The sequence below is a fragment of the Squalius cephalus genome (genome assembly GCF_949319135.1).
Source record: "Squalius cephalus genome assembly, chromosome: 4".
NCBI lineage: Eukaryota > Metazoa > Chordata > Actinopteri > Cypriniformes > Leuciscidae > Squalius > Squalius cephalus.
This window is the reverse complement of record NC_137125.1, coordinates 4288418-4360506: the sequence shown is the minus strand read 5'-3', so window position 1 is coordinate 4360506 and position 72089 is coordinate 4288418. Positions and strand designations below refer to the sequence as shown.

Below are 72089 nucleotides of genomic sequence, written 5' to 3'. Positions count from 1 at the left end.
TACGCTAGTTAATGACCAATTTATAAAACAATACTCGATATGTGAAAAAATCATAGTATATAAGAACAACTTGGCTGCTTTGGTGTTAAGAAATGGCCTGACTTGTTTAAAATTCTGCAAACTGATTTTAACTTTATTTGCCACCTTTTTTACATGATATTTGAATGTTAAGGTGGAGTCATATATTACTCCTAAATACTTAAATTCATTGACAACATCAAGCTCCTGTCCTCTAAGGCAGGGGTTCTCAAACTATCTGGAGATAGGGACCCCTCAAAGGGCAGAAAAAATTCCAAGGACCCCCTCATAACCGCAACACAAATGTAATAGCTAAATGTAATAGCTAAATAGCTATAGAGAAAGATGGGATAGGGGCAGGGGCGTTTCTAGGTTTTAAAAACATCAGGGGCTGAGCCTGAAACATTAGGGGCTGGGGGTGGGTTACAAAATAACATGATTCGATACAGAGAATAATGTATATTGTAGGTCTATATACAGGGGACAGCCACACCAGCCCACATTAGCCCACAGACACGCGCATTGAAATGTGAGGTAGTTAGGGGGGTTCGGGGGCATGCTCCCCCGAGAAAATTTGGATTTCTCGGAGCTACATATGTGCATTTTAAGGTGTTTGAAGGCCCCCAAAAACTGGATAACAATAGCTTTAAAAGCATGTCAGTGGGCAGTAGCATAAATTATCAAGCAGATAACAGATTCTTAAACATGAGAATGAGGATAAATGTTGAAATGAATGGTCCACACTACAAAATGGAAATTGAGAATGTTTCTTCTTATTGTTGACAATACACAATCACATATTCCAAACAGGAATGGCCTTAAATGAGAAATCTTTTAAGGATTATTTTGCATATAGATGTTACATTTCAATCAAACACCAGTGCAATCTTTTGTTTGTTTATTTTATAAATATATATCTATACTTATATTTTGCTTATAGTTTCTGTAATTAGCAAAGAACATCTGTGTTAAATAGGAATACATTGTAATAATGTTAATCAAGCTGACTAAATCACGACTGTGCAGCAGTTCACACTCACAATAAAAATACAATATAATTGAAAACAAAGACAAGCTCATTATACAAAGGAAATAATATTACAGATCTAGACAAATTGGGTTGCTTATAGTTAAAAGAATGTCAAGAACGATCATTTAGGCTAGATGTATTTTTCACATTTTTGGTCACAAAATAATTTTTTTATGACACGAGTCAGTTTTGATGACTTTGCAAGATTGATAAAATGTTAGAATATTAATAATGAAAAAGTACGCAGTTTTAATCTCGCTTTTGGTTATTTCAATACTTAATTGACGACAGAACACGACGTACATGCTCGTAGTTTCTTTTGCGTGATACAGGGCGCGCTGCACTTGCGCTTGATATTGAAGAGTGCGCGCTGCGAGCACACGGCTGATACGACAGGAAAGTTTTACTGACATAGCCTATAGCAAAGCAGCAGCAAAGCCAAAGCACAATGAAATAAGGCGACTTATGATTTCGGGGGTTTACATAGGCTATATTGTCCAGTTTCATTTTTGTCAGTCAACTTTTCAAAAAACATTCAGGGCTACACTCAAAACATTCGGGGCTGAAGCCCCGGCAAAATCGTTAACGCATGTGCTGAGGGGGTGCTAGATCATTGACAGGGGGGGCTGCGCAATTATATATATAATAAATGAGCTAAACTTGGCCACTAAATATTTAATATTCAATTATTTTAATGATCACAATTAAAGTTTTAATTTTATTAAATTGAACAAGCGCAACATTCAGCATTCAATCAAATATTCTAAAAGATGTATTAATTAATAATAATGTTATAATATGTGTGCGTACAACAAGCAAGATGTGCGTTTGTAAATCCGGTGGCGCGTGCATTGATTTTTATTACAGTGTCGGCTGCAAAGATGAAGTTGACGATCGCCATATTCGTAGTGAACGCGCCTTTAGAGAGAAATGCACATCATGGATTACATAATCAGAGAGTAGCCTTTTTCTTTTCGTTTTGAATTATTTCGTTTAAAGACATTTCAAGCTTTGTGTATTTGATGTATTTCTCATGTCTGTGTGAGGCATACACTGAGTTTCGTTAAGTTAGGATGAGATGCGCTCCAGTTAACGTGCAGTGCAAGTGACCGCACGGGCGCCTCCATGATTATTGTCTGTTATATTTGCATCTTATTCATTAAAAACAATCAATTGGTTGATGGAAAATGTATTAAAATTAAGATACAATTTATACAAAACGAAATTCACTTTAAAGAAAGGCTTTCTACAAAACAAAACTTAATGAAGTGGTCAAAATCATATAACCCGCTCCACGTCTCTCGATATATTGCGCATTCTACTCGTGCTGTTGCACTTTTCATAAATCAACATAAACGAAACAAAATAACATCATAATATTTGAACAAATATGAAACTAAATGCGCTTATTTAATGGCTACAACAGTATAGTAGGCCTACAGAATCTCTGCAAATTGCTGCACATTCATTTAATTCTGAATTTTTCACAAACAAGTTGAAAGGCATTTGATCAAATCAAGTTCACGGATAATTGTGCGTGCATTTATTAATCCTTATGATACTAAAATCATAACAAAGTAGGCTATGTAAATCAGATGAGCCCAGAATATGAACGCAACGTTCAACGCAACAAATGCATACACGTTAAGCATTTTCCTCCCATAGAAAACCATTATAAGAACGCTTAATGTGGCTTAACGCAGATAAGAATGTCCCCTTATTATGGCGAAATTACGAGATATTATGTCGAAATAACGACTTTGACAGATTGACGTAATACAACAGAGTTTCTATTGGCCCAAAGTTAAAGCAAGGGGAGTGCTGATGAACACAATGCGCCTGTTTAATTGGCTTTTATTCATTCATTAGCTGTGAGACGTGAAGTTAAAACCTGAGGGAAATGTTTTGGTAGATTGACGTAATGTAAAAGCCGAATGTTCATTGGTCTAACGTTACACGCGCGGGAGTAATGAATGACGATGGGCCCTGCACTTTCTCCGGGTATGTTTATATTTTATAGCGAACTTTCCACGGACCCCCAGGCAGTGCGCCACGGACCCCTAGGGGTCCGCGGACCCCACTTTGAGAACCACTGCTCTAAGGAACACATTAGAATGTGACACCTTCATACATTTTTTGGTGAACACCATACAGACTGTTTTTTTGGTGTTTAAGTAGAGACACGACCTAGTGAGCCAGTCATCAATGTGAGCCATTGCTGATGTAAGTGTGGATGCTATCTCTGAGTAGTTCTTATGTGTAAAGATTACAGCATCATCTGCATACATCTGGACATCAACATTTTTACATGCCTCTGGCAGGTCATTAATATAAAGTGTGAACAAGATCGGACCAAGTATAGAGCCTTGGGGGACCCCAACTGGACATTCACTAAATGGAGACTTTGAGTCATTAATACAGACACATTGCTTTCTACAGGACAAGTATGATTTTATCCAGTTGAGAGCTTGCTCAGAAAAATTAAAATATGCCAATTTAGATAAAAGAACTTCGTGATTTACAGTATCAAAAGCTCGCTTTGGGTCTAGGAAGACAGCACCAACGTAAGAACTCCTATCTAAGTAGCCTTTAACCTTTTCCAAAAACAAACAATTAGCTGTTTCTGTTGAGTGATGGGCCCTGAATCCAAATTGCATAGGGTGGAGTGAATTATTGCTTTTATTGAGATGTTGAATCAGTAATTTAGCCACCCATTTTTCAAGGATTTTAGAAACAACAGGTAGAATACTGATTGGCCGATAATTGTCCATATCCGATCTTTCCCCTGATTTAAAAATGGGTGTGACCAGGGCCATCTTCCATGCTGATGGCACGATAGATTGACTTAAAGACTGATTAATCAGATGTGTAATGGGCTGTATAAGGACCTCTTTATGCCTTTTTAAAAAAATCGTATCAATGCCATAGATATCCATGGTCTTTGAATTTTTTAAGCTATTGATAATGTTTAATACCTCTAATTCAGTTATTTGTTGTAGGTAAAAAATTGGCTGTGCACAACTAATGGAGCGAATAGAGTAGCTAGGTGAATGAAAAAGTTGAGTTATTTCATAGACAGAGTCTAAAAAGAAAGTGTTTAATTCAGTAGCTATGATAGTTGGATCTGTAACTAATTCATTGTTAATTTTCAACTCTAAAACTTTGTTATAATTCTGTTTTCTGCCAATCAGCTTGTTAATGGTTTGCCATATCCTCTTCCAATTTCCTCTAGCATCGTTGATAGTATGAATGAAAAAGTTAGCTTTAGCTTGTCTCAGCGTTTTTATTACTTTATTTCTTAATGATGTAAATTTTTGTCGGTCTGTTGTAAGACCTGATTTTAAAGATTGTTTCAATAATTGATCTCTTTCCTTCATAAGTTTCCTACATTCTACATTTAGCCAGGGTAATGTGTCCCTGCTTTTCTTATGGCTCCGCTTTCTGAGGTAGGGTCCCATAACTTTATTAATTGTTGACATAAACTGATCACAGTCACTCTTCAGATCTCCTTTAGAGAGGACCCCATTCCATTCAATCTCTCCTAATGCTACCCCAAGGTTTTCCTGTTGACCAGTTGGAACTGATTCATATTTACATATTGTTTTGGCTGAGGGAAGAAAACAATATTTTTTTAGCTTCCTGGCAAAAAGAATGATATTATGATCTGACAGCCCTGTCATTAAATTTAAGGTCTTAGTAATGCGTTCTGGTCTATTTGTGAATAGTAAATCTATTTTAGTTTCAGATCGATTAGTTAGTCTTGTGGGTTGTTCAATTAACTGTGTAAGATTAAAATAGTCTGTAATATTTTTGAGCTTTTTTCTACCTCCAATTGACATTAAAATCTCCCATCAATATAACCTCCTTATTAAAATCCAAACTATGGAGGAGATTTTTTAATTGATCATAGAACTCAAGCTTTGCTGAAGGTTTTCGATATAGACAGATTAAACTAAATGTCATTTCAACTGAAAGTGAAATGTTAACACCAACACATTCAATATCAGTTTCACCAAACCATTCAATCTGTTTGCAGTTTATAGTACTTTTCACATATAATAAAACTCCCCCTCCCTTCCCATGATCTCGGTCTTTCCTAAAAACATTATATCCTGGCATAACAATAAGTGCCTCCGGAGATGAACGAGTTAACCAGGTCTCTGACAGTCCAAGAAAATCAATATTAGAATTTACAAGCAGGTCTTCCAGTTGTTCACGTTTGTTTGCCATACTCCTAATATTTAAATGTCCACCAAACAGACCTTTAACTTTACATCGAGGATCCCACACCGTTCGAGCCTGATTAAGCGTTTGGAAAAACTTTGTGGTGCGATGTTTTTTCATCACGGGATTCCTAGATCTAGTTGAAGGCATAGTCAATGTTAAACCTACATCACGATCCGGAATGTTTCGGGACTCACCACTGGAGATGTTAATATTCCGCTCTTGAAACGAAATGGCCTCCTTCACATTGCCGCTGAAGTTTGTCGAGCCAGTGGCCAACGCCACCTGAGAAGACTCCATCACAGCCCGCAGCCCTTGGCCGGTTGCCACCGACGGCACCATCCGAGCGAATCCCGCTAAACAGCCGTCAGCAAAGGCACCCAACTGCGCGACCGGTGTAAACAAACACGGCAGCACAGGTGGTGAGTAGAAACAGCAGGCCATTGATCGAATAGCAAACGGGGACTGCCCTGGTAACGCCAGGGGAGTGTAGAGCAGTGATAGTCCGGGCCTTGCATTGGCTACAAGCAGATTGTTGAGGAGAGTTGTAAACAGGGCGCATTGGAAGACGCCGATTTGTGTTACCGCTGTCTGTTGCGGTCCAGGATTTCGCTCAACATCACCAGCAAGAAGTAACAATACGGTGAGTTGAACGAGCCCATGGCGTGAATTAGATAGCATTTCACGCGATGTAGAAGACACCTTTGGCTTTGAATATCCATTGATGTTAATTTTGGAGTACAACAGGTGCTGGCTGCTGCTAACACAGGTGTTTTCTTTATTAAAGCAATGTTGCACAGACAGCAACAATAGCGCCACAATATATGGAACTATGATCCAGTGATGTAATGAAAATTTGGGCTTAGATGGTTTAGACAAACAGCGCAAACAACACGCTGCACCTGCCAAGCTACATGCGTGCACGTCCGAGTCCGCCATTTCTCCATTCTCCATTCAGACTTGAAATGACTCGAAACTAAAATGGTAGGACTTTGGACTCGACTTGAGACTTGTTGGCTTTGACTTTTGACTCGACTCGGGACTTGCCTCATCTTTGACTCGACTTGACTCGGGACTCGAGGGCAAAGACTTGAGACTTACTTGTGACTTGCATAACAATGACTTTGTCCCACCTCTGATATATATATATATATATATATATATATATATATATATATATATATATATATATATATATATATATGTATATATATTAGTATAACTTATTTAACCAAGTAACACTTTAGTATGAATATTTATTAATGCAACTTTCTCTTGCTCTCTTTCTCCCTCCCATCCCACAAAACCAATAAAACTTTTATTAAGTGTAATATTGTATGGTGATTGCATCTACATCTGCACCAGCTGGGTGGTCAAGTGTGATCGGGTCAGTTTCATCGGGGAGAAGCTGGTTTTGTGGTGTTTCTCGCTCCGTTCTAGTGGTGGCTATATTGTGCAGAATGGCACATGCAGCCACTATCTGTGATGCCCGCTGTGGTGACTCTTAAGGGCCGAACACAGTTTAAACGTGCATTTAGGATGCCAAAGGTAATCTCTGTCTCCACTCTGGTTTTACTGAGGGCCACACTGAAGCGGTGCTGTGGCCCTGTCTGAGGGTCATGATAGGGGGTTATTGTGTAGGTTTTTCTAGCTCAGTTCAAATTAACAGTGTTTTGTACTGTACCAAATTTAACTTGCTTTCCTCAAAGTGCTGACACAACACAGACTCACGGAAAATTCGTGAGACAAGCACTGGAGCCAGGCCATTTGGCATCCAAACTTGATCATATATGTTCATGACCACAAGTCGTCTGCAGACGAAATGTTTAGTAAATCATTGTTATATCTGTTAATGTTACTATTAATTTAAAGATTCATCTCACAGAATATAATCATCTCACATATTCACATCATCTCTACCTGAACATTATGGCTGTGATAGGACTTCCTATTAACATAATCTGCCTCATGTTCCCCTAGAGCAGTGGAGATTGGAGCAATAGACTGCATACATGTTGCAATGACTTGGGAATCCTATCATAAGATTAACAGAAGAATAATTAAAAAAAGATTCAAAATAATTCTTAACATGTATTATGTTGTATAGTACATTTGTGAAATTTGCTTAAAAAAAAAAAGTGTTCATGTGATGTCACCCTATCAATATATCTTACTGGCACTTTTATAAAAGCCCTCTTTATGGACATGGTCGATAAATGTCCGGGGAACACTATTAATGAAACTTTTCATGTACTCCTGCAGAGCGAGGACCACCTTACGAATGGTTTGACAAACCGTGTTTTCCCTTAGCTTCTGTGCGTCACCCACCGTGCAAGTATGTACCACTTGCAAAAAAAAAAAAAAAACGCAACGCAATATTTGCGGTACATTAAGTGCATGCATTCGACGTGTTAAATTCTTTATGTGCGGCTCAAGAAGTTCGCAAAGATAAGACATTCCTTCCGCGGAAAATCTGTATCTTTCATACAAGTAACTATCAGGAAAGGCAAGGGGATTTTGTCATGCTAAAAACGATTTCTCTACGAAGTGCTCGTCAAACAATTTGCGCTGAGATGTCCACCGGATTTGGAAGAAAAGGTGAAGTCATTGCAACAGACACTGGGAATAAGTCACGCCACCTATATGTTTCTTTGCTCTCAGCTGATTGGTCAAACTTCAGTCTGAGATCTTGAATCCAGAACATAACCTGCCCCGGAGCAGGTTAGCCGTGCAGCGTAAGATACCATGGCAACGAACACCGATTAAAGCCAAGCTACTTTCATAGTACCTAAAACCCAGGGTTGGCGGAAACTAAGCTGAAACATAGCTGGCTAGCCACCTAATCCGGCTTCATGGTACAGGCCCCTGGTTCCGTCCGTTAAAATTAACTTTTGCAAATAACAATCGCGGTCCTGGACAGTGAGTGACCTTGCACATTAAGATAAAATCGTATTTTCTCTAGTCACAAAACTTGCAAACTAGCGTTAGTGAAGCGGCCAGAGGGATCTTTCTGCCTCCAGCTAAGCCCCGCCCACACAAATACGTCACCATGTTTACCAACTGTAAAAGGGTCTCAAAGAAAAAGAAAATCATTAAAAAAAAAGTCCTAGTTTACACAGCCCAATTTCACCTCGGATGGAGAGTACACCTTCTCACCGTGTCACTTGCACAGTTTCAGGACATTCTGATGTTATATTACAAAATAAGAGCCCTCCAAAATTCATAAATATGCTGTTTTGATTTTACATTCAGAAAATCATTAAAAAAAATCCTAGTTTACACAGCCCAATTTGACCTCAGATGGAGAGTACACCTTCTCACTGTGTCACCTGCACATTTTCAGGACATTCTGATGTTGTATTACAAAATAAGAGCACAGTGTCACATATGAAATGACAACAGATTCTGATGTTGAATTTCACATGTAAAATTGTTTAATGGCTATTTACAAATTATTTTCAAAAACACTCAATATTACACAAATTATTTAAAGGGACACAGACTGGAACTAGCAACAATAAAATACAATAAAAATAAAAATATCAAAATTTAAATCAAATAAAATCACTTTTCTAAGAGCACAAAACGCATTCCCAGTCATTGACTCTGGCATGTTCAAGCTCCCCTTCAGACATGCCGAGGCACTCTTCATGGTACCACCTCTCGCAGGTATCACACTGGATCTAGAAAGTAATAGGAGGCCAACTTCCACTTGGCTTTTTCAGAGAGCACATGGCAGTTATTGGCCTCATCAAACACTAAAATATTAAAGTATAAACAGAAATAAAGTGGTAACACAAACATAAGGTGTTTATAGCTCAATGTCCTTGTTTAATTGAAAAGCCTTAATTTTAACATCACATACTGCAAAGACTGCATACATTTAATTTGTTCTGTACTAAACCATAACCAACGAGATATTCAGGTTATTACTAAATGCAGCCTTTAAACCAGGCTTTAAAATATTGTATAACCTCTAGTGAAAATAACAATATGTGTAACTGGTGTCAAGACAGTACCATTAATAAACAGTCCATTTACATCGCTTTCATTCTTGTTAACCTCTTCATATCACTGTATATCTATGACCAGATTACATCAGTATTACTATGCTGTTGTGTCTGTGTTTTGCCTCTTATTAACATTCTGCTTAACGCTGCAAAGAACAACATTCTTTGGTGAAAGAGTTATTGGTAACGCTTTAGATTACAGCCCGGAAAGTACTGCGTAATTAAAGCGATTTTACATTGTAACTTTCTGTTATTATAGTGTACCTATAAAGTACTTACATGTAAGTCTAAGGGAACAACATGTGAAGTTTGGGGAGTAACGGGGTAACAACCAGGAGAATTCTTATTTTTTATATACTGTAAGTATTATAGATTTAAGGGGTACTTATTCTACTATTATGATATAACAATCACATTTGGGACCAATATATAAAGGTTTCCAAGTCAGTATTATAAGATTGTCTGTATGTATTTTTTATTGTACTTACCCTGTAACTACATGGAACAAAAGTATATTTCCAAGTATTAAAAAAAAAAAAAAAAATGCAATACTTTTAGCTTTACTTGCCTTGAAGCATGTAAGCCCAAACTTAAACATCTGCTCCCAAATGCAAGATTGTTATCATAATAGTAGAATAAGTACCCCTTAGTTCTATAATACTTACAGTACAAATATTTTTTTCATTCTCCTGGTTTTTACCCCTTTATTCCCCAAACTTTGCATATTGTTCCCTTATATTTACATGCAAGTATACTTCATAGGTACACTATAATTACCTAAAGTTACGCTGTAAATTCATCTTAATTATGCAGTACTTTCCGGGCTGTAATCTAAAGTGTTAGCAATTAAATATAGGATTTTTGTTTCTGTACATGTTATGAAATCTTTACAGCTTCTTGTAGTTTAATCTGTAATCTGTTCTGTGTTGTGGGTACCAACCAAGCGGCAACCTCCCCGTCTCTCTCTTGAAACCAACACGGAAGTGAGTTAAACTGCAATTCGTTGACTGGCCGCTTGGCCTGGCTGCAGAAGTGAGTCAAATCTGTATCTCCCCCATGTTAAAATGACCAACTTTACAGCAGAAAAACACATGTTTACAGCCTGGTTCTCTCTGTGGCTTTGGTCTATACAACTAATTTTGCCCTTCATAACAACTGTGGGGGGGGGTGAATTTTTTTATAACTCATCCGTTTAGTTGATTAATATTTAAATTTAAGGGTGTGGCCACTTGAGTGACAGGTGGATTCCCGCTGATGTCAATGCTAGCCGTTTGTCTGCTGTTACTAGCCGTCACTTCACCTCAGCAAATGTTAGCTGCTGAACTTGCCTTCTCTGCAGTGTTTGTGCTTTTTTTCGGGATTATTTCATACAATTTAATACTTGGGTACAAAGCCCACGTCTTTGGATTCAGTTGTTGTCGCCGAGTATCGTTCGAGAGAACAACCAGCGCTGTATTTCAGTTGTTTTCTTCTGTGAACATGCACTAATGGATGTCTGACAATTTCGTTGCTTTTTGGGGTTTTCAAATTTAAAACGTCAATAAATGCTCGTTCGTTCTGCTCTCACGGAACAGATGGATTATAATATGCTTAATATGTACCGTCAGATGAAATCATGCAGGCGTCGGCGCTTTCTCCGTCCATGCAATAAATGCACATCCATGAATGAGCGCGGATTTTCTAGCGCATTTACTTGCACTTCAAATGCAATATATCTATGGTTTAACAGTTAAACCCATTTGAGATCAGGGCCTAAATCAGAATTTAAAATGGACTGAATAAGCTCTCTACGAACTTGACGAGCGATGCCGCGCTGACGGACCATGAAAGAGTGACTGACATGTATGCACATAAATCACTGTCACACACAAACACTCTCGAAGTAATACACAGTCTCACTTGTAGCCATGTCTTTTAACTATTATAATGTTTCGAAGGGCAAAAACAGGAACTTTTAATTGGCTTTACATCATCAGCTAACTCGATCACGTCGAGCTAGGTGATGATTTCAGATAGCCAGGCTCATATCTATGGCCAGGCTCCTCAGCTCCACTCACGCCCCGCCTGTTTGCCTATTTTCTGTTATCCGGGAGTGACGCAAGGCCAAGATGGCGACGGACGGCTCCGCCCACTTTAGGCTTCAAAAATGCTCTTCAGAAACCTACGGGTGACGTCACGGACACTACGTCCATATTTTTTTACAGTCTATGGTACCAACTCCCATATGTTGACCCAAAATCACTGGTCACCACGGCTTCATAAGCCGTAATGTGGTCATTTGACTTAAATGTAATTAAATCATTAAAAATAAATTGCAAGTTTACGAGTTTAAGGTCTGTTTCACCTCTGATGGAGGTGTTATTAAATGTAACAGACACCGTCTAATGCAGAGAGACATATTACATAAATCTGTGTGACTACTGTACGATTGTAGTAGATATTTGATTTTAATATAGAGTTGTATCTTTTGAGCTGTATTAAGCTGTGATACTAATACTACTCTGACAACCCTACATTTTGTGGTGGCTTTAATGTAATAGTATACAACCTGGCTATGAGTGGCAACTCTTAAATGGTCTGAACTCTCTCTTCACTGCACTGTGAAATTCCTTTTATAACTGTATCATTTCCTATAAAGCTGCATTAAAGATTTTTTTATTCAAATTACTTCATTGAAGTTTTACCCAAGAAGATTTTTTTTTTCTACCACTGTTTAACCTTACACTTGACTTCTGCATTATGTATTTGAATGCTGTCTACAGTATATTTTGTAAAGCTGCATTTTATTTTGCATTACTCTACACAACAGACACACACTTGCTTTACAAACCTGATTCTTGCAGTATCTGGAGAGCCATCATTTTTCTCTCTTGAGCCATTTCCTTTTTCGATGTCCCAAAATTTAAAACTGGGTCAGCCGGAAATGCCCTCATGATTTCCTTAGCCATCTAAACAAACAATAATATTTAAAAGCATCATCTGGACTGTGTCAGACTCCAGCATATGTGAGCATTTACAATACCCCAATTATTTTGTATTATGTCATTTTGTACTACAATGTGTATACAATGTTGAAACACAAACATTAACTTAATTTACAGAAAAAAACAGAGAGATAGGTATTACAACACTTCACATACCAAGATGACAATGACCCCACAGCTACTGGCATCCCGCTGGAATGGCTCTTTCAGAACTCCTCCTTTCCATTTGATGTCCGCCCACTCTGTTTTGCCATGGATCGTTTTCCTCATATTTAGGTACTCACTGTATGCGATGTATTACGCGAATATGTATTAATTAGGAAAAGAGTACAGAAAGTATGGTTTCAAATTGAAACTATATTCTAAACATTTAAGAATATAGTTATTATTATGGAAAGACTAAGTACACCCAAATAATTTTCTTTAAATCTTAATTTAATTCCTGAGTATAGATCAAAACAAATAATTTTCATTGCTTTTCTCAACACAACAGTCATAAGTAATCAGCTATTATCTACAAGGTATGGAATGTAAATAAAATATATTAATTTATTGTAATACAAAGTCTTTGCAATGTCTCCTTAAATATTGATATGATTCACCATTAAGCAAACTGGTTGGTAAATACTTGTATAAATTAAATAATATTAAATAAATGTAGCATGCTACCCTAACATCATCTGCATGCCCCTAATCAGGAGACACTCATTGTTAGGTTAATTTATGTCATGCTCCAACCTTTAGGGCTTATGCTACTGGGATAAATTCTTTAGCTGGAGGGAGTTCAACATCCATTAGTTAAAGAAATATTACACAATGTCCATATGAAAAAGATTACAAAGTAATAAAAGCCTATGGGCATTAACATGCACCACGAAAAACAAACATATATGGATTATAAATTATACTAACAGTATAAACCCCTTAAAGTATACAAACAATTTAAATGGAGAGAGGTGGACCCCTTATTAGTAGGGAGGGAACGAAATCTCTTCAGTGCTGCAAAACTACAGGCAAATAGCCATAGCATGTGGCTTGAGGATGTAATGAGTCATACAAAGAATACCTGAATTTTTTGGCTGCACGAATGGAATCAGCTTTCTCTGAGGGATCTACCAGGTACACAGTGTGGTTGACCGCATTTATGTACTGAAAATGAAAAGTGGGGAGAATGTACATCTTTTAATAATATTCCAGACACTGTAAATAATGACAGATCTCATTCAGCTACTCACCAGAAGTTCCCAGTGGACCTTGCTGATGTTCACAAATGAAACAATTGCCTGGTAATTTATTGTTATACAATATGTTATAAATCGCATCATGATATTTTTCCATACTTTTTTGCCACCATGAACATGCAAATAGAGAGATTTTCTCCCGGTCATCTTGGATTGGTCACCTCACCAAATGGGTGTGAACTGATAGGACATTTAAGAGTGTCTGATTAGTTCAGATCTTTGTTCAATCTCTCCGAGACAACATTCTCCTGTCTTCTTCTGGCACTTCACCTTCAAGTTAACTTCTCTGGATTCAACATGGACCACCCCAAGAACCCAAACGAACGCTTCAGCGCACTCCTGCCAAAATCATCAAGAATCTCCTGCATCTGGACTGTACAGCAACCAAAGTCAATGCAAGTACCTGTTTGTAGCCTTTAAGATGCGTTTCTAAGTTAGTGTACCCTTTTAAGGTGACCCTGATTCTCTGATGTTTCTCGTAGGTTGTGGTTAACTGATTGTAATCTTGCCTTTCTCTTTTCCTTTCTCTCTCTTTCTTCACATTTCTTTACTTTCTTCGATTCTGTATAGAATCTTTGCTTAGTTTAGGTTGTGTGTATAGCCTACCGTAGTTTCGTTTATTAAACCATTATACTCACACGCTTATTGTCTCTGTGTTTGCCACATATGGAACTCACTTAAACATCTTGATCTAGCTATACCTGCTATTACCCTGCTAGTGCTTTATTTACTTTAGCTGGAAAAGGTTATTCTGTCTTGGCCAGGAAGATAATAATATTTCCTAGAATTAATGATTGATTATGCTTTCTGTTCATTGGATGAACTGATTAAATAATTGCACTATTAATTCTAATACAGTCAATTCTAAAAATCATTAAAATATTTATAATTGATTATAATCCATTAAAATTAATTATAAATCTATATTTTATACTGTAACTCGTTACAATATTAACATGTGTCTGAGACATAATAAATAGCATTTTTTACTCCTTTAGTGATCTGGACCTTTATTTTTATGTACAAAACATAATCAAGTTTTTCAATTTAAATAATGGCTCAGATCACTAGTAGGTCATGCAGAGTTACTATGTGATCATTATTTAGGAATTATTTTTTATTTGTCATCATTCATTGTTAGTTTTTCTAACGAAGCTAGTTTCATTTTGTAATTATTGAGTAACAATTGCGGAACTATTGTAATCATAAATTGACTTTACTCTCTCACTGATTAGTTAATCTTGTTTCCATAGTTGTTAATAATGATAGCTGAAGTTTTAATATAGAACTACTCATTTGCCCTGTATTATTCATTTATATACCTATTCATGATAGACCATTATTGTAAAGTGTTACTCTGTTTATAAAAATTGTTTTTCTAAAAGATGTTACATGTTGTTTACTATATGATGCTATTCCAATAACAGTAACAGTCATGACATGATGTAACGTTGACTTGTATAAGCTTTTATAACTACAGATTTATAGTTTTAAAAATTAACTACAGCTTGTATAACTTAATTTTTAAGAGAATAAGATGCACACTATACCTCGCCATATAGCCAGCGGTGCGGTTGAAGTGTACGGAGCTCTTTGTGGCGAATAATTATGGTTTGTCCTGTGTTTTGGGTGGGGATCACAGAAACCACAACCTCTGCGCCCCTTCTTTTCCACAAGGAGGTGAGCTGCATGCCATAAATTTCAACCAAACATTACACATTGATAAATATACATTGAATTTGTATACATTTTTTTGTCTCTGTTTTTTTTTTACAAATATATTGTTCCTTTTTACATATCATACAAATAATAACCTTTAAAAGTTACTAGTATCAGTTAGATCGTTTGATACTAGAAACCCTTCTTACTTGACGTTGTGTGGTTAATGATGTCTTGGATGGTTCCTGGGGTTTGTTTGAGATATCCCCATGTACAAGAGCCTCTCCATCCAAAGTTTTTTCATGGTCCTCCTGCAGGGATGAACTAGGCTGTGGTGAAGACTTTTGTTTTCCAATGGGACCCACAGGCACTGAGGTCTCAACCTATCAACAGTGTGTTTAAAAACAGATCACATTATTAAGGAGCCTCATTTAACTGTCTCTCCATTTGTCTTTTAATTTGTTTTGAAAACATTATTAAAGTGTTCCCGGGGGTGGGCTTTATGTAAATTTAGGGTTAGTGATGTCACAATGTCATGTAGTCCCAACCAGCCGTTTGTTTTAGTCTTTAAAAACGATTTCTTTAAAAGCAAATATTTTCCTTTGCTTTCAACTTTGAGCGTTGTAACTTTTGCAGATTTTGTTTAAGCTCAAACAGCAACATTACACACTAACTAAAGTTAGAAATCAAAATCACCCCTTTAAAAATATTTTTGTTTAACGAGACTCCATGTTTCAGGTGCATTCATTGTTTTTATTTAAATGAAGTATAACAGTATTAAGTAAAGGCTTGTATAGTGTATGAAATAAAAGAAAATAAATTGATGACAAAGGGGGTTGGCTGTAAGATGTGTATGAGTAGTAAAATTTCAGATAGGCTGCATTTTCCTTGGCTGCAGAATAACTAAAAGTGTTATATTAAGAATAAGATTGTTACTGTTAATTCTGTAGAATGCATCACAGTATTATGTTTAAAGTATACCTTCTTGTTTGATTTTTTTGAAAACAAATGGCTTGCAGAGTGGAGTTACATATCTCCCCTTCTTTTTCTGCTTTTTCATTTTTCTTCGTCCACTCTGTATGTCTTCATAAAGAGAATTAAAATAACTTTGTAGAGCTGGTTTAGATATTAATACATATAATGGGATGACATACAAAATATAATGTTCTGTATATATAGTTTTCCATAAAAACTGGTACCCATCATATCTTCAATGACATTTATTAAAAGTATTCAAACCTTTCTTCTGAAAGCTCTTTCAGAGTCTTCAAACTCCTTCAGGAGAGCGGTGTGACTTGTTTGATAGCGGGCCACAAAGTCATCAAGCCTAGTGAGCCGTCCAGAAGTGAAACGAATGTGCTTTAAGTCCCACTGGCTCTTTTCCATGATTCCCTGTGTTTTATTGTCCTCTGTTATGTTCTGAGCAAGAAATAAAAAACAGGTGAATTTATAGCATAATTTATCATTTAAACACAGTAATAGTACTGAGACAGAGGTCATGTTATGATAAATGTATTATAATAACTTGTCTTTTAAGCTTTCTCAGGACATTATATCTCCTAGTGCTCTGCTCATAATGAGGTCCCGTCCCATGTTGTCCAAAGTCACCTTTGTACAAAAAGAAAAGAAGCCATGTATTTTCAGAAAACGTACCCAGATTTTTCTATCCGAATAGCGATATTTTGATTAATTATGGCAAACCTAGCATTATCCCGGTCCACAATCCAGCATATGGGAGAAGATACTTGCTGAGGTGATTGATAAGACCTTTACAGAAGTACACATTGTGCTCTCCATTCCTGTCCAGTGGAGCATTTAAAATAATTGCCTTGCAACGTTTTGCAAAATTGTTGGCTCCTTTAATATCCTAAATGTAATGTAACAATGTGTTGTTGTTATTAGAGGTGTGTGTAAACTGTAGGACTTCAGGCACAATTTAAATAGAAGACATCAGCCCTTCATAAACAAGGAAAAATTACAGTTATAAACAGTTATTTAAAAATGCTGCCAAAATTGGTACTATACTGTTATATGTTTTAGAGGCTGCAGTTTCTGTGGAATTCATATTTCTTTCTGTCTTAATCTATTAAATGATGCTGTGTTGTGTTGTTTGAGTGGCAGGTACTTAATTATTTTTGTGTAAATAAACGTAGTTAGTCTTTACAGACAAAACTCACTACAGTTATACTTGCTGTACTGACAAAAGGGCTTGTTGTTCCGATGTTGTCCTACTATTCTATTAGTATTAAAATAGTGTTAACATAGTATTAATATTAGGGATGTCCCGATCAGGTTTTTTTGCCCTCGAGTCCGAGTCCGAGTCATTTGATTTTGAGTATCTGCCGATACCGAGTCCCGATCCGATACTTAATACATAAAAAAAGAATAAAGAAGAGCGAAAAAACAGATCCAGGATGTTCCTTATTTTTTATTTAATTCACCTTATTTTAACATTCAACAACTCTGTTAACAAACAGAGCACTTCTGTGAGGTAGCTTGAACAATCAAGTAATAAATAAATTCTTCACTTTTGGACTTTAGTGCAACAGTAAATATAAAAAAGTCTAATATATAAACAAATAGCGCCTCAACTTAAAATACCCGGCAGGCATGTGAACAAATAAAAAATAAAAGTGCTACAGTGTTTGCAAAGCCAGTAATGTGCTTTTAGGAACTGCACTCCTAACTCTTACACCGGTTTCACACTGCACTGTTAGCAGAGCGTGCAGAGCGTATTTTTTTCGCCGCCCATGTTACCAGATTAAACCAGGCTTTAGAGCATTCACACCGCGCGCAGAGGCGGCGCGGCAGTGCGTAGCAGAGCAGAGCAGGAGTGCCGCGATCGTTTCGGCGCCGAGTCTATTTTTGCTGCGCCGCTTTTGCTGAATTAAAGTGACAATACATTGATCATGGCCAAAATACACCGCAGTTTTATCCAAAAAGTGCATTGATGATATCTATTGTGTTTTAAACAGTCAATCAAATGACCAACAGCAATTTAAAAAGAAAACAAATGTCAGAAAACAAAAAAAATGTTGCCATGACAATAAAAACAAAGATGAACAAAAAGTTATATGAAATTATTAATAAAATAAGCTTCTTGACAAGTCTTTATTCTTAAATGTATTTGAAAACGAAAAAAGCAATGCCAACTTATCCATTATAGAGTAGCCTACTCTGTCTGTAGCCTGCCCTACACAACCCGCGGTTCAGCCGCGCGTGATAAACGCTGCCAGTGTGAAAGCAAAATGCGCGTGTCCTGCCCCTGCTCACCATATGCACTGCTCCTGCGCTGCTTACACTCTGCTAACGCGTGCAGTGTGAAACCGGCGTAACTCTGTGCCACCGCATAACTATAGATGTGTTAAAGAATAATGAGAATATATATACATATATATCCGAGTCCTGATCGGGAGGTAACGTCCGATTCCGATCGAGTCTGAAAACACGTGATCGGGCCCGATTTCCGATCACGTGATCGGATCGGGCCATCCCTAATTAATATATATTTTGCCGTAACAAAGACTTTAACCCTCTGGGGTCTGAGGGTTTTTCTGGCCCTGGAGGTGTTCTGACATGCTCTGACATTTGTGCTTATTTCTGTTACTTGTGACACTTTTTTTATTTATTTTTTTTTTATTACAAACAAAAGAATATATAAATATATACATACAAAAATGTCCATTCCTGTATAAAATAAAAACAGAACAAAAACAAAAACAATAAACAAAAAAACTAGGGCTGGGAATCGATAAAAAAAAAGTTAACTAATTAATTGCACAATTTGCTGTAATTAATTGCAATTAATTGCATTTCCTCCAAGCTTGTAATCATCAATAATTAGACTTAGAATCACTGGAAAAAAGGAACAGAAAATAGCCCTATATTAAAATAATATTAAACATCAATATATCATGTATTATTCTTTTTCAATAATCAATCAACAATCAATTTAAGATTTTTTTCCATTTTTTTAAACTTTTTTTAACATTTTTTTTTACTCTCCCTCAAGTTGTTCCAAACCTTTATATCTTTCTTTCTTCTGCTGAACACAAAAGAAGATATTTTGAAGAAAGTCGGTAACCAAACGACTGATGGACCCCATTGATTCCATAGTAGGAAAAAAAATACTATGGAAGTCAACGGGGACCAGCAACTGTTTAATTACCGACCTTCTTTAAAATATCTTGTTTTGTGTTTAGCAGAAGAAAGGAAATCATACAGGTTTGGAACAACTTGAGGGAGAGTAAATGACAGAATTTTCATTTTTGGGTGAACTATCCCTTTAACATTGTTGCCCATCCTACTATACCAGCTCAGCAAACAGAAGTCTAAAGAGAAATTTCACCTTATTTGAGCGGACTTTGCTTTTCCAGTGCTCGGTACATGATTGAAGCGTTTGGGCCGTGAACGACAGAGCAGAACGCGCAGCGCAAACACGGAGTCGAACATTGAGCAGAGAGCGCAGCCGCCTACACCTATGGCCGACACGCCGACACACACACACAGACACAGACACACGGAACGGAGAGTGCGGCGGCGCACACGGAGCGGAAAAGACCCGCTCATGAAAGCTGCGCGAGAATGAAACCCGATGCACATATTTTCGGCTTTTCAATAGCAGCCGTAACAGGAAATCATTAAAACGAGGCAAAAAAAAAAAGTGCTGCGTTAAATGCGTTATTTTTTTTTAACGCGTTAAACATTTCAAATTAATCGCACAGATTAACGCGTTAATTCCCCCAGCCCTAAAAAAAACAAAACAAAAATGGGTACAGTGCAGTTGTGACACCTTTGCATCATAAGTGTTTTATTTCCAATAATAGTCTATGATTACATCTGTTATATAATTACTCAATTTCCTACAAATTCCTTCCATCTCTTCCACAACAGAGACCCTTTTTGTTTTTTTAATCTTAAAGAAAAGGTAAGGATTTCCATCCTATATATTTGACTTACAATTGCTTTCCAGACTTCTATAGTGGGTGAGGTGGGTTGAAGCCATTTACGAGTAAGAGCCTTTTTAGCTGCCACCAGGAATATTCTCCATAGGTATATATAATCGGTTTCATGTAAATCAAGATTTCCCAGATAGAGGGTATACCATTGGAATGGAATTTTTATCCTTAATATAGCCTCTACAGTCCTGTGAACATCCTTCCAAAATAAGTGAATGACTCCATAGACACGGCTCAATCCGAGGGCCGGGATAAATGGCTGTCTTTCAAATTCCCTCTGCACGCAATAGGACAGCGCTTCAACCAACCAGAGCGTTTTCCCTACAGCGGAGCTAACGTTAGTTGATAGATTCAACTTTTGCCATATCTGGCCGGCAAAACAACGAACACATCTTCCTTTTTAAGAATGACTTCAGTGCCGTTCTTTGCTCTTTTCTCAAAGAAAAACTAAACTCAAGTCCTCCAGGCCGATTCAAAAGACTGTTTTCCAGCAGCCATTCTTTGTTTTCAAGTAGCAGGAACCATCGCAACTCTGTCGTCATTATGTTAAGCCCGCCCCGCCTACTCTATACACGACGTGATTGGCCTGACCCAATTTGTTTTTTCCAGCTCGAAAGTCAATGGAGAGTTGCTAGACTACCTTGGGCTGCAAAATTATTTTTTCTGCCGCTAGGGTGCGTCTAGATTTCTAGGCTACATTTGTCTGCTTGAAGAAGGTGAAAATGCATTTTATTGATGCACAGGACGTGTGTGAGGCGTATTAAACTAGAAGAAATCCGTAAATGCGTAGTAACCTGTTGGAAGGATGAACTGGGTCTCTCGCTCACTTCTGGGTCTCCTGAATGTTGAGTCTGGATCATGCCACTTGGTGTCTGCAATGAAGTATAACAACAATTATCAGTCAGAAATATTCAGAACTATAACAAACTAATGATCCTACCCATTTCGATTCAAAGAAATCCCACCTCAATCTATCATAATCACCACCTTTGGGCTGAGACTCATTGCTGAAGTCAAGGGCTCAACTTTGCATTTAAGGAACACAAATTGTATTAAAAATTAGCTAATGTGAGGACCTGGGCTTTTCATTCAAGACTCTATCGAAATATCTAAAACTGCACAATACCAGTTACCCACAATATGAGGACATTGTTAAACACACACACACACACACACACACACACACACACACACACTCTAAACGTTGAAACATACAATATCAGGACGTCGTCTGGAACACAGTTCAGTCTTTCACAGCCTAAAACAAAATGAGAACATGACGACTGAACACACAAAGAGTCAGCATTCCTGTCTTCTAAGTTATACTGTTGTAGTAAAAGAAAGCTAAAATCTCCACAGTAATGGACAGGGATCTACTTCCTTAGAAGTTAAACCATGTAAACTGATAAACAGAAGCTTAGATGGGCAATAAATGTGTTTGAAGTATATAAAAACATTGAATTTTGTGAAAATTAAAAAAAATATTATGTTTTGAGGGGTAGTTAGTTCCATCAAATGCTAGGGGTAATTCACTTACAGGAAAGGTTTTGTGAGACGTATTAAACTAGAAGAAATCCAGAGTAAATGTGTAGTAACCTGTTGGAAGGATGAACTGGGTCTCTCGCTCACTTCTGGGTCTCCTGAATGTTGAGTCTGGATCATGCCACTTGGTGTCTGCAATGAAGTACAACAACAATCAGTCAGAAATATATTGTACTACAATACAACAATAAGTTTTAATTAAAGTATCAATGCATATTAGACAAAGCCAGGTTTTCTACCTTCACTTCTTTTAATCAAACAATTAGTATTTCATTTTTTTTAAAGAATCTTTCCTTCATTGCATGCAAGCACACCTCATGGTGCATAATTAACTGAACATAGTCTATACAATTTCATCAGTAAAGTAATTCCACAAGAAGATATTGAGGGGGAGCATACACTCCTGAAGGGAAATGTAACTAATTATATTTTAACAGATCCTATACCGTATGATCTATCAAGAGGTCTTACTTACCAGATTACGCCATGGCCATTGAGAATCTCCATAATCGTAGGTTATTTCAGTCTCTGCTTGAATGTTTTCAAATTGCAAATAAGCAAAGATGAGGTTTACCCTGGACTGTCAACCTTCTCTTTTTACAATTTGGTGACTTGTGGCAATCATTCACCAGCCTTCCTAGCGAGCCATCTTCACGGGACGCATCTATGCTAAAGTAGGAGGAAACAAAAGGTTTTTCCACAAAACAACACAAGGCTTTAGAGAATAACTGATCTTGTATAGGCCATGACTTACCACCATGCACTATTGTTCCATTCAAAATCAAACAAGAAAGCATTTTGTTTTTCTGTGTACTTCTTCTGCCTCTTGTCCTGTTCATATTGTGACATTAACTCCCCACGGTACTCGGCGACAAACGATCCCTTTTCAATTGGTGTGCAGGTAAATACACCACGTCCTGAGGAAAAATGAATAAAATAGTGTCAAGTTATGCAACCAAAATTAGATATTAATTGCTATTATATATTGACAAACTACAAAATAAACAAATATCAGACTTTTAATTGTGTTAATGTTGCACAGTGGCAGGTTAAGTCGGCTAATGCTGTGTACTGTAACAGTTGCTATCATATTTATAATATAAATATTTAAGTTTCGACTACATATGACATACCTTTAAAGTCACTGATCCACTTGACCTTAAAACAAGGTTTTTCACGTCCAGATAAAATAAACTGAATAGCCTCAGCCTGAGGACTAAGTCTGGTTCTCCTTTTTGACATGCTCTTCGGCCATACATGTGCTCCTCAATTAGCAAAGATCTAACTACATAGATAATAAAGACAAAAAAGTCAGCAAGACAAGTACCAAAAAAGACCCATACTTGAATAAAATAGGATGTATAAATGGTATTACCCTGCCCATAGAAATAATGTAACTTTAGCTTAACATTAACGTTACTCATTTTCTCACCAATGCATGTCATTAACTTTAGCTAATTGATTGATGCTAACACTGTGCAACTGCAGCTACAACAGTGTAATGCAAAGCATAAATTTATGTTAAAAAACGGTCAAATTTAACATATACTCAAAGAATAACTTTCGTTGTGGTTGAAAATGAAGAAAAGTAATGTTAATTAACTTGCCACTTACCAGGCCATGCCTGAAGAGACTGCAGCAGCAGAGACGACGGTCGCTGGCTCTGGGTATGCGGGAAAAGCCGGCACATAGTATGCAGGCTGCACTTCACTTGTCCAAACAGATAACCGGACGATGGGAGGAAAAAGTGCCACTTACTGCTGTTATTTGGGTGGTCATTTGGCCATTTAGACTCCCAAATATATATTAAACATTATTGATAGTTCGGATTATGGCATAATCAAGGTTTTCAAAGACCAGGAGAGACTCCACCTTATGTGGCAGCTCCGGACCGGGTTTTTATGCTGGCCCACCGTGGCGTGATTATGCTGTTTCTTAAAGTAAGTTCTTAATATTAATTGCATTTATTTTAATTAATATGCATGTTCAGTTTGGATGTGGCTCTTATAACCAGAGTTTTGCAGTGTTAGATCTGTTTTTATAGTAATAGCCTATTTCTTATATTATGTGTGGAGTTATTCATCTATCTGTGATATTCTGACAAGACATGACTAAAACAAGGCATATTTAAATTCACTACCAATCTGCAAGTTCTTTTTATTTATAATTTTTTAAATACATGTGTGTTTATGTAAGCTATTAAAAAGAAGAGTCCAGATATTCCCAGGCTATTAATGATGTTGTCCGTTTAGTTTAATAAGCTAACATTATCTTATCCAGCTGATTAATTTCAATTAATTGAGGAACTGATTCTCTTCCAAGTGAACAGGATACTTATTCAGCAGTAGTAAATCTGTGATGTTATTATTTTACTCTGGTTACATGGAATATGTTAATTACAGTAGGCTAATTCTAAACTAGCTTAAAAAGTTGGTGTGTATGAAAACGTTTTTTATTTTTTATTATTGAAACCAATGACTCGAATCATACAACAATCATCACAACAGCATGTAGAACAAGAACGCTTCACAGGATAGATATCACATATCTTTCAAATTAACAAGTCATAAATAAAGAACAACAATCATAAATTCTTTATATTGTGAAAACGTACAATATGAGGACCCGTTGAGTGTCGTCAATGTGTGTTAAAAGTGTGTTAAAGTTCCAAATCTGACCACTAGTTGGCGTATCCGCAAATGAGCAAAAATCATAAACACACTTAAACACTTCATGTCATAAAATTGTGATGTTTCAGGACTTTGGAGATTTTTGGTTTAGAGGCATTCTAGGAGCATCTACAACTGTTTAGTGAGCGTGGAAAAATGAGGACCCCCCAAATGTCCTAATTTTTCCGAGTGTCCTCATATTGCTGGTGTGTTATCATAAAAATGTCCTCAGTTGTCATGAAAACAAGTGCACACACACACACACACACACACACACACACACACACACACACACACACACACACACACACACACACACACACACACACACACACACACCTAAACCTACCCATATCCAGGTTCCCCAAGGTAAGGTTCCCCATACTTTAACCCTCTGGGGTCTAAGGTGTTTTTGGGGTCCTTGAGATGTTCTGACATGCCCTGACATTTGTGCTTTTTTCAGTTGCTTATAAACATATTAATGGCAAAAAAAAATTACACACTATTTAGCACAAACAGGGCTACCATAATATGTGAACAACAAGAATGTACATGTCTGCATTTTTGAGAGAATAATGTTTATGCGTGGTTATTGAAAAAACTAAAAACTGAAGTTTCTGAAATAAGGTCATAAAACACATTCTAAATATGTGTCAATAAGACTTTTGTCTAATGGATGTCATCACCTAGTGTTTTTTCTTCAAAATAAAGTGAAAATCACCCTGCCTTATCATTCACATAACACAATACATTGATTTGAATTTTGCAAAGCACTTTCTGTTTCGAAAGGCAATATGCGGAGTGGGCGTCAACGATCATGCATATTTAGTGGTTCACACCTGAGGAGACAATGGGGCCCGCATACTTAATTAGCCATTCATTCAGGTGAGTCACTGAGCCACAAGAATGCAAGAGCAACAGTTGGAAGCATCTCAATTCTTTTTTATTTTTCCTCATATTGTACTTGCAATTTGGCCTATAATATCCAAGGAAAACATGTCTAGTAATTGTGCAGTTAATTCTCATACTGTATTTTCAGTTTTGGAATATTTATCCTCTCCCCAAATTTGTCACTAATAAAACACAATAAAAATTATTTAAAGAAAAGGCTTATATTTACCTTTTAATAGTTTGTTTACATCTACCTTGTAAATATATTTTTTTATTAAAAAGGTTACAATTACAACAACAATTCAAGTGTAATCTTTCTTTGTAAAAACTAAAGTATACATTTTATCATACATATTTCAAAGTTAAGGATTTGATTGATTATTTGATAACTTTATTTTTGACAAAACATACTATATTTAACATGAGCAAATATTGGCAAACAAAAGCTTATTTGAGGTGGCAGATATTTTACAGTAAAAATGTATAATCTATCCAAAACTAATCAACGAAATGTTGTCTTTCATCTGTAACATAGGTCTTTCATTTTTATTATAAGAAATATAAATGTTAATTTGCAGTTTAATACGTTGCTTATACAAATACATTTTATTTCAACATATTTCAGTCGATTTTTACTCAGTATAGCAATACAGTTTGCTAAAACCGAAACATTCATTCACAAATAGAAACGCCTGACTGTAACGTTGTTTTAATGAAATATTTGGGCATATAAATGTTAATTTTCAGTTTAATACGTTGCTTATACAAATAGCCTACATTTTATTTCAACATATTTCTGTCGATTTTCATTCAACTCAGTATAGCAATACAGTTTGCTAAAACATCATCATTCATTCACACAGAGACGCAATTTAAATTTAAACTGTCTTTTTGCGAGCTGTGATAAACAGCGCGCATCTCTGCGGCTGCCGTTCATTCATTCACAGAAACGCGATTAACTTGAGAAGGAAAAAAAACTTACTACATATTTGGATCCTCTCTCCTGCAATACCCGCACTCTGAGGTAGATTTTCCATTATTATTATTCCTCACAGCGCTGCCAGATGGTGTAAACATGTAGGTTAGCCTACAATGATATGATTAAACTTGTGTTTTCTCGAGCTGATATGGGGGCGTTCACAGGTTTGCTTGGATTGCCTCAGTAATTTGCGTTTGAATAGTACGCGCTCTCCGTGGGCGGAGTCACATTACATTTGAATTAGCTCTAATGAGCTCGACTGGAATCGCTCTCTTTTAATACAGATTTCACAAGATGAGAATATTTGTTTTTTATATAAATTACCTCATTTAAAAGAAGATAATTCAAGCTTCATGCCTGTGTGTCTGTATGCCTGTTTGACTGAGTATTCGCTGAGTTACAGTTCATTTTCGGACGCGTTTCAGAATGGTCTTCACTGACAGAGAGAAGGCAGAACTCGCATCAAGTTTATTTTTCTTTATTTGGCAAAAAGCACAACACTTTGTTTTTATTGTGAGTATACACAAAAATAATACACATTTAACAGAATCGATTGATGTATGAAACTTGCTTGTAATATCAAAGTCCACAGAGCAAAATTCATTTCTTTTGAACTGAACTGAAAAAAAGCGAGCCTATCGCGCCGGCGCGATTGTCGACCCCAGGGGGTTAAAATGTGGATCCAACTCCGCCCCCTGGATCTCATACACTGCAGTGAGGACTGGGACTGTGAATTCTGCAAATGTTTTGTCATATACTGTGTAAATGGTTTTCGCAAGAAAAGTTCCCTAACTCTTGCTAAGCAATTTTCACATGGAGTAATGCCTATTGTTTTTCCACCCCTATTTTTTTTTAAATCACCTTTTGTTATTTTTTTTAAATGCTCATTGTTTCCCTGATTTTTTTTTTCATATATTGTAAATAGTTTTTCAAACATAATATTTAAATACACTTTTGTAATTGTTTTAAATGTTCATTGTTCTACTTGTGTTTTAGATATAATTTAATTGTATTTATTTGAGTCCAGTAATCTGTATATTAATCACAACTGATGAACAAAATGGCTCATTTGACTTCTTTTTTTCCAAACAGTCAGCAATGTCATTCATACATCACACATTTTGTCTGTTTATACTGTCTATATATTACAATTTACCAATAAAATGCAGTACTACAGCAGCACTCAACATACCACACCTGCAAACTTTTTTTGTGTTTACTGTTACTCACAGTAACTGCCATGCAGGCTAGAATTGCGAAACATTATTGGATAATTCTTATAATTGACTAGCCTGGCAAGCCAGACCTACATCAAGATGTTAGGTCTGGCAACATAGACACGGCTCAATCCGAGGGCCGGGATAAACGGCTGTCTTTCAAATTCCCTGTGCACGCAATAGAACAGCGCTTCAACCAACCAGAACGTTTTCCATACAGCGGAGCTATCGTTAGTTGACAGGGTTCCTGCAGGTTTCAGTTAGTCAAATTTAAGACCTTTTTAAGACATTTTAAGACCATAAAGATTGAAATTTAAGACCTACACGACGCATTGGCAAAAAAAATATTCAAATCAAAGAATTCATTTTATTTCAATGAATTCAGTAATTGAAAAAGCATTAACTTAATTTACAGATAAAGCAATCACATTAGTAACCTTCCACACCCAACAACGCGTGTCAGAGAAAAGAACAGAATCAGATATAATTTTTATTACAGATATAATATAATTCTTTGCATATTATAGGCCTACTGTAAAAAACACATAATTAATTGATTTTAGTTGATCATAGTTGATCATAACTAGAGATGAAATGGCATGAACATTTCATTTAATTATTATAGTGCCAAAAATTATCACTGTTATCACAGAATCCTGTTCAAAAAGTACTAATACTACACAATGAAATCAATTCACCAAGTTTTGTCAAAAAACAGCAAATAACAAATCAAATTAGCATCAATACACACTAACATAAACATTAAAATAATACGATTAAAAATGATAGCCAGATTTTAAAAGTGTCTTGCAACATGTTATATACTAACATGTACAAGTTCAAATAAAGTTGACAAAAAAGGTTTTTATAAAAAGATAAACCTCACATATTTCAGTCTTTATCTTTTTTGACTCATTCTTTTTATAAAAAATGATTTACTGACATTTACAATACACTTTAGCTTATCTTTTATTATTAATAGTAAAATTCGGTCCGATTTTCCCGTGATGTCTGTCGTTGCTATGCAACTCCACGATGACAAAAAAGTTTTAGTGGCTAATGGATTTCCACCGCCGAAAAACGCTTGCTGTAGCTCTGTTACAAGATTTATTTACGGAGAAGAGAAAAACACCCGTAGTGTTTGGGTGCACCCGCATTCCTTCATGTCTTTTTTCATGTTGCTGCGCCTGGAAAAAAACGAGCGCGTCGCTTCAATTATAAGCGCACTTACCGCGAGCCTACATTTGAATGAACTTGAGCGCGAAAAAGACGCGATATGTGAACTGCCTCTTGGCGAGCGACTTCGATACCTTTTTGCTACTTTTTAATAACTTTCTGCGGCCAGCGTTTCTGGAAATGAACGAGGGTAAAATCTTTTTTAAGACCTGACTAAATGAAATTTAAGACCGCGGATGAAAATCTGCTGTTTTTAAGTCATTTTAAGGCCTTAAATTTCAAGTTCAGAATTTAAGACTTTAAGGCTTTTTAAGACCCCGCGGGAACCCTGGTTGATAGATTCAACTTTTGCCATATCTGGCCGGCAAAGCTACAAACACATCTTCCTTTTTTTAAGAATGACTTGAGTGCCGTTCTTTGCTCTTTTCTCAAAGAAAAACTTAACTCCAAGTCCTCCAGAGTCGCGGCCAAAGCCGTTTCGAAAGACTGTTCTCCAGCAGCAGCCATTCTTTGTTTTCAAGTAGGAGCAGGTAACCGTCGCAACTCTCCCCCAATTTCCACCAACTGTAGAACGGCTGCGGATCCGCTCCGGAACGGCGGCGGAGTCAATAGGTTTCCATTAAAGTCAATGTGTGTATTTTCACTGACTGCGGAACGGCTGCGTTCCGACTCCGGTGATCCGCAGCCCTCCGGAGCAGATACGCAGAGCTTCTATTTTTGCCGGATGCCGGAGAGCTCCGCAGCACTACAGGGCAGAGTGCGCAGGACAGGAAGTCGAGCAAAAAACAGAACAAACCAAACCAAAATAAAAGATCTGGTTAATTTTCAAAATAAAATACAGCTACCTGTTTTAACCTCGTTGACACCATGGATGAGGAGATGTTGATTCTAGAAGTATAAAATCAACCCATCATTTATGACCCGTCGCATCATTTTTATAAGGACAACCTTAAAAAGGATTTGGCGTGGAAAACAGTAGCAGAAGTAATGGGTGTGGATGGTAAGTAACTAATTTTGTCTAAGAAATGCAGATACAAAGCAAATAGTTTATTCATGTACTTATAATGAGGAATTCTGTAGCTACATGTTCAAAACCCATTAAAACTTTTAATTAAGCAGCCATTGCAGGATTGTTTGATTTGCATGAATAACTTTATTTACAGGTATGAGGTTATGTAATGAAGTAAGTTAAATTTGAGTTACGCTATAAATATACATTATACGCATATTTATAGGACATATATATATATATATATATATATATATATATATATATGAAGAGTTCAGATGCAAAAGCCTCTAAGTGCCATCTGAAAATTTCTTCTAGAATGATCATTTTTATCAAGCTCGTATATTTAAGTTCAGTAATTTCACTTAAATGGCAATGAAGATTACCTATTAATTGTCATTTAAGTGAAATTACTGAACTTTAATATTCAAGCTTGATAAAAATGATCATTCTAGAAGAAATTTTCAGATGGCACTTAGAGGCTTTTGCATCTGAACTCTTCATATATATATATATATATATGTGTGTGTGTGTGTGTGTGTGTGTGTGTGTGTGTGTAATTTAGCCATTTATTTAATATTGTGCTTGACATTTGTTACAGTGAAAAAAAAAAAAGTTACATTTTTGCTGTGTACTGTATAAGTTTATTCCAATTTGGGTGGATGATTCACACTGCAAAAATGATGGAGCTAATAAGGAGTGGCCAAACCAATGATTAATCAAACTTTATACAAATCAATACATTGCTTCGATACAAATCACTCACAATTCACAGAACTTAACTTTAAAGCTCCACTATGTAACTTTGGTATGTGACCACAAGAGGGCGCAGTTTCAACAATAACAAAGGCGAAGCTTGATGACGCTATGAAGGAGGTGACAATGGGAGATGTCGTTTTTAATGCGTTTTCACCATAGCAATGTATCTAAATGGAATTAATGAATCATGATCACGGATGAGGTAATTTATTCGTTTTTGTATTACCTGTATGTCTGATCGTATTATTTTATGTCATCATAATTAATGAACTGCAAGGAACGTGAAATGTTATGCTATATTATCCCGTTACAACATACAGCTATTTGTCAAATGATTTGTTTGGTTTATGTTGTGCAGTTTTACGTTTTTATGGTTAATGCCGTGTTGTTTAACGTGTTCAAACCAATATCTAAAAGTAAATTTGAACGAACATTTGCAAGTAATGACTAAATATATTTTTTTAACAACATATCCGATTGTATTTAATTGTACTGCCATAATCTCGGTCACCACACGTGATAAAAAGCCTTACCGGAGTACAAAGAGCAATATAACTTTGTTTATAAGTGCTATTATTGACAGTTGCATGTCTTACCTGTCTACAATACACTCGCGAGAGCAGTCTGTCAAGTCCAAGATTGACGCGCAGCTCTCTCCATCTCGAAAACGTCTGGCCGATATTTATCCGGGTTTTATTTCTCCGTTTGTCACACAGTCCGTGACTCCGCGTGTATCCGAATATGGACGCTTTCGTTTTGTTGGCACTTCAATACTCGCCAAAGAGTAATCGTGATCCATAACAGCTATAACCATACAGTCTATGGCTATAACGCTTTAACCACCACTTCCGCATTTGACCATGTGATATTCCGGTGTGGTGGGTCATATTTTTTATTTTATTCTTTTTTTATTCTTTGTCAGACGTCTTTATTGTTTATTGTGATAAGAAAAAAAACTCAATAAAGTTGTAAAAAAAAAAAAAAAGTTTTTTTTTTTGTTTTTTTTACAAAAAGGATAGAGCGGACATTGCGTCACTGAGGCGCAACATTTCTTTTCCGGGACGGCCAGTTATTTAAAATCGGAATTTCTCTGAAATAAAAAATCTTTGGAGACTTTTGAGATATTGTAAGTACACAACTGGAGGAAATATATCACACTGTGCAAGTTATTTTCGGAAATTTTATTACAAAATTCATACATATTGGAGCTTTAATATAGTTCAATACTTCACACCAAAAAAAAAAATAAAAAAAATGAACACACACACACAATACAAATGTACCAGTTTCAGTCTACAGTGATGACAAGTCTTTTCAGACCATTCTGTCCTGCCAGGACACACTGCCCTCAGGGGAGGTGAAGAAAGTGGCAAAGCTCTCCCTAACAGCACAGGCTTCTCTTGATGCCCTGTTTCGCCCCATATTTCTCACTGGCGCCATGCATCTCCCCAGTTCCGCTGCCTCTTCTAGTAGCTGCACATTTTCACTTGGGGCAAGGAGGGAATTGTGCAGGATGCATGCTGCCACCACAAGTGTGTCCACATTTTTGGGGTGCAGATTAATCCTGCGGTGAAAAATCCTCCAACGTGACGCCAAAATGCCAAAGGCATTTTCAACTACCATCCTTGCTCTGGACAGTCTGTAGTTAAAAATCCTCTTCCTGTGGATGAGGTTCTGTCCTGGATAGGGTCTCATTAGGTATGGCTTCAACAGAAATGCTGCGTCACCCACCATGACATGCGGGACATCCCCAAGGTGAGCAGCACCAGGCAGAGAGGTACTCGGAGGAACGTGTAATGTGTTGTTCTCAATTTCCCTCCCCAAATCATAACCTGCATACACTCCACCATCAGATGTTCTTCCTAAGTCCCCCACCTGTATGCACCTGAACCGGTATTCTGCATCCACGAGTGCCAAAAGCACGATGGAGAAAGTCTTTTTATAGTTAAAGTACTGACTACCGGACAGGGGTGGTGCTTGAATGACAATGTGTTTTCCGTCAAGTGCTCCTAGGCAATTTGGGAAGTTCCATTTTTCCCAGAAGCGTTGTGCTACCTCCTTCCATGAGTCTGCAGTCGGCCGGGGCAAAAATGACTGCATCATGAGCTTTTCAATGGCAGCACACACCATATGCACAGAGTTCATCACTGTTGTGTGGCCAAGGCGGTAGCTAAATGCAAGGCTGATCAATGAGTCACCAGAAGCCAAGTATCTGTGAAGTGAATAAACAAAACAAAGATTAGTTAAATATGTAATTATTATTTTAATCTGTCTCTTCTTTTTTCAGTTGATCTTTGCAAGGCAAAATGGCAGTCACTGAGGGATAGTTTTGTAAAACACAAAAGGAAAGGAAATACACCGAAATCATGTCCTTTATTGTGCCCCACCTACAATCGAGAAGGTCTGTAAGAAATGATATAACAGTATTGTTGACAATATAATCTTTAAATTCAATATCCACATTTAAAAAAAGTGATAGATAATTGTTGTGTGTATGACATAAATGTTTCAGAAGGTCTAAAACTAATTGGTTATTGTTGTTTTTTGTAGTTCCAAAAGCAATTTGAGCGCTGTATTGGCAGAAGAAAGATCTTCAACACCGCTGTCGATGTGTGGATCTGATGAGCCAGGTCCTTTGAGTTCATCAGTGCCTCAGGACAGTATTGGCAGAAGAAAGATCTTCAACACCGCTGTCGATGTGTGGATCTGATGAGCCAGGTCCTTTGAGTTCATCAGTGCCTCAGGACAGCCAGGGACCAGAGACTGTTTCAACAACACTATCGGGGCCCACTGCAGCTGGGGTTACAGACAGGCCCCACAGGTCAAGAAGCCCAAGGGAGAGGGTGCCTCAAGGCCCTACTGCAACAGAAACAAGGAGGAGCCACAGACCACAGACGTCTGATGTGGAAGAACGGCTTGTGTCCATCTTACAGGAGCCGCTTCCAAAACCAGAATCTGACCTCGATGAAAGCTATCACTTTGCCTTGAGCCTGGTTCCTCTCCTATATAAACTTGATCACAACAGGAGGCAGCAGGCCAAAATTGGTATTTTGAACCTGCTGCAACAGATAGAGAGCAGCACAGCCTCAAGGCAGGAACCGGCAGCCCATTCAAGGGCATTTCATTCACACCCTCCCCCTATGTTCCACACCCCCACTGCAACTTTACCTAGGCCAGGTACTTTCAGGCTATTAAACCAACCCCCACCGATAAACCCAACAGGAACATTCACTCAAATGCTGGCCTCTGATCAAGAAACACAGTGGGGGTAGGGCAGCACCCACAAACATTTAATCTTATGCTTACCTAATGCTGTAAATAGTTATTTTGCTGTGATTTATATAATAATATTTCTGTATTTGTTTAAAAGATTATTCTAAACTATTTAAAAATTCTGTTTGTAAATGTTCCTATCTTTTGTTAAATATATTTCTGTAATTTTGAAAATAAAAGTTCAAACCTATTGTGATATATTGTGTATGTAATCGCTCACCTCAGTCCAACAGCCAGTCTCTGCTTTGGTTCTATGGCGGACCTGTAGTTGGTATTTTGTCTAGTGAGTTCAGGGCCAATGATTGAGAGAAGCTCATCCATTTTCTCTGCACTCATCCTAAAATATTTGTGATGCCGTTGACTGTCCAAACGCAGTTAATCCACAAGATGGTAAAAATCTCCTTGTTGAGGCCTGCACTGGTTCAGTGGATGGACCCAGTACTGGCTCCTTCTTCTACCCCTCCGTAGTCTTGCAAGCAGAAGTAAAAAAGCAATTGTTCTCCTCCTAGAAAAGGGAACTGAAATGCACAGAATAATTTATTGAATTACTGAATATGTGGTGACTATTCAATGTGCATTCAAATATTTACTGTTAAGCAAACTTTGTGACCAATACTTTATTGTATTTCTTACGCATAAGGCTATCAGCATTAGCATTGACAAATTTTCACAAAATTACTTCAAAGCGGAAGACATAACTGATAACAAATACGAAATAGATATACAGAAGAGAAACATGTGCATATACAGAAGGACTAATAAAATAAAATAAGTTAAATAAAATAAAATAAAATACAAATAATTTTTTGAACTATATACATAGTCAAGAGATAAATGATTTACAGATAGAAAGTGTCTAATGAGATAAAGATAATTAAGGCCTCTATAAACATAAATAAATAAAAATTAAAAGTTGCAATAAATAAAGAGGGAAAAAGAGGGAATCTGCCATCCCATTAGCCCTGATCCCCATCTAAGTACTCCCCTATCCCTTTAGAACAGTCAAGTTTAAAGAATAGACATTAAGCTGTCATGTGTTTGGCTCCAGTGCTCAATAGTTTTAATCTTTGCCCTATTGATTAAGGCAGAGGATCGCTCCAAACGAGCAATATCTATAAAATAGGACAACCACTGCTGCTTTGATAGTGAATTAGGGGGAAACCAAGAACTAATTATGGTTTTCTTAGCAGCAGTTAACCCAGAGAAGAGAGTCCGTTTTTGATTTAACGTAAGAGCAACAGAAGAGACATCGTTAAGAAGGAAAAGACATGGCTCAGGATCAATTGTCAGATCCAAAAGTTGTGATAAAACAGAAGAAATTTTAACCCAGAAGCTGAAGATCAGAGGACATTCCCAGAACAGATGGAGAAAGCTGCCGATTGCCCCAGTGCTACATTTATCACACTCAGGGGAGGGAATAAGTTTCATTCTAAAACGTTTCAGAGGAGTATAATATATTCTGTGGATTACATTATAGTTTATCAGCTGGTGATTAAGCAAACTTTGTATATGAGAATGTTGCCTAGCCTTCTTATCTGTAGGCTATATTTATAAACTACTTTTGTAAAGTGGCACTGAAAAAGTTAGCTTTACCAAGGAGATAAACAAATAGTACTGCTGCGTTAAAAAAAACAACAACATTATTGTCATGTTTCCATTTCAAACAGTAAAAAAAATAGATAACTTTATTTACACAGCAGGCTACTTTCCCAATACATTTAAAACAAGAACTCAAAATAAACATTTAGCATTTTATAAGTTGATTATATAATTAATGTAGGCTACTTACCCATGATAGAATCAAAATAATCTCCAAAGAAGAAGGGAGATCAGCAGGTCAGCACCATGGTCAGCACCGGATGGAAAACTGTTCCTGGTTTGGTGGTTCTTTTTATTGAAACAACATATCGCACGATCACACGTTAATTAGCGAGATCTCGTGGGTCCTCGGCCGCAGCCGTTCCGCAACAAATCCGGACCTGGTGGGTATTGAAGGACGACGGAGCACGGAGCCGATCCGCAGCCGTTCCGCAGTTGGTGAAAATCCGGGGTAAGTCGTCATTATGTTAAGCCCGCCCCGCCTACTCTATACACGACGTGATTGGCCTGACCCAATTTAGGTTTTTGCAGCTGGAAAGTCAATGGAGAGTTGCTAGACTACCCTGGATACGTCAGAATCTTGAAGCACACAGCGTCAACTGAGCTCGCCATTGGATGAGGGATGAGACACATTTATTTTTGTCCCGCCAAAGTCTTATTTGATCGGTGAGTAATGTAGATGAACTGCCACGATTGTGACAGGGCGTATGTTTAACTGAAAGAACGAGCAGAGAGAGAGAGCGCGAGAGAGAGAACGCCGGTGGCGCGCATGCACGCACTCTCTGTCTTCGGAGCCAGACGAAAGTGTAAACAAGACTTCACCGTCTCAAAACGAAGCGCTGACTTGCTCTCTCTCCCTCGCACATATTAATCAAAATAAATCGACACGGTGGTAAAAGGTCGGAAGACCAAAGTTTCATGTGGAGCATTCAGAGATTTTTTTTCCTGAATTACCGCTGGGTGTGAATTGTGCTAAATAAGTTGCCTTATCTTCTCTGAAAAGCGTTCCGGACATTCAGCTGACATCAAACAACACTTTAATTAAACGAAAAAAACTATCCAGTGATGAAATGTTTTCTGTGTTGACACAAATCTTGGATGTCCATGTCCTGCTGGAATAATCACACAACGCGCACGACACGTCCAATTCGCGAACTAATGACTCCTTTGAACCGATTAGAGTTGTGACGTTCGCGAACGAACCGATTCTTTTGAACGGCTCATAAACATGAACGATGGGAGCCGAGTCGCGGCTGGAGGGGAGCCGTTCTTTCTGTCGTTCTTTTTTTCCCATGCGTGTTTCACACAGATGCACACAGATTAGCTCCTCCGCGAGACAGAACAGTTATAGGGGGAGGGGCGCACCCAGCGCAGGGGTGCAACGTAGTAGTGATGGGATTTATGGCTCTTTGAGGGGATCCGGATCTTGGCGATCCGTTCCTTTCAAAGAGCCGTTCAAAAGAACGGCTCTTTTTAAATATTTAGTCAGTTTTAAGAAGCCAGCTTGGGGGCATCTCAGTTTATCCTGGAAATAATCACTGGGAGGAATGATGAGGTGAGATTTGTAGTCAAATAATTAAAACTCAGATATCACACACCAATATCTGAGTTTGAATTATTCTGAAATATTGATTATTACCTCATTTGTCATGTGTGGACTATATTCCATAGGGTTGCACAACATCCCTCTGCTTAGACAGTCACATCACTATTTTGGATTTACCTTTAGTACAAAGTGTGTGTATGTGTAAAGCTACTTGACTTATGTTATTTATACAATACCTACTCACAAATAAACATCAAAAACAAAGCCGGCTGCAATGAATTTCTGTGCAAAACAGCTTTTACTACAAACACTTCCACACAAAAACATTTTGATAGAAAACAAAAAATGTTTAAAGTATTAAATATATACTATAGATAAAATTAGAATAAATTAAATGGAAATGTCTACATACAGTCCACTATTACTACTATTACTACTGTAAACTTTGCAAATAGGACATCAGCCCCTTCATGTCTTAAATGAACAATAACAAAGTGGGCTGCAATGAATGTCTGTGCAAAACAGCTTTTAGTGAAAAATTTCTATACAAGAACAGTATCACAAAAGAACATTTTGATAGATAACAAAAAATATTTAAAGTATTAGACATATACTGTAGATAAAATTAGAATAAATAAAATGGAAATGTCTACAACCGATTCACTTTAATGAATGGTTAAAACAACTGATCTTTCCAACAGTGAACTCAGGAGACGTCTGAATCGGTGTATAACTAATCAGTAACACTTTACAATAAGGTTCTATTTATTACATAAATTACATAAAAAGTACAGTTTTCTTACTCAAGCTTTAAAAAAATAAAAACCACTTTTTTTTTTGAAAAGCATGTCTACATTTTTCCACACAGTGCTATCAAAAATCGATAAGAGAATCGTTAAAGAATCGGATCGATAATCAGAATCGTCAGTGGCATTATTATTGATAAAATCTTATCAATTCCCATCCCTATGTGAAGACAGTAAAATTATAATCAAATATTAAAGAACATACATGTTTTTTTAAGAGTTAAAAGATTAAAACATTTTGCTAACATGAGGTCTTATTGTGTCACTGTCAGTCTTTTTACATCAGTGCAAAACTAGGGTATGCAGATTAAGACCACTATTCATCAGCATGCATTGATTAATCCCATGGCATGTAGCAAAAAATAAAAAAGGTGCGACCAAATCATAAGATGGTGCGACCAACTGAGAAAGTTGGTAGCACCAGTGCAACCAGTGGAAAAGTTAGTCTGGTGTTAATCTCTTGTTGCATGGGATGCGCCGCATACATGGTAAACAGTCATTTCTAACAACATAGGGCTATTTGGATAAACAATCTGGCAAGCGTGTTGTTTTAGGCTAATACACCAGCAGCAAATTTCTGTAAAGCGCTCAGAAATGTGTCATTTGCATTTTAAAATCACAACCCCCCCCCCCCCCTCTATATAAAGATATAGAAGAGTAACTATATCTCCTTTATTCATGCAACTCCTAGGAGACCCATTAAGCTGGAGAATGTGTATAACAAAATGAAGTACTTCAATTTAAATTGATTTATTTTAAATGGATATAATTCTTCACACATTACCTAATCATTAACCACTAACTAATAGAGATCCCCTTATAGGAACTTTGATGACACAACTCTCAATATAATAATGAACTAATCTGTGTGTCCCCTTGCTTAAATTAGTAAATCTTCAAGTTAGGTCCTAAGATTAGGGGCTGTTTAGACACACTTGCACCTTTTACACTTCACCAGAGCACTGAATCTGCATTACACACCACTGTCTTACAAATGTGTGGTGTGAGTTGGGTGTGTGATTTGTAACTATTTTAAAATTTCCACAATTTGCTTTTGAAGAAATTTAATTTCTATTATTTATCTTTATATCAAAATAAATAACATTGCATTTAAATGTCAATACATGTCATTGAAATAAACATTGTATTACTGAAATGGAAAAGAACAGCTTTAACATACTCTATTTTACTAATCTGTGTAAATATCTCTTTCAATAGGTATTACTCCATGTGAAAATTGCTCAGCAAGAGAGTGAGGGACACAATGTCATGAGGGATGGAACTTTTCTTGCAAAAACCAGTCTGGGACGAACACTGCCTTCACATTGGACAGTGGTATAGTATGTCAAACATCTCAGTGAGACAGTATGACCACAAACCATGTCTGAGTACGACAAAAGACACTGAATTTACAAGCATTCCATCTCAAGGCACTGCAGTCTTTGTTCCCACCACAGCCTCAGCCACTCAGAACTGTGAAATAATTGGCGCACAAATAACAAACACTTATATCTGTCCATTAAAACATCCCATTAGTAACACTAGCATTAACATTAGTCACTATCCAGTTCAAAAATACTGTGTCCAAAATGTCAAAGCCAATTCAAATCAGCTGCAATAGAAGTTAAAACACATGTAAACCTCACTATGAAATCTTCCTCTGGCAACATTTTTACAGCAGAAATTGACAATAGCACACTTGATGTAGTAAAACACAGCAGGGGCCCGTTTCAGAAAGGAGGTTCAACCAACTCTGAGTTAAAACTTGAACTCTGAGTTGACTTACCCTGAGATGGGAAACTCAAAGTTTTCGATTACAGAACAAACCGCGCGCACCACAACTATAAAAAGGCATTATCAATGGAGCGCAGATATTATTAGTCACCATGGCAACAGCGCCAGACAAAAAGAGGTCTTCATATTTCTCACAGTACGAACATTATTACTGTAATTTTACAGTATTAGAACATTAATACTGTAGTTTAACTGTAGTTAGATTACTCTTAATTCTTCTGTAATTTAAAGTAAAATCTGATGTAATTGCATTAGACTAGAACAATTCTGTATATTTAACATACATTTTTAAAAGGTATATTTTTAATGTAACCTTCTCCCTCTACACACTTTGGGCAATTCAAGAATAATTCATGCAATTGTATATTGTTTATTTGAAAGCATTAAAAGTGCAGTTTCTTGTCTCTCCTTGTATTGTTCAAGTGGTTGAGGTTGATATGGGATTTAGTAATTAGTAATAAGTAGACCAATGCTTTCTAAAGATAGTCATTATTACATTAATCTAATTACACTGTTGAAGATGTCATTTGTAGTTAGTAATACAAGTATCTTACCCAACTGTTATAATATCAGAGGTGAAACTGGAAGAACAGTATGTTATTCAAACCTAAGTTTAATGTTCATATAGGTGCAATCTGTCACGGCAGACTAAAAACAAAAGGTGTGAGGACTCAAATGCTGGAGAAAATAAGAATTTATTAATGAAAACACAAAACAAACCCACGAGGGGGAAAACAGAACTAAGTAAATACAAAAACAACAACAGACTAAGAAAACTCTGGAAAATCTCGGGGAACAGGAAACAAAAGACAATGTACCGACACAGACTGCAAACAAGAGGGAACTAATAAAGGGAAACTAATCAGGAGGGAACAGGTGGATGAACTCAAACAATAATCAGATAACAAGGGGGAGGGATCAGACAATAACACGAGCACATGGCCCAAAACAACAAAACACCCATGTGCAGCACAAGACAGGACAGGCATGTGACACAATCCTGCAGGCATTAAAAGAACATGGCAGCAGCTGAAAATTAAATATAAAAACATAATTCAATCAGGTAAGACTTGAGCATATCATGGGTGTAGGCCTCCTGACTTTACAAACATTTGACATATTAAATAACTAAATAGCATCCAGTGTCTAGCAGTGCAGCAGCAGTTTTGGCTGAGGAAATTCCTGGAGGGACTTCAGAGCAAGTCACTCCCGAAGATCCAAGGGCCTTCATAAAATGTTATTTTTTATATAAGCTATTTTTGATATTTCCATTTATTTTACATTGGGTTGGGATTTTTGTTGGTCCCAACAGATTCTGATGGTAATATCTGTCTTTTGGAGCCTCCTGTCCCAACAGAACCCCAAGCAGTCGTAAGTAGCCACTCAATACACGACAAATAGTGTTATAAAGTGTACTCGACCAAATGCTCATCTTCACAGGACGATGGGGATAAAGAGTTTCTGCTGCCACAGAGAGGCCTATCTGTAGGCCTCTACAGAGGTAATGTTAACCCTCTGGGGACCAAAAACGCGCCTGCGCGTTTTGCTCGTTTTTTTTTTTTTTTTTAGCAATGTAAAATAAACACTAAATGCTCTGTTAATTTTGATCTTTCATTTTCGTGTAATACATCAATCGATCCTGTTCAGTTTCTATTTTTTTTTCTGTATACTCACAATAAAAATAAAGTGTTTTGCTTTTTGCCAAATAAAGAAAAATTAACATGATGCGATTTCTGCACTCTCTGTCAGTGAAGTCCCATTTGAAACGCGTTCGAAAATGATCTATAACTCCGCGAAAATTTAGTCAAACAGGCAAACAGACCCACGGGCATAAAGCTTGAGATCGCATCTTTTAAATGAAGTAATTTATATAAAAAACAAATATTCTCAGCTTGTGAAATCTGTATTAAAAGAGAACGATTCCAGTCGAGCTCATTACGAGCTCATTCAAAAGTAATGTGACCACTCCCCGGAGAGCGCGTGCTATTCAAACGCAAATTCTGAGAACCATTTCAGATCTGTGAAACGCCCACATCAGCTTTAAACACAGCACGTCGCGAGTGAGACATAATATAGCCTACCTTATGGAGAAAAGATTCCTCAGAACAGTGCTGATATGAGGAGCAATAGATCCCGCTGAGGAGTGAGGTAGGCTGTTATCTTTTCTCAAGTGTTAATGTGAAATAACGTTATGGAATAACGTTAGTGTAGGCCTATGTAAACCGCAAAAAGATGAATCACGTTTCTATAATATTTCTGTGAGATGAATGAAGGGTACATATTTGTAAAGACTGTTTAGCCTAAATATGAATCGCGCGTGTGTGAAAGAATAAAGTGCTTTGCTATAGCCTACTAGGGGTGGGAATCTTTTACCATCTCACGATTCGATTCGATTCCGATTCTTGAGGCCACGATTCGATTCAAAATCGATTTTCGATTCAAAAAGATTTTCGATTCAAAACAATTCGATTTTTATTCATAATGATTTCTAATCAGGTTTCTGATCATGATCTACTCTCATCTGCTTTGCAATACAGAATGACAAACGGAGACATTAAAGTGTCTTTTTCACATTTATTAAGTTAAATTCTCAGGGAAGTGACTTTTATCAAAAACATTGAAAAAATATTTTTACTTGGTACTTTTAAAGCAAAGTATTTATGATGACCCATAACAAACTTACGTCCAATACTTCCTATATTAATTGTATTAATAAAACAAATGGAAGTGATTTGGCAAGTCAACTGTAAGGTTACATTTGCCAGCATATGTCCCAACATTGCTGAGAACCAACAGGAAAATAAATGTGTGCCTGTACTAGCAGCATACTTGTAGTAAATTAATACAAACTTCAGCATATTCTTAATAATAGACTTCAAACCAACATCCTCTTGTTATTTCCAAAGAGCAATATAATCCTTCAGACAAAAAACAAACAAACATTTTGCTGTAGCAAATTCACAAACAGTTTTCGTTCAAAAATATAGAATTATGTACCAGAAGCTATCATAACGTATAATGCTTGTGGACTTATGCATATTCTGAATAATTAGTAACATACAAAGTCGCTCTTGACTTGTGCAACTAAATAATAAAGAGTTATGACTTGAAATGTTTGCTGTATACCACAATCAAAAATAGCAAAGAAAGTGAATGAACATTCTGCAGAGAGTAACTTAGCTGCTACAGTCAAAATGTTTTTTTGGCAAACTTTTTGTGACTGGCATTGCACATATTGCATACAGATCAGATCGGTTTACACAGCATATTGATGTGAAAACTAAACAATACAGAAATTAGCTCTCATGCAAAAAAAATACTAAATAGATCACATTCACAATGAAATTGCCAATGTTCCATACGTTAGCTTTAACGAAGACATTCTCTGGTGCCGTTCGGATTTGGCGCTCAGCCATCATGCGTCTGTTATGTGCGCGCCTCTGTTATGTGCACGCCACAGACTGTCCGCGCACTGCACGTCCGCTTCAGAGTTCCGCCTTTTGCGTTCCGTCAATGTTACGTTATTAGATTTTTTTTTTTTTTTTTTTTTTTTTTTTTTAGAAAATCGATTTTTGACATTTGTGAATCGATTCAGAATCGTCCACGTCCCGAATCGCGATTCATCTAAGAATCGATTTTTTTCCCCACCCCTATAGCCTACTGAGATGAGTAAAAATCAACTGAAATATGTTGAAATAAAATGTATTTGTATAAGCAACGTATTAAACTGCAAATTAACATTTATATGCCCTAATATTTCATAAAAACAACGTTACAGTCAGGCGAAGTATGAAAGACAACATTTTGTTGACTAGATTTGGATTAAGTTTTTACTGTAGAATATACTGCCACATCAAATAAGCTTTTGTTTAGCAATTTCTGCTCATATATATATATATATATAAAAATACTATTTTTGTCAAAAATAAAGTCATAGACTAAGATGCTAGATGTTCCAATGTTGGCTATATTCAAACTAATGAATACATATGATAAAACGTAGGCCTATAATCTTTTTTTTTTTTTACAAAGAAACAGTACACTTGAAATATTGTTGAAATTGTAATTATTGTTGTAATTGTAACCTTTTTAATAAAATAGCAAAACATATTTACAAGATAGATGTAAGCGAAATCTTAAATGGTCAATATAAGTCTTCTTCTAAATATATCTTTTGTCCTTGCATTGTGGCTCAAGTCCGTGTCACACCTGAATGAATGGCTTATTATGCAGAGTGGGTGGGACATTGTATTCTCAGGTGTAAACCACTCCTCGTTCACTCCCCCTCGCATATTGGCTTTCCAAGCAAAACCTGTTTTACATCAATTTAAATCAATGTATTGTTTTATGTGAATGATGAAGCAAGACTATTTTCACATAATTTTGAAGCCAGAACTCGAAGGAACAACATCCATTAGTCAAAAGTCTTATTGACACATATTTAATATGTGTTTTGTGGTCTTATTTCAGCAACTTTCATTTTTATTTTTTCCAATAACCACGCATAAACATTATTCTCTTAAAAATATAAACATCTACATATACGTTGCTTGCATATTATGGTAGCCCTGTTTGTGCTATATAGAGTGAATTTGCACCTTTGCCATTATCATGTTTATAAATAACTGAAAAAAGCACAAATTTCAAGGCATGTCAGAACATCTCAAGGGCCCCAAAAACACCTTAGACCTCAGAGGGTTAATATTATGTGTCTACACATAACGTCGAACTGGGCCTTGTTTATAAAACAAGCATCTTCGAAATGCAGGGAACACTTGCACAACTCCCGATCATGCTCTGTAAAAATAAACTCCATCCACTGGTCCCTTAATGCTGTTTTTTTTTGGTAATCTGTGCAGGGTTGTCTTGCCCTGGCAACCAAAAACACACTTTGGTGACATTTCGCTCTCTCGCTCTGGTCAGTGAATGTCTCTGCTCTGGTCTACGTGTGCGCGCGCGCTCTTCCGTGATAAGTGCCCTTAGGACCCGTATAAGGAAATTCCGCCACATCTGACGTCACACATGCCCATACTCAAAAAAAACTTTCCGGAACTTGTGACAAACCGGAAGGAGTATTTTTGGCACAGAAATACTCCTTCAAACGTACAACTTAATTTTTGAAACTTTGTCCATGTTTAGCATGGGAATCCAACTCTTTAACAGTGTAAAAAACTCAGTAGCCTATGCATGAAACAGCATTTCACCCCCCTTTAATATTGTAGATTTGTTTCAAAGCAGCTTTACAGAGATAAATGAATAATTTGAGGTAACAGATTATTTTGGCTTTGGAAATAGTCAGTATAAACAAGACATTGACGATCTAGAGTTTGATTAAACTTTACTTCAAATGCATACACCACCACACGGAACACATCCTACACCAAACAGACACTTCTTCATTTCACCTTTCATCCCCCCATAATTCTCCATATCCAAGCATCAATAGTATTATCCCTCTCGAAGAATATTCTCTCAACTATCATGATATCGAACAAGCCATAACCATGATTAAAATAGCTGGACAAGGCGCATGGCTTGCAAAAGTAGATATCTCCTCTGCTTTTAAAGTAATGCCAATCCACCCTGATTCATGGCACTTATTCAGTGTAAACTGGCGGAAAAACTATTATTTCGCCGTGCACTTGACTTTTGGCTGCAAAAGCAGCCTGAAAATCTTTGACACTCTCTCTGAAGCCATATGTTGCATCCTTTCCAATAACTATGCAATTCCTCATCTTCTCCATCTGCTCGACGATTTCCTAATAATTTCACCATGCGCCAACACGAGCTCCGCTATGATAGAAAGATAATCGTTTAGCTCGCGCCGTCTATGGGGGAAAGTCGAGCATATGATTTCTGTATAGCGGCTGAAGGCAATACAGAATTCGGCCAGTGACCATTGTAACGGAAAGCAGATGATCAGGTCTGCCTTTGTGTTGATTAATCAAATCTAATCAACAAACAAAAGGTACTGATTAACCCCTCAAAACAAAACAACAGTGTTAGCAGATGCTCGGTCAGGTCCCCTGAGTTAATCTCATCAACTCAAGAAGATATTCACACTGAAAAGGAAGGACAAAGTTCGCCACGCGGTTCCACGTGTGCACGACTCTGCATACACACACACAAAACACAGACTCCTTATCATGCCCGACCACTTGTGGTCAAAAGTACCTTTTTAAAATGTTTAAAATGTATTTCTTGCTGTGCTTATGATCCTTATACCCGAAATCCGATATCTATAAGCTTTATTGATATGTAATCAGTTTAATATGCATGTAATCACGAGAAATCCTGTTTCTTTGTGTTGTTGACTAACAGAATTGTCATTCGCGGTATTGTTTTGTTCAGAAGAACACAACGGTGTTGAATATTTAGCACAGAATATTAGAGGATGCATTATTTGATTAATACCAGTTTTATAAATGTTTATGAACGAAGTTTATTCCGCCAGCATTAGTTAGAAGAGGCGTGTACCTTTCCAAATGAAAGGACATGACCACAATACGTCCTCCTAGGCGATTGGGTCACGCACGCAAGGGGGCGTGACTTTAGCTCCTTCAAAACACAGCGGGCTCTCTCACCTCACTCTCTCACCTCGCTCTCATCCTTCCTCCTCTTCTCCCGGCGCGACGCTTCCCCGAGGAACATCCCGGAAGTTCTCGGACAAACACATGTTCGAGTCGTAGCAGCCGTTCCTTTGCAACTAAGTTATATTTGCCTCCTCCTTCACGGAAGATGAAGACGAACTTTCTCGGTAACGTTACATTTCAGTGAGCCTTTTCAAGCTTCCCGCGACACCGGAAGACGCAGTCGAAACAGGACCTCGTCCGCGCTTTCAGCATCAACCAAACAGAGAACAGACTTGCAAGTATATTTATCTGATAAAAGCTGCTTTTCTGGGGTCCGGCTTTTAGGTTTCTGTATGTAACAATTACTAGCTTTTCCCTTCTCTCTATTTCTCTCTTTCTTTCTTTCATTTCATTTTATTCTTATCACGTATGTTATTATTGTTTAAATGTTTGTTTGTGTTTATTGTTTGCATTTTTACGTACGTTTCTATTCGTAGCTCATATAATCTTTAGTCACATTTATTAAAATCCATTTATACTTTTCACTGTCTCCGTGTTTGAAAACCCACCATTCTAAAGTCAATGAAACAAAAGATCTTAAGCTACAAGCTCGATATTAGACTACATTCAGTAGTTTTAATTAATAAACTCAGAAGGTTTGATGTCCGTGGCCAGGAGATCAAACTTTCTTGGAGTTTGTAAAGAGATAACCCTTCTTAACTGTGATAATCTCACCTTTATTCGCTGGACGAATAACGATTAGATCAGTTACAGAACCAGTTAATCTCTATAATTGATAAAATAAAGGTACATGCGACTTATGAATTATGACCATGAGCCATAATTATTAATATTTCCAAAATTCCCTATATTCTTGAGCTAATTCAAATTTACCCAAAGTCGTATTCGCTACACCATGTACGTGATGTAACCTGTGAGTTATTTTTTAGAGTGACTGAAATATCGCCACAGTCCACTTGGCGATTGGACTCAGCTGGGCGAAACAAAGACAGGAGAGAACCCAAATCTACATCTGCACCTCCGAGGATTTGAGCTCTGATGTTGTTCGTCACTGGAGGAGGTTCTGTGGCAACTGCATTTGGAGGGGCTGGTTGAGGAGTAGCTGAGAAGAGAGAGAAAGGAGATTGCACTTGGAGAGCGTTAAAGGGAGGGAAAGTCGGGGCTGTGGCCGTTTGCGGAGGCATCCTCGCGCAGAGATCGGCCCCCGGGATAGGTGGAGGAGGAATAGGAAGAGCATAGTGTGGAAGGGGAAGGAAATGCGCCGGCGATTGACCGGCTAACGGAGGCATCCTCACATTAGGGTGAGCACCTGGCGCTTGGGAAGGAGGAAAACTGAAAGAAGTAGAAGGGAAGAAAAACATTTGGGGATTGTGTGTGAAAGTGGAACTGCTGAGATCTGGAGCGTGAGGTACCACGGTGGGAGGGGCTGAGGAGAGGTGTTGACCCGGAAAAGGTTGGCGCCCTTCCGCGACTGGTTCCGGGGCGCGGCCCAGGCTAGCGGAAAAATATCAAAAATATCATCTTAAAATATCATCTTGTGTTCAACTTGAGGGTACGAAAGTGATGACAACTTTTGCTTTTGGGTGAACTGTCCATTTAAATCATCTGACTTATTTGTGCTAATTAGTGTTTTTTGTTTGTGTAAAACTGTTTGACATGGAAAGTTACTGTATTTTTAATTGTTATCCATTTTTTTTTCTTTTCAAAAGGTGTGAAAGGCCCAGCCTACAAGACGATAGAGCTGAAAAAGTCACATACCCCTCAGTGCCCAAATCTCCAAGCTTTACTTTATTATAATTTACAATCGTTTCCACATGTAAATGCAGACTTGATTGCAGACTTGCATTTTGCTTTACAAAATTTGTGAGTCAAGCACTGGAGCCAGGCCATTTGGCATCCAAACTTGTGATATGTTCATGACCACAAGTCGTCTGCAGATGAAATGTTTAGTATATCATTGTTATATCTGTTAATGTTACTATTAATTTAAAGATTCATCTCACAGTAAATAATCATCTCACATATTCACATCATCTCTACCTGAACATTAAGGCTGTGATAGGACTTCCTATTAACATAATCTGCCTCATGTTCCCCTAGAGCAGTGGAGATTGGAGCAATAGACTGCATACATGTTGCAATGACTCTAGGGAATCCTATCATAAGATTAACAGAATAATAATAAAAAATATTTAAAATAATTCTTAACATGTCTTCATGTGATGTCACCCTATCAATATATCTTACCGGCAATTTTATAAAAGCCCTCTTTTATGGACATGGTCGATAAATGCCCGGGGAACACTATAAATGAAACTATTCATGTACTCCTGCAGAGCGAGGACCACCTTGCCGCGTTTTCCCCTAGTTTCTGTGCGTCACCCACCGTGCAAGTAGTATTTGTACCACAAAAAACGCAATGCAATTCCATTTGCGGTACAGTAAGTGCATGAATTTGATTTGTTAAATTCTTTATGTGCGGCTCAAGAAGTTCAGAAAGATAAGACATTCCTTCCGCGGAAAATCTGTATCTTTCATACAAGTAACTATCAGGAAAGGCAAGGGGATTTTGTCTGGCTAAAAACTCTTTCTCTACAAAGTGCTCGTCAAACAATTTGCGCTGAGATGTCCACCGGATTTGGAAGAAAAGGTGAAGTTATTGCAACAGACACTTGGAATAAGTTACGTCACCTATATGTTTCTTTGCTCTCAGCTGATTGGTCAAACTTCAGTCTGAGATCTTGAATCCAGAACATAACCTGCCCCAGAGCAGGTTAGCCGTGCAGCGCAAGATACCATGGCAGACATCCCAAGTCTCCCGGAAGTTCCGGGAGTCTCCCGCATGTCGATAGCGGCTCCCTGATGCCCGCAAATCAGTTAAAATATCCCAGAACCTAGAGCGAGCGAGCGAGAGACCTTGCGTGTGTGTGCTAGTGTGCCCCACGAAGCGCATGTAAGGACCCAACCAATCAATTGTTAGTGCGGGGGGGCTTTTATCTATACTATCGAACCGAATTAATCCAACACAAACACCCCCCCAAAGAAAATAAAACTTTTCTATTTTTCTATTTATATGACTAGTGTCCTCTCACCCACCCACTCAGAACGAACCTGTGTGCCCTTAGGGCTATTAGTTCCCTGGTTTTCCGGAGTGGCGTAGTCGATCATATATTGCCATTTCTGTTAAAAGTGTGGTAAACCTTTCTCAATCCTCTTACACTCGCATCGCAACGCTACATATGCAGATTTGATTAGGTGTTCTCTAACTAAGGAAGATAACTATTGTATTAATTATTCTTCCCGTGTGGGGCCCACTAAAAGAAATCATGTAGTAAACAAAACAGCTAGACGAAAGAGATTTATAGTTCTTATGCTACTAATGTCTGGGAACGTATGGCCAAACCCAGGGCCATATAATACATGCGCCTCAACTTTTACTACCCCAAATGAACTAAAATCTAGGTCAGCACTGGGTCTCATCCATATTAACATCCGTAGTTTGTTACCTAAATTGGAAATGGTTCATATCTAGGCTATAAACACAGATGCAGATGTTATAGTAATATCCAAATCTTGGGGTTACAATTTAGGTTCACGCCCCGCCGTCGTCCATTAAAACCTGATAATGGACACCTCGTCGGGCTGTCACGACTACCTGGCTCACAGTAGAAATGACATAGGGGAGACCACACCGTTTGTTAAGTTAAATCAATAATAATTTATTGAAACATTAAATTATACGATGAAATCATAATTTGAATCAATAAATGTATCAAGTCAGTAAATGAGAAGCAAGAGATAACTAATCAAAAGTGTAGTGCATATCAGTAAAGTGTTGACTATGTGTAATGCAAAAAAGGCAAAAAGGAGTAGGATGGTGCTGCTGCCAGCCAGGAGGCCAGAGCAGAGATGCGCAGCCCAGAGCAGAGAGAGAACAACTGGCAGGAGATGCTTTTAAACCGTGCCTCCCATCAGCTACTGTCAGATGGACCGAAAACAGACAGCTCCCCCTTCAGACTGGGGGGAGAGAGACGGCCCAAACATATTCTGTTCACAGTGAAGTGAGCACACCCAGCACGGCAAAGCTGGGCGTGACAGGCATTAACCCTTACTTAATCTGTCTGTGTCAAAGGCATGTCAACTCATCACAGTGGGTTGTTACAGACCTCCATCAGCTTCTAGCGGTGCTTTATCCTCTTTGATGCACTCTCTGGGCTCCTTGAACTATAAAGAATTACTACTAATGGGTGATTTTTAACTTGAATTGGATGCACCAGGTATCTGATGGTTTTTAAAGCGTTCTGCGACACTTATAATCTTTTTCAACTGTTGGATTCACCTACCAGACCTAATTTGACATTTCCTGAGAAATCCACATTATTGTATCTTGTTCTCACAAATGCCCCTCAAATATTCTTCAAAAAATTAAAGTTAATTCTTGCTTTTCATTTAATGCAAGGAAGAAGCTTGTGTCTGCAACTTTCTTGCCGATTCTTGATTATGGGGACGTAGTGCATCAGCATGCTCCCTCTTATATTCTTGCGTCCCTAGATGCTGTGTATCACGGTGCCATAAGATTTATTACAAACTGTACACTTTCTACACATCATTGTGCATTATACAACAGAGTTTCTTGGTCTTCTCTTGCTGTACGAAGGAAAATGCATTGGTACTCATTGATATACAAAACAATTTTGGTTTTTTTACCATCTTATCTTTGTGGTATGCTGAAGCAAAAAGTAGCAGGTAACTATTCATTGCGTTCACAGTCTCATTACAATCTGCATGTACCTCGAGCTAGAGCTAAGTTAGGTGAAACTGCTTTTAATTATGCCGTACCAACAGATATTAACTCTCTCCAAATGACATTGAGGCTGAATCATTTGGTGTCTTTCAGCAATTTTACAACACTTATACATGCGCTAGAGAAAGATTTAAAGGTATAGCGGAGGATTTTCTTTTTCCGGGTGGGTAGTGTAAACTATTGGTCCACCTAAGTGTCAATCATTCTGGTGATATGTTTACGTAAGGCCGTCGTACGTGCTCGTCCCTTAGTTTTCGCTTTCTGCGCATGCGCACTTTCAGGTGTTTATGTGTGGTGAGCTAGAGCTAAGCCATTCATTGAAGCTCGCCGTTTCACCGGGTCCTTTGAAAATGTCAGAGGGTCGCAAGAGAAAAAGTTTGTACGAACTGTATGAGAAGAAGAGAAAGGCCTCAGAAGAGAGAAACAAGATCAGAGTGTTTTTGGGAGATTGTTTCACACGATGGCGTGCGCTGAAAACACAGGTTGGGCTTCCCACTGATGCCTCAGTCGCGAAGTTTCTACTCGACAGGTAAAGTTTGGCATGCTATTTGGAGAAAAAGTGCAAATCTTCTTTTGGAAAGTAATCTTGTATCATATCATCATGAGCGATGCCGACAGCAACTTGTAAACAGAGCGTGCACGAGGAGAACCTCGCACACGTTTAATAGGCGTTCCCTCTCGGGAGCAGGGAGAGTGTTGCGCATGTGCATTTTTTCAAAAAGTGGAGAGGGCGGTTCTTATCTAAAATTCGGAAAGATCCTCCGCTATACCTTTAATGACTTGCAAATTCTTCTGAGATTGTATTTTTAATACCAATTTATTGTGTGCTGTATTGTTTTATTGTCATATGTGTGTTTGAATAAGTGGGCCGCCTATCTTGGCCAGGACACTCCTGTAAAAGAGATTCAGATTTTCTCAGTGAGGTTCTCTCCTGGTTAAATAAAGGTATAAAAAAAAAAAACAATTGAGAATTTCTGACTTTATTTCTTCCCCTTTGTCTAGGAGTGAAATCTGTCTCGCTCGCACGGAAACGTGCATTTGGAGGAAAATGATGACTGTTTGTTCTCTTCAGAGCTGGAGAACTGCTGGAGAGTCTGAGTCTGTAACGTGGAGCGCTTCTGTGTCTCACACGGCCTCTAAAGACATCCATCCTAACAGTATCTTGTGAAATCCCAAAAATAAATCAAGATAAATAAATGTAAACAATCAAAATAAAATGGAGAACAAGCCTATCGCGACATTTGGGTTTATGAATAATACCTTCTTCAGACAGGCTTGTAAATAAATGTAAACAAAAAATATTAATACAGAAAAATATATTTATACAATAAGAATATATTTTATAGGGATGAGCGAGTACAGCATTATCTGTATCTGTATCTGTTAACCATATGAATTATCTGTATCTGTATCTGTACTCGGACTGGGCGGGGCCTAACCCGGAAGTGGGTGGGATTTAACCCGGAAGTGGGTCGGGTTGACTTGAAATGGGTGGGGCTTTAACCGGTATGTTATTTTAAGCATGCAATTGATATGGGTTGATCAGAAATTGTTATATTTATTGCTGATTAGAAAACTATTTACATGACAGCATCAGCATTGAGCTTCAGATCAATGGTTTTGATCACGATAACAAACGAACTACAGAACAAGTTTTGCAACAATGAATACAACACATGCGGTTGCAATTATGAAGTAAAATGTAATGAACAAGAGTTTTCATCTCAACTAGGGCTGGGTGATATGGACCAAAAGTCATATCCCGATATATTTAGGCTGAATTTCGATATACGATATATATATCCCGATATGTTTATTTTTTTTCAAAATTTGTTAACACACACACAAGTACTGTCCCCCTTTACTTAACATAAATTGTAAGAATATGACTAATAGTAAAGACTAGTACTAATAAACATTAGGCCTGTGCTAGAGGTATTAAATAGCAGTCCCAAACTAGTTTTTGTTAATACAATGTTGGTATGAGCCACCACAGTCATTTAAAAATATAAAAAAATAACACAAAGAAAAATAGTGGCATTTTGGGGTTAATATGGAAACAACAGTTACCATGGTGAATACACAATACTAACAAGGACTGTTAATGAAACATGAAAACTGCTCCTGGTGAATAGAATGAAAATCATACCTGCATTACTTTTAATTCGTGTAATTTACAACGTAACGGCGTTGCATGCTCGTTTCTTTTGCACTTTATTACAGCGCGCGCCGCCGCATTTGCGCGTGCAATTGAGTGTGCGCTAGGACTACAGTATAACGGCTGACAGGACAAGAAAGTCCGTTTTTCTGAGGTGAAAGACTTTATTTCATGTTATAACATAACATGCTCTAAACTCGCACGCAAAGTGGAAAAGGAGGGGTGGGGCGTGGGGAGCAGTGCAGACAGAGAGCTCCGGGTCAGCTGGCTTGGATCACAGCGCAAATTTGTACTATAGCCTATCGCTGCGATATGGTCTAATTCCATATTGCATTTAAAAAATATATATCTTATATAATATATATATATATATATATATATTCTTTATATCGATATATCGCCCAGCCCTAATCTCAACATAACTTTCTTTTTTTTTTTAAATCCGAGCACAGATATTGACTCGTATTACTCGTATAATACTCGTACTCGACAAAAGTGCTTTATCCGTACCGGATACTCGTTTCAGCCGAGTATCCGGCGCAACTCTAATATTTTATAATATATACAATATATTTTTCTAATGAATCTGCCTTAAATAGTGTTCTTTTTGAAACTCGATACTACAGAGCGATCGTCGTGTCTGCACATCCAACAAGTGAAGTGTGAAAGAGAGTGAGCGCGCGCATTGCGCCCCCCTTAAATAGACTGCCGTTGAAAAAAAGGTTTTTTTTTTGTTTTTTGTTTTTTTAAACGGCTAAACTAAGCAACCCTCTGGGCTTCTTCACCCGAAAACGGGCGAAAACTTGAACATTTCGAATTGTTTAATTTTTTTGCTTCATCGGATGGGGGTGAAACTTGGTGACTTTTGTTTTATTACCTATATGAACACACAAAAATGATTCTGATATGTTAAAGGGTCATAAAAAAAAAAGTCACACTTAGCTTCCTCCCGCCCGAAAACGGGCGACATAGGAAAATGAATGGGAAATACGAAAAAATAGGAAAACTCAGAGAAACTTTTGGTGGTACAAGCTACAGATCAGCCACTGTGCTGAAAAAAAGTGTACAGCAATGAAGGGGTGACACTCTAGAACATCAAGAGTGCAAATAAGACACAGTAAAGGAAAAAGTAAAGTAAAGTTTTAAGGCTTCGCCCGTTTTCGGGCGGGAGGAAGCTAAATGTGACTATTATACGAAGAAGCCCAGAGGGTTAAACAGTTAAAACAAAAATCCAAGTCGGCGAATTGTTAGTAAATAAGTTAATGGACAGATATATAAAAGGATTTTTGTGAAAAAAGTTTAAATTAAAGAGTTACACGATGTTTTAGTGTAATTAGGTCACTCTCTCCTCCGCACATGGTCGAGCAAGAGTGGAGAGACAATGAAACAACAGAGTCCACGAGGGAAAATGGCGATATAAAATCGAATTATTGTTACAATCGCATGGGAATGGTGTGTATATGTAGCCAGGGTTGTGCCTAATCATGCTGGTGTGAACATGTTTTTGTATCTGTGTTGTGCATGTTGTTATTCATTTTTAAAGTACTCAACTCATGGCGACGACATCGGATGACGTCACGACCATCGTTCGTCGTGTGGAATGTGGTTTTCCTCGTCATGAGGGAAAATATTTATTTTAAATCAAAATATCGAGTTTTAATGCCTCAAATCATGCTATACATATCCTTAACATCTCAATCAACTAATATTCGGGTAAGATGGATCATATTTTTAATTCTGGATGTTGTTTTTAATATTTAATGTGTTCCTCAGAAGGAAAATAATTAATTTAAAATCAACCAAATTCATTTTCATGCCAAAAACGGCTAATATGTGTAGTCAATGTTGTATTTGTATCTCATATGTGTGTTTGAATAAGTGGGCCGCCTATCTTGGCCAGGACACTCCTGTAAAAGAGATTCAGATTTTCTCAGTGAGGTTCTCTCCTGGTTAAATAAAGGTATAAAAAAAAAAAAATTGAGAATTTCTGATTTTATTTCTTCCCCTTTGTCTAGGAGTGAAATCTGTCTCGCTCACACGGAAACGTGCATTTGGAGGAAAATGACTGTTTGTTCTCTTCAGAGCTGGAGAACTGCTGAAGAGTCTGAGTCTGTAACGTGGAGCGCTTCTGTGTCTCACACGGCCTCTAAAGACATCCATCCTAACAGTATCTCGTGAAATCCCAAAAATAAATCAGATGAATAAATGTAAACAAGCTAAATAAAATGGAGAACAAGCCTATCGCGACGTTTGGGTTTATGAATAATACCTTCTTCAGACAGGCTTGTAAATAAATGTAAACAAACCAAATTCATTTTCATGCCAAAAACGGCTAATATGTGTAGTCAATGTTGTATTTAACTGATATTCAGATAGGATGAGTTATATTTATAACTTTAAATGTGTTTTTTGATTGTTCAAAGATGAGATATGCAAAGCTCTGATGGGGACGATATCGTATGACGTCATAACAATCGTTCGTCGTGTGAAATGTTTTTTTTTCCCCACAAAAATCCTAGTTGGCAAATTGTTAGTAAATAAGTGAAAGGACAGATGTATAAAAGGATTTTTGTGAAAAAAGTTCAAATTAAAGAGTTACACGATGTTTTAGTGTAATTAGGTCACTCTCCTCCGCACATGGTCGAGCAAGAGTAGAGAGACAATGAAACGTACTCGGTTACTAACATAATCTCGGTTACGTCTCTAGAAGAGGGAATGAGTACTGCGTAATATCTTACGCTATGGGGAAATATCTTTTCCGTGAGATATTGAAGCCAAAAATAATCCTTAATTTTGAAATAATGTAAAACGCGTTGCGGCAGCATGCAGGCATAGGCAAGACAGCTCGCGTGCCCATTGGCTGCCCTGCGGCAACTGCAGCAGCCTATCGAGAGAGGCCCCCGAAACGGGCGTGGCCTGGGCCTATAAATATAGCTCGATGGGCTGATTTCACTGATTTTTCATCTCTTCAGCGAAGCGCACGCATCGCTGGATCCGGAGAAGAAGAAGCTGCGCCGTCTGAGAAAGCCTTCTGCAGGACGAGCCTTTGCACCTGAAGCCGCTGGCCGACAACTCGCCGCCTTCAGTCGCCGTTCCTGCTACGCTATCCGGCGTATAATATCCTTTTCTCTGCTAGTGTGTGTTCGGCGCCGTGACGCACACTCCCTTTCTAAAAGAGCCCCACTCAGCGACGGGGACCGCCATGTCATCAGCGTTTCCTGCCTGGGTGAGGATCATGCAGCTCTTGCGCTGGCTGATGGCGGCTGCCCTCACTGCGAGCTATTGCCCATGGTGACTCTGAGGACTCGCCTGGCATCATTCACTGAGTCTGCACCTCTGCCCGCTGCAACGCCGCACCGTAAGAAGCGCCGCTCTCAGCGGGTCCCTGAACCTCCTACAGCCTGTGTAAGCTCGCCGGTTCGCCCGCCAGCTTCCCCGCCTGCTTCGCCTGAGTCTCTATCTGCCGGACAGTGGCCGCCGTCTGCCGCCGCTTCCGTCATGGATGAGGACGAGGAAGACGCGTTTCTGGGGGATGACAGCTGCTCTATCCTGGCGTCGGGCAGTGAGGATTGGTCGAGCTCTGTGGATCTTGCTCCCTCTGCTCGCGAATCTTCTGACAAGAGGGCCAGCATTGAATCTGAGCTGACGCGTCTACTCACGTAGCGAGCCTCGGCCTTGAGTGGGCGGGCCCGCGGAACCTGCGCACAACCGGCTGGATGGATGTTTCCTGCAAAGGGACCGCGTTTCACAGTCTTCTAGACCTGCACCTTTTCTTCCTGAGCTTCACGAAGAAGTCGCGAAGTCCTGGAACGCCCCTTTCTCAGCCAGAGTCCGCACCTCTGTTTCAGCAGCATTCTCCGTGGTGGATGGTGCTAAAAACAGAGGATATCTCTCTCTTCCTCCAGTGGAAGAAGCTGTAGCAGCCCATCTTTGCCCGCCCTCTGCTGGACGGCGTGCTAAGACGGCTTCAGCTATGCACAGTCACGCTTACACCGCCGCTGGACAGGCTGCATCCGCGTTACACATGATGGCCATTTTGCAAATCTTCCAGACCGACCTTCTTTGTAAACTGGACAAGGAAGGACCGGAAGCTATCTGCGTGCTGGACCTGAGAAGCGCCACAGATCTGGCTCTTCGCGCCACTAAGTCCGCTGCACAGGCCATAGGGTGGATCATGTGTTCTCTCACCGTAGCGGAGAGACACTTATGGCTGACGCTCTCTGAGATGCCGGACTCTGAGCGCTCCGCGTTCCTCGACGCCCCCATCTCTTCTGCCGGCCTCTTCGGATAATCCGTCAAAGATTTCGCGGATACAGAAAACATCACAGGCCATGAAGCAATCTCTTCGGAGATCGTATTTCTCCTCCTCCCAACAGCCCCAACCCTCCGCCCCATCTCCTCCACTACCTCTTCCTCATGAGGAGGATTTTGATGAGGTATTAGAGTTTGACAGCCTACATTGAATATGACCATAGTTGCAATTGTGTTATTAATTTTTCGTTTGATTTGTATTTCTCTTCAGTATTTTGCAGACGACGAAGAAGAAGAGGAGGATGACTGATTATTTGTTTTAAATAAAAATAAATATTTTATATATCATTATGGTCTACTCTTCTCATTTTAAAAATATATTTCCAACATGCAATGTTTAGCAATGTTTTATTGACCACCCATATCTAGTTTTCAGTCTTTATTAATTTTTTTAGATGCAAATGCAAAGAAAATACCTGTATTTTAATCTGAGCCTAAACTTACTAAATGCTTCTGTGTGTATTGATGCACACCTCCCCCAACTCTCTCTCTCTCTCACACACACACACACACATAGAGAGAGACCATTGATATGCTATGCTAGTGGCCCTGCTAAAGCTGCTGCTAGTTAAACTTGATAACTGTATTTTATGAAAAGTGGACAACAGAAATACACAAACCTATATACAATAAACACACAGAATGGTTTAAAACTATTAATACAACTGAGCAAGTTAATATTAAATTAATTAAAAAAGTGAGTTTTAAGCTGTTGAATTCCTTTAACGATGTGTGTTAAAATAACACAACTGTATTTTATGAAAAATGTATAAAATGTATTAAAGTGGACAACAGAAATACACAAAACTATATACAAAGAAACATACATAATGGTAATTAACAAAAAAAGTAAATAAAATCTTTGCAAACGTGGTAAATAACACGTACGCACGGGTGTTGTAGAGGAGGTGGACGGATGCATGTCTCTGAAAAACAGAAGACCTTTGGTCCAGTCCGACTCATCCAGCCAGCCAGTCCAGGTCCAGTCCGACTCATCCAGCCAGCCAGCCAGTCCAGGTCCAGGCCGACTCATCCAGCCAGCCAGTCCAGGTCCAGGCCGACTCATCCAGCCAGCCAGTCCAGGTCCAGGCCGACTCATCCAGCCAGCCAGTCCAGGTCCAGGCCGACTCATCCAGCCAGCCAGTCCAGGTCCAGGCCGACTCATCCAGCCAGCCAGTCCAGGTCCAGGCCGACTCATCCATCCAGCCAGTCCAGGTCCAGGCCGACTCATCCATCCAGCCAGTCCAGGTCCAGGCCGACTCATCCAGCCAGCCAGTCCAGGTCCAGGCCGACTCATCCAGCCAGCCAGTCCAGGTCCAGGCCCTCTCCACGGAAGGACTTCCTCTTCACTCCGTAGTCGAAACGGAGTTCGGTGCCCACACTGATGTCCTGCAGTGCCCTGAAGAGGATGGCGTCCTCAGATAGATGGATAGATAGATAGATAGATACTTTGTTAATCCTTTGCAGGAAATTACAGTGTCACGGCAGCTTTGAGACAGACCCAACACCATACAGTCACTCAGAACATATCCATAAATTAAGTTAAAATACCTAAGCTCATTATGTTCAGTTTACAAAGATTTGGTCACATTTACTTATTTTTAACTAATTTGAAACTTATAAAAGCATCTTTTTCTGAGATGGCTGACTCAAACCAGTTTTTCAGCTAGCCCATACCTTGATGGGCCATTCTCACCTGGCAGGGGCTTGTGTATAATACTGTCGACCTCATTGGCTATAGTTTGAATACAGACTCAGGTTTATGATACCCTGGTCTAGAGACTCACACAGTTTCAAACAGTCAGCTGGAGGACATCTGGAGTTCACCAATTGTTTGGGAACTGTAACGGCAATGCGTAGAAAACCAACCACAAAATAATCTTCTTCCAGAATATTAATTCAAACAGAATATTAATTCAAGATTTGGTCAGGACTTCTATCCTCATCCATCTTGTCACGGGATCCAGGCGCCGACCAGCCTGACTAATTACAGCCCCAACACTAACTAAATAGCTGGTCAATACTAAGCTTTGTTGACAAAACGCTGACTGTTTAAGAGAAAGACAGAGACCAAGGTCTCACACAAGAGTCCTCACATTCCAGGGTCAAATCACCAATCCGGGGCCATAAAATCAGGCTCCAGCTGGTCTACGCTAACCAACGAAAACCCCCAACTAAGAACTTTTATGAGCCCAGCTAAAGGAAGAACTTGTCAATGTGAGATGGTTTGTAAAAGACAAATTGCTGCAGAGATGGCACACCAACATTCCTGACCCCTCCCCCGTTGGGATCTCTGAACGAACGAACTTTCTTAAGAAGCTCTTTTCTCTTCTAAACCAGAAAACTGAGATTTTTCCTACAGTATACATAAAACTCATTCAAGAACAATTTTCAATGGACTCATGATCAAACAGTCATGCAACTACCTAATCCTGTGTTTTTTTTTCTACCACTTATATGCATATTTTAATAAGATAATATGTTTTGATCCCATATAATTCATGTAAGTATTATACTGATAGACGTTTGAATGAGAGTGTGTTGTGTTTCATATCAGTATGATCGTATGCCCGAGATTCAAAAGATGGCTTGAATGATATCTATGTAATATGTTTTGATCTTCTTTTAATTAGAAATCATGCCTAAACGGTGCATCTGGTCTTTAAACCCCCAGGGAAGACATGATTTCTGACTTTGCAAACAAAGGAAGTGTCTAATTGGTCCGCTCTCTTCAAGAGGGGGGACAAAATTTTAGGTTAAAACCCTTAGACTCTCTAAGTCTCTCTCTCGCTGCTCTCGAAGCTCTCTCGCTCTCTGGGTTCACCCTCAAGAAACGCTCTGCTATCACTCTCAAGAGAGATGGGCAGAAAAAGATGAAGATCTGAACCAGAGCAACCATGTAACTGAGGAGCAGACCAACCCAAATTAAGATCAGATGGGTTAGATTTATTCAAGCCATCTTACTACTCTCGTCTAAATTTTCTTTTCTTTTCTGAGTTATCATTTCCTTTATTCTCCGTTGTGAGTCTCGGTTCTAAGTTAAGTTTTGCGACAAGACTTCGAGCCACGTTTCTTCTGCAAAGCCAGCTTCAGACAAAGACTTTCAATTCATCCGCCAGCACAACGCGTGACTGGAACGCCGCAGACCCAGGCACAAGGAGACCACAGCTGACGAACGAACCCGGGGAACCCCCCTGTTACGCAACGAAGGGAATTCCCAAAAGGGAACGCAAAGACAAGCAAGTACCTCCAGACTAAAAGCTGCACTGGTGTATTTATAAATTTAATAACCTGTCTAAGAAACGATAGAAGGGTTAAATTAATGATTGATGGTTCGTTCAGGTCATGTCTAAGTGCATATGGAATCGTGAGATTTCATCCTTTCACTCTTAAACCCACTCTTTCCTCACTCTCTTCCTTTCTGCAACTCGTATGAATGTGTGTGTGTGTGTGTGTGTGTGTGTGTGTGTGTGTGTGTGTGTGTGTGTGTGTGTGTGTGTGTGTGTGTGTGTGTGTGTTCGTGTTTGTGTTAGACATTAGCTGTATGTGTTAGTATATAATCAATAAAGTATTGTTTGTATTTGAAAAGAGATTGCTTGTGTATGTGCTTATCAAATTTATTGTCTTGAACTTCGATTTAAGTTACCTATGCTTTTACCCTATTTCTTAATTTACTGTTAGGGGGTTATTCTTTCTTGGCCAGAAAGATATTATATTTCCTAGAGTTAATAATTGTTTATGCTTTCTGTTCATTGGATGAACTGATAAATGATCATATTATTGATTCTGTTACAGTAAATTATGAAAATAATTAAATTATTAATTATTGTTCATAATTCGTTATGAATAATAGTTAATTATATTTATACGTGGGCGTATAAACGCTACAGAACATATAATTCATTTTTGCATCTTGGCTCTAAAAAAATAAATAAATGTATTTTACATTTTGTGGTAATGTAGTAAAATAATTTCTTTTTATTTTTTTTTATTTTTTTTGTACAGAAAGTACAGGATTTACTTTCTCTGCCCGATCTGCAGCAAGGATCCATGCACTCTTCCTGGGCATCTCAGGACGCTGTGCATGCAGGGAAGGACTGAGGAGGACATCCAAGCCTCTGTGATCCTCTTGCCAGGTGTGTTATTAACCTTTATGCCTCCCTGCTTTGTCCTGTTGCTGTACAATACTCAATATCCCATCAAATGTGTGTGTATTCACTGTTTTTCCTTTCTTAGGAAGTTTTGACTGCACATATTTGAAAAAAACGTAGCCTACTTTAAGATGCTTCTTCAGGTTGGATGTGGAGTCTTTGGACGGCGCTGAAAGGAGGTTGGTTGATGGCAAGCAGAGGTTTCACTGCACAGTTATATTTCGTTCTCCCTTCTCTTTCTTTATTGTGAAATGCTGTTTGAATTTCCAAGATAGAAACGCATTCTTGCCCTGGCTCTGTTGTTTCGGCTCCATCTCTACCTCTAGCTCCCGCATCTCCTCTTCCGACTCCATTAATGGATTGTGACTGGTCACGCAAACCGTGCATTTTTTTTGTTTTCATATTGGGGCTTCTGGGAAATGCATGGAGTTGCCTTAATTTATTTAGAGAGTGAATAAACTCGTGAAACAGAGACGTATCGTCATGCAATACATTGATTTCAACAATGTAACTGTATTCTACATACCAACTATTTAAATTGTAACTGTAACGCAATACAGTTACTCATAATTTGTATTCTGAATACGTAACGCCGGTATTCCGTCACTCCCCAACACTGCTGACAGGAATGTAGTAAGTAGGCGGTTCAAGGCTATTTTATTCACATTAAACATCGGGTGAAGTTTACGCCCATGACTGTATATAATGTAACTTGTCTCAGAGATTTCTTTTGTTTGTTTACAGCGCTGAACTCAACATAATCGAACAAGTGTTGGGCGACAACATGGACATGTATTCAAAGGTCACAAACACACTTGGACCCCAAGTATGCCAGGTTGTGTTTCAGATCATCAGGGAGTGCCTTGTTGCAAAAGCAAGGGCTCTAGAAAATTGAATTTTGACACTATTTGACACAATTACACTATGTGCTGCAAACTGTTCTCTGTACTGTACTGTTCAGTTAAATCACTGCAAAAAATGCAATTAAACAATATTTTTTGGTTACATCTGTTTATTATTATTATTATTAATTTAGCGCTTGTATCTTCTTGTTTTGCGCTTTTTGTAAAGCTCTCGTTTGGCTTGCTCTATCCGCTGGCGATAAGCATGAAGTGCATGTATTTTTCGTTTTCTTGACACAATGCCAAAACGATTGAAGGCCACTGTGTGTGCCCTCTTCACTGTAGAGTACAGGTCACTACTATACATGTAATTTTCTGATTTGCTCCACTCCAGTAAATCTGTCAACATAGACTGAAGTTGAACTTGAGAATTGACATTTGTTGGCACAAACAGGTTTTCGCTTCCAGCAGTGGGACATGTAGTGGGACATGTAGAATGTGAATTATTGGTGGTTTGCAGTTAGTCAGCAACATGTAAGCACACACACTTTTGACCGTAACTGTTGACAGCACAGGTACAAAAGGCAGGGTCACCAGTAAATACAAATGTGGCACTTAGATCACTGGGGTGAACAGTGATGAAATCACCATCAACGTGGTACTGTTTTTTGTCAACAATATCTCTAGCCATGTCAGCACGTAGCTCTGCAATATCAATACATTTCTGTGCTTCAGTGTATGCTGATACAATATGTGTGCAAACAATTCCCTTATCATACAATCCACAGTCACACTTCATCTTGACTAGATCCACAGTGTTCAAAGTTGAATCTGAGTTGAGGCCTACCCCTGTTTGCATAGAGCACTTTCCTTGGCTCATTTATCAGGATCTGCTGTCCCACTGTGTTCTTGGCTGCTGTAGATGTAGATGCTGACGAGGAGACCCTCAGTCTTCCTGCATCTGCCAAGTCGTCCAGGTAGCTACATTAAAGGAGAACTCCGGTCAATTTTAACATTGAGCTCATATTTTTGTACATTTGGAGTGCTGTCAGTACAGAGAACAACGACAGAAATCGGTGTTGCCTACACCGTGTTATCCTCTTTTTAAAATTTGCACCCTGTTGACTTCAATGGGGCAAGTTTTAAACCTGCTTTAAGCCTCTTAACATCCTTGATGTGTCATTACAAGTGCACAGGTCATGTGAGTGATTCCTTCAGTGCACATACCTGTATTTACATCCTGTTTTCGGTCGAAGTCCACAGTAGTCGATTGTCGAGTTCATAGGTAACTATGGCGTGATCATAGGTAACTGAGCAACAGTGGAGAACTCGACATTCGACTACTGTGGACTTCGACCGAAAACGGGAAGTAAATGAATAAATTCGAATCGGTACTACCATGTTAATGCACATTAATATAAAATAACAGAATTTAATGCATACTTTTCCATTTGTAATGAACATTTTCTCGTTATATGTCTTATTAACAAAAACTACAGCAATGTCACATCTGCAGATTAATTGGCCATCTAGACAAACTTGAACACGTGACAAAGCGCAGGACAGACGAATATATACATTTGTAAATTATTTCATGTCTGCAAAGGCCCTTAGATCTAAAAAAAAAAAGTATCACACCTACAACTCCTGCTAGACGAACTAATTAACTCTATAAATACGTCTTGACGTGTTAATCTACAGAAGTTTATTTTTAAGTCATGTATTTAAACTACTCTAAAGTTAATAAACACAATATCGCATTATTTTAATTAATATTCATAAAAACGTTCTTACACAAAACCTAAAATATAATGACATTTTTAAAACAAAGTAAGACTAATAAATGAACAGTCCTTTCATTTCTCTAGTAATCAAATACACTCATAAATATAGACATAAATGCCTAGACCATCATATTTAAGTTTTTCCCCATACATTTAATTAGGGATGCACCGAAATGAAATTCTTGGCCGAAGCCGAAGCCGAATAATAATGAAATGCTTGGCCGAAGGCCGAATACCGAACGCGGTGTTTCGCATTTTTTTCCATTTATTTTGCCAATTTTTTCACCATTACAATAATTAAATAGTAAAAATTAGCTTTTTACTATTTTGTGTTGCTTTTCAGAGAAAGAAATCAAAGAACATAAATACAATTTCAAAATATATTCATTTAACACTGAACATTTTTTTAACATTCCAGCAGATATTATACAAACAAAGCCAAATATATAACTTAAAATAAATAAATTAGTAAAATAAAAAAAAAAATTTTTATTTGGCCATCTTTGAAGCCCCCCTTCTTGAATAGCCTATGTTAGGCCTATAACTGACTGCTGAAAGTAACTCTGTATGTCTACAACAACAAATGTGCATTGAATAGTGCAAAAAAAATGTGGATGAACCCACAACAAATGAATAACTGTCCTAGACATAAGCCTACTTAGCCTACTTCTTCAGGAAAAGTGGCAGGTTCTTCTTTATAAAATAAAAAAGAATGGCAGACAGGGACGAAGATAAAAATATTTGTCATTATTTTCTTTGTTATTAAATATTAAGATCAAAGATACACATTACACATACACAAATTAATATACAAATTAAATAAACAGTGCTTTATGTTTTCAGCTACAGTAGGTGTATTTAACAGTATAGAAGAAAGTAATTAAATGAACAAATGAAAATAAAACAAAACGGATTCACTGTATACATTGATACTTATTAAAGCTACTATTAAAGTGTCAGTCAAGAGCAGTGAGTGATTTTCTCTTTGCATTTTGTTGTTTTATTAACATTAAAGGGATAGTTCTTCTATAAATTCAAATTGTCATAATTTGCTCTCTCAAGTTGTTTTAAACTCAGTTTCTTTCTTCTGTTGAAAATAAAAGTTACTGAGCCACATTCTTCAAAATATTAATATTAGAAAAATATTAGAAGGAAATTAATACAGGTTTGGAACAACATTAAAGTGCGTAAATAATGAGAATTTTTATTTTTGGGTGAACTATCCCTTTAAGGATAAGCGGCAGCGTGTTTTCTATTCAGCTACTGTCTCTTTAAGAGCTGCGCGCGACGCGTCTAATATACACGCATTTGACAAGCAGATTTTCTCTCAATTTTCTCAAGTTTGCTTTCACTTTAGACATAACCGACTTTGTTTATGTAAACCTTGTGTATTTAAGAGTCGAAAGATAACTTTGTCCAGTATCCAGGCACTGGTAGACAGGCTTTTAGTGCATGTGAGCTTCACATAACTTAACGTACCTGAGAAACGCGCATCAGCACGCAAATTAAATGTTTAACCGACAAGTCATTATTGCACATGCAAATTATGAACTTTTGTGAACTGCAGTGTCCCGTTCCGCTGCGTAAACATTTTATGTGAATATACGTCGTGTTGTTCAGTGGGACAAAGGCGCCAGAACAGCAACTGATAGAATGCACGATACTACGATATTACTTAAAAAGCAGATCGTGGAGACATTTTAATGGTCCACGATCAAAAATCGTCATATCGCACACCCCTACTTTCTCGTACTCTGCATGATGTTCGGGGTGTCTTGATTTTAAGTGATAAATTAAACTTGAAGTGCTGTAGGCTACATTTTTGCAGATGCACCCCCTCTGGACAATTCGGCAGAACAGTGTCTGCAAACGGCCGTTTTTGCCTCTTTCTCTGACACTTTAAATTGCTTCCACACTGCCGACATGTTTGCTGCATAAAGCGCGCGCCTCTCACTCTACGCGGGTTACTATTTGATCGCGTCATTAAAAACTTCATTGTTCGGCAAATTTTATTCGGCCTTTTTACTTATTCGGCCGAACACCGAAAGTGCTTTTTTTGGCTATTTTCGGCCGAATAATTTCGGTTGCCGAACATTCGGTGCATCCCTACATTTAATGCAATGACGTTTGCTCTTATTTTGACATGAACACTCTTTTCAACACAATATAACTAAAATATAATTTTCCAACGTTTCTGTCTTTCAGTAGCCTAATTCATAACAATAAGAATGACAACGTTCAAATTGTTCTGTCATGCAACAACTGTTTTAACATACTAGCTATGTATTTCTTGATGTTAACATATTCACACTTGTTTAAAATGAAAAAAAAAAAAAAAAAAACAATAAGAGATTACAAAACAACTAAAACAAATAAATGATAAACAAATAAATTACAATTATACTGTTAATCTATTCATAAAAGTATACTTATACCCACTAATAGGCTATGTTTGACTTTGGCATGACTGCTTGACCTTTAATTGAACTCTTATGCACTTGACATCTGTCTGTCCTACCTAATTGGTCTGTCTAGCCTTGTCTGACTTCTGATGAACGTAGGTTATAAAAGTGTCAACAATTCACCTTGTATCACATTCGGCTACTGACAGCTCATCATGGCATCCGGACCAAAGAAAACTAAACTGGACAATGACACGTGTAACAGGATACATGCACAATGTATCTATAATTAAACAATCAGCATAAAAAAACTAGATATTTTAATGCATTATTACAAGTTGATCACAACGACTTCTATCAAGTTGCCGTTTTTTGCGTAGAGAAAAGAAATGTTTTTATCCGAGCGCAAAACTGCAAATCTGCTGTTAAATTGACTGGAATCTCCAAAGAACCAAGTAAGTAGCCTATTTAATCAACTTTCTATGATTTGTACGTATGCTACTTATTCTCCTACAAACAGTATATGCATGTCTTATTGTATTATCTCTTCTTCTCAGGTCGTTCAGGTGAAGGCTTGGACATTGTATGCGGACGCAGAACCAACCTGACTGTGGTCAACGACCTACAGTTTCCCTTCAGAGACCCTCCAAACACGTGCAAACGAACCGTAGAGGAGGTCAAAAAAATGTCCGAAAAGCAACATGTAAGTTCTTAAAGGAGAAGTTCACTTTTAAAATGAAAATTCTGTCATCATATACTCACCCTCATGTTGTTTCAAAGCTGTATGAATTTCTTTCTTATGCTGAACAGAAAGGAAGATATTTAGAAGAATATCAGTAACCAGACAGTTTTTGGGTCCCAATGACTTCCATAGTATATTTTTTTCCTACTATGGAAGTCATTGGGACCCAAAAACTGTCTGGTTACTGATATTCTTCTAAATATCTTCCTTTCTGTTCAGCATAAGAAAGAAATTCATACAGCTTTGAAACAACATGAGGGTGAGTATATGATGACAGAATTTTCATTTTAAAAGTGAACTTCTCCTTTAATGTATATTATTTTAAATTATACTTCATACCTACTGTATTTGATCTGCTATTTTATTTAATGATCTTTCTACTTTATATTTTGTCAGGTTGGTGTACTCACTGCAAGAGTAGCGCACCTGGCCGTGGGAACAGAAAGCGTGGATATCCAAAGGAGGCAGCTGGAAACTCAGAGCGCTCAAGTGGAGGACGGGACGGGCAGAATACGGCTGCAGGTCTGGGAAGCTCAAATTGGATTACTTTCTTGGGGCAAATCCTACCAGTTCACCTGCTTGAGCACCAGGGAATTTAATGGAGAACTCTTTCTGACAACTAAAGAAAGTCAAATTGAAGAAATTCCATCCTTGCCTGGCCTTGGTGACATAACTCCTTATGAACAAAAAGAAGAACCAGTGACATCTGTATACGGTGTCATTAACTGGGCCGAGGTCGCTGTGTCCTGGACAAATTACACTGGAGAGGCAGGAGATTCAGTTTCATATTTTATACAAATAAATGTAGGCTACTGTATCGTAAAATAGTCAATTGAAGTATGTAATATCTCCAATAACGTCTAATTGCGGACTTGCATGTTCAGATTTGAGCGCTCAACCTGTCAACTGCGCTTCCTCTACAAGTGACGTCACTTGCAATCGACACCTGCTCTCCGCTGCCTTCGACGCCTAAGAACAGCTCCTAACCTCATTCAAAAATAATCGACGCAAGTATATATATATATATAATTTTTTAACTATGATATACGAAAATATGTTCGTCTTAGTTACTTGCACAGATTACTCTTTGTATTAGGCGTAACATTAACAACATAGCCTAATTAGCCATCCATGAAACCATCAACCCAGTCTCACGGCAGTTTGTGAAATGGTCATGTAATTTAATCTATTGATTCGTGACACGGACACGTTTATTTAGTTATTTTCGTAATATCAATAATATCAGCATTTTTTTTAAACTAATGTGTTTCAATGGGAAGCATCTTTCGTGATCACAGCACGATTCTTTCTGCCTGTCGAGCTGCAGCAGAGAAACTGTTTAAGCAACATTTATTCACCAGATCTTATCTTATCATGAGCCAGGTTTCCATCCAAGTGTTTTTTTGCGAAAAAAGGTTTAGCGCATCAAAATGTTTACCGATATAGCTGATGGAAATGGCAATTATCTATATTTTTTTTGCAAATGTCGACACAATCCTTTTCCGTTTAACTTAGGCGCATACATTCTATGTCGATACTTTAAATGACGCGAAAAACTAGTTTGGAAACACTTTTTGTCGAAAAAAAGGGCTTTAATGCAGATAAATGTGGTGTCACATGATTTTCATCACGTGCGCACTAGCGGCGCCAGGATTTTGATTGTAGGTGAATCAAAGAAAACTGGATGGGCCAGTTAAAATAAGCCAAAAAAAAAAAAACGGGTTCCCCTTCATCTCCGTTTCAGCGCTTTTCTGGGCACTGAGGACAGTGACTCAGTAGCCTACCTGAATTTAATGCGTAATTAGCATAGGTTTAAAAAAAATTAAAGAGGAATTTTTTGTTGCTTTTTTAATACAAATTACAATTTAATTTAATTTATTGTTTAATAAAATTATAGGCCTATTATTTTTAGTTTATTAACAGCAACAACAGCTGTAAAGATGAAGTTGACGATCGCCATCTTCGTACTGTAGTAGGCCTAGTGAACGCGCCTATAGAGAGAAATGCACATCATGGATTACATAACCAGAGAGTAGCCTATTTCTTTTCGTTTTAAATTGTTAAAAAGACATTTCAAGCTTTCTTAAGATATATTTCATGTCTGTGAGGCCTACGCTGAGTTTCGTTAAGTTAGGATGAGATGCGCTCCTGTTCACGAGCAATGCATCTATGATTGTTGTCTGCTATATTTAAATATTTGTATTTATTAAATGCAGGCAATTGGTTGATAAAAAAAAAAAATTAAAATTAAGATACAATTTATACAAAATGAAATTCACTTTAAAAAAAGTCTTTCAGCAAAACTTAACTTAATTAAGTGGTCAAAATCATGTCTGACTCGCTCCATGTGTCTCGATATTGCTCATCCTATCTTACTCGTGCGGTTCACTTTTCATAATCAACATAGATGAAAAAATAACATTATAATATTTTATCAAATATGAAACTAAATGCGCTTATTTAATGGCAACAACACAGTAGGCCTACAGACTCTCTATTTGTACAAATTGCTGCATTCATTTTATTCTGAATTTTGCACACATAAGTTGAAAGGCTTTTGTTTGTGCATGCATGTAAAACATATCTGCAACATTTATCAAGTTCACTGATAATTATGCGTGCATTTATTAATTATTATCAGAGAGAGAGAGTGTGTGTGTGTCCAATGTGTGTGTGCGGCACAGGTTTTGTGATTTTGGCTAAAAACGGCATAATCATCACTCAAAGACCACTGAGAATGTTTAAAAATAGCTCAAAATATTATCGGAGTGGGACTTTAATGAATAATGTAACAAGGAGCATGTAAACTGCGTTGTTTGTTTATGGAATGGATCGCAAATAGATCTGAATGAAGAAACGTACAAAACCATAGTAGAAAATGTACCAGGCCCACCCGGGCCCAATGGTAGCGCCGCGGCTGCGTGCAAGGTGCAGTTGTCACAACAAAAACCATGGCTGACTCGGAGCAGTACTCATGAGATGTGCACACAGCATATCGATGGACGGTTGTTTTACTAAAGTTTCGCCCACTACTCTATACTCGGCGCAGGTTGACAGCCTGTACAGGTTAATGGCAATCCGCTTTCGTGTCGGAACCGGTGGTCGGTGGCAACCTGGGGTAGGCGCAACATCAGGACCAATGAATCCACACAGCATCTCAAACGTCGGCCGTGTCATTCTAAAATGTTGCACCCAGAGACTTTCTGTAAAGTGTCTCTCCACAACTTCCTCCCAGAACGCCGTATTGTGTGGTCTCTCCCAGACCCTTGGACTTCGTCGCGTAACGGTAATTAATTCGAGCCCTATCAGTTGAGCAACTGTTTAATTCTGCCGTCGTCTTCTGATATTTCGGACACTTGCAATTATTTGTGAAATTGAAATGACAGTAAGCTGGCAAATTTCAATTAACTGCCTGAATACTCTCTCCATTATTATTATTATTTTTTTTTATTTGTTTGTTTGGTGTTGGGGGGTGTGCTGACTGGAACCCCAAAAGGTAGAATTTGCGATAAAAAATAAAATAAAATAAAAGATGTATGGAAACGGCTCAAGGGCACATTTTTTTTGCGATACACCAAAACATATGTGACAAATCGCTTTCGTCATTCGTGACGTCATCACGCACACAATCTTATCGGTAAAAGGCCAATTGAATGGAAACAGTCTGGAGACGGCAAAGTTCGTAATGTTTTTTATCGCATATTCACTTTGTCGATAACAAAAAAAAAAAGTGGATGGAAACTAGGCTATGGTTTATGTATTTTTTTAAGATTATTATTGTGATCTTATTGCCAGGGAAGCTGGATTGCTTTGCTGTTTATTGATATTTTTTAAATTACATTTTCTCGGAAGAAATTCGCGCTGAAGAAGTCTCGTTACGAACACATCGCGATATGTGGCATCAGTTCACGTGTGTCGGATGTTGATAAAAAATAAATACGCTATCCTGATAATATGTCATATAATGTATTTTCTTTTTGTCACGTTCAATCACTGCATTATATGTGTCATCTCCATGGAGGCTTTACGTTTCATTGCTTTCTAATTCAAAACAGGGCGATTAAACACTATTTTGAAGAAACATGCCAGGTTTCAAGGATTTCTGATGCTCAAAGGGCTCACAGTAAATTATATCAAACATTTAAACTGAAGATGAAACCTTAAATACCACTGGAGTCCACAAGAGGGACAATCAATCTTTTTAAATCTAATCTTTATCATTATCCAGCATGGGCTGATAAATGTTTAAAACCAATATTTTTTCAAAGAATTAGGGTGTACTGGTATTATAGATTTTGTGTATTCTCCATCATGGATATTTAATGGTTTCAGGCCTACATTTCGGTTTGGCCTAGAACTCAACAGCATAGTTGGCATGATGGGCTTAAATGCTTGAACCCCGTAATTGCTGCTTGCAGCTATATTTATTTTTGGAATTCTGTACACCGGACCCTTTTTACACTGAATTTACACTGGCTAGCCGTAAAGGGCACTGTGTTCCCTCTCAACTGTGCATTATTGTAAAGTAGCCTACAATACTCACTTTTAATATGATGCAAAACACAGAAAGAAAGCTTGAGATTTGACTGATCAAGTAAATGCTTGCTGATCATAAGAGTCTTCTTTCAAATAAAAATAATAAATGCAGCATTTGTGTGTAAAGATGAGCGGTGACAGCAGTGACACTGGGAGGGACAGCGGTGCGGTGGTGTCTGGAGGAAGTGATGTGGTGAGTAGAAATCAGTATTGATAGAAAAAGCTTTGTCATTCGGCCAAATCTTCATCTTTATTAACTTGATTTATAACAAATTAAAGCTTGTGGTAATAATTCACATTTCATTTATGTTTTCAATGTTTTTTTTTTTCTTCCCCAAGGCAACCACTGTGATTTTAAGCCGCACTGACTGTGAGTACACTT

The 72089-nt window shown here is 38.0% G+C and overlaps 2 protein-coding genes across 2 annotated transcripts; both read right to left on the bottom strand.

The window, feature by feature from the left end:
• Positions 1-20889: 20889 nt before the first annotated feature.
• LOC307156961 (N-lysine methyltransferase KMT5A-like) lies at positions 20890-23112 on the bottom strand (the record flags this gene model as incomplete). The annotated part of the gene is made up of 5 exons (XM_079868691.1): positions 22800-23112; positions 22421-22583; positions 22241-22335; positions 21721-21798; positions 20890-20996 (listed from the first exon to the last, which is right to left on the bottom strand). Exons 1-5 carry the CDS (start codon positions 22906-22908, stop codon positions 20890-20892), a joined length of 552 nt encoding a protein of 183 aa, XP_079724817.1. The 5' UTR covers positions 22909-23112.
• Positions 23113-31283: 8171 nt separating this feature from the next.
• Positions 31284-35699, bottom strand: LOC307157081 (uncharacterized protein). Its single transcript, XM_079868853.1, has 3 exons — positions 35429-35699; positions 33860-34157; positions 31284-32578 (listed from the first exon to the last, which is right to left on the bottom strand). The coding sequence occupies exons 2-3, from the start codon at positions 33973-33975 to the stop codon at positions 31681-31683; spliced, it is 1014 nt and encodes a 337-aa protein (XP_079724979.1). The 5' UTR covers positions 33976-34157; positions 35429-35699; the 3' UTR covers positions 31284-31680.
• Between the last annotated feature and the right edge of the window lie 36390 nt (positions 35700-72089).

Coding starts and splice junctions, on each gene's coding strand:
- LOC307157081 (XM_079868853.1), bottom strand. CDS start 33,975: ATGAGTGCAGAGAAAATGGATGAGCTTCTCTCAATCATTGGCCCTGAA. Junction 32,579..33,859: donor AGACTGGCTGTTGGACTGAG/GTGAGCGATTAC, acceptor TTCACTTCACAG/ATACTTGGCTTCTGGTGACT.